This window comes from Hemibagrus wyckioides, linkage group LG14, assembly GCF_019097595.1.
Source record: "Hemibagrus wyckioides isolate EC202008001 linkage group LG14, SWU_Hwy_1.0, whole genome shotgun sequence".
Taxonomy (NCBI): Eukaryota; Metazoa; Chordata; class Actinopteri; order Siluriformes; family Bagridae; genus Hemibagrus; species Hemibagrus wyckioides.
The window spans coordinates 19,964,078-20,021,102 of record NC_080723.1 but is presented as its reverse complement, the minus strand read 5'-3'; the positions used below and the strand labels follow the sequence as shown (position 1 = coordinate 20,021,102).

Sequence of the window (57,025 nt, the reverse complement as noted above, 5' to 3'; positions counted from 1 at the left end):
GCATCCATTGTAACTCCTCTAAAGTTGAAATTAGAGTCAAGGTCAGGTAATCTGCTCAGATAGTGTTAGTTGTGTGGGACACGTGTAGTTGAAGTCTGGGAGAATCTGTCCACTGTGAAAGCACACTGATGGAGAAAATCAAGTTTATCCCAGGTCTAAGCTAAAACATATAATTCAGAATGCATAAATTAGCCATAAGCTTAGAATAATTAACATGGAAAAGGGATTGTGACTGACACACCCATGATGTCTTCTTAACATGAAATGAAAAAGTTTCAAACTGCAGAATCTTAAAAAATAAAAAAAAAAACATAATAATAGGGATGAGACATTTATTTTTATATATGTTTTATATTAAAACTGAACTGGAAATGTAAAATGTAAAAGTAAAATATAATTGTGTCTAGAAAAGGCTCAGAGTTTCCACAAAATAAAAATAGGTGGAGTGTTTCGACATGAGGAGTCAGACTGATGTCATCATGTGTGATAAGAAACAGATATAGACTAAGCTTTGTTATTAAAGGTTATGGGGTTGATGAGATGTTCCATGTGAGCACTTTGTAGTTTGTACTCAGCTCTGACTACAATAAAACAAATATATCAGAATTAAGCCACAAACAAGGGTGAAAATTTATACAATCAAAGCATTTAAAATGTTGTTTCATGAATACTTTTTGCAAACTATTCATTTTCCCCAGTCTTCACTATTATGGGATGTTTTGTGTTGCTTAATGAGATTTAATCTCAGTGCATTTTGTGCATTTCAGTTCCACGTTGCAACACTACAAAATATTGAAAAATGCAAAGAGTGTGAATGCTTAAGTAATGGATATTGTATATGTTTTGGTTCCTCTCCTCCACAGAGTGTCATTGTGTCATATCACATCCTCCAACTCAGCACCTGCAGTCTCTCCCAGCTGCAGCAGTTCAGTCTCTCTACAATCTGACTGAGGGAGGTTTTTGTACGACTCTATATCACTGTGTGAGCACATTACCACTGTGTACACTCTGACAGTAGTAATCTCCTGCATCTTCAGTCTGGACTCCACTGATGGTCAGAGTGAAATCTGATCCAGATCCACTGCCACTGAAACGAGCTGGAATACCTGACTCTCGCTGATTTGCGAACTTAATCAGGAGTTTAGGAGCTTCTCCAGGTTTCTGCTGATACCAGTGTAAGTAGTTACTACTAAACACTGCCTGACTGGTTCTACAGTTGATGGTGACTGTTTCTCCTGGAAGAGCAGATTTCACTGCAGGAGTCTGAGTTACTGTGACTTGACCTCTGCATTCTGAAAAATACACAATAACGCAGCATGAAACTGAAATATTCTAATAGAAACAATAAGTGTATTAGTATGAACAGATCATTGTAGAGATAAAATATGAAGCAGTGTCTGACCTTGAGTCCAGAGGATCAGTGTCCAGATGAAGACGGGGATGAAAGTCATGGTAGCTGTGGGTGAAGTTGCTGTAGCAGCAGCTCTCAGTCATGAAGTGTTAAAGTCACAGCGCTATAAACACTCCCAGAGCACTGAAGCATGTGCTGCCAATGCAAAGTGTCCTCTAAGTATGGAAACACCTTTACCACATTCCCCCAATCTTACTGTCATTCTCACACTACTACAGAGTTATTGTGTGAATTTTACTTCTGGAGTCAGAAGGAGATTTTCTGGAAAATACTTTTAGGTATAAGTTGCATAAATAAGTGAATTAGAAAGATAAGTTTATGATATATTTCTTTCAAGTGTATAAATGCAGTAGAAAAATGACAGAAGTTCAGATTTTCTCTTTAATTCCATCAGGATTCAGACTGACTACAGAGGAGATGTAGAAGAGACCAACATTAAAAAGTTATTCTTTCCTATATTTATGTGTCATGTTTATTGTGTTTCTGACTGTAGAGATGAATCTCATCACTAATCCATCATTCAGTGTTATTTCTCCTCCAGTCTTCTGCAGTGTGTACAGTACACTGTGCTCCAGAGTCAGACCTTTTTACTGAAACATCACTGAGTTTAAACAGATGAGTGATGAAGAAAACTTACTTATGAAGAAATCTTCAATTATACAGTTGTGTTCTGTTAATATAACAACAATTATTGAACTGTCTGTGTGTGTGTGTCTGTGTGTGTGTGTGTGTGTGTCTGTGTGTGTGTGTGTGTGTCTGTGTGTGTGTGTGTGTCTGTGTGTGTGTGTCTGTGTGTGTGTGTGTGTCTGTGTGTGTGTGTGTGTGTGTTCACTGTAGTGTGACAAAGGTCTTTGAACAACGGCTTCATAGGAATGTATCACTGTGGTGGACTTTTGGTGGAGGAACCAAACTCATTATGAAAAGTAAGTGCCTAATTTGTTTAAATACTCAAAGAGTCATTACATAATCTTCAAATAGATTTACTGCCAATTAATTCTTTGAAATTTAGATGAAAATTGCGTGTGTAAAATGTGTTGTGAAGAGGAGAGAGCTGTTTCTATAAATGCTTTTAGGTCGTGTTTTTTAATTATGATTAAGTCACTTCATCTATTTTTAAGGTTCATGTGAAATGTTAGATTTTATTTCATTTACTTTGTTGCTTTGCGTTACTCTAATTAATTATCACAATGGAAATTTGTGTAACAGTTTGTTTTATTTTTTGTTTAATTGTTTTAATGTTGATTTCCCATTAAATTATAACCCATAAATAATTATTAAGGTTATCTAAAAAATTGAACAGAGATGACTTCACCATGGTGTGATGGTTATTTAAGCACGGTGTGTTTTATTTAATAGATGGAGATTTTGTTGAGCTGCAGTTTGGTTGGATAATGTTATCAGAATTGTGTCCTGTTGTACGATGTCCAGATAAACTACTGCATCTGCTCTACAGCTGAACTGAAAGACCAAATATCACTGGACCGTGGATGGTGCTGAGGTAAATGAAGGGGTTCTGACCAGCACAGAAGAACAGAAGAACGGCGTCTACAGCCGCAGCAGCACCCTGACCCTCAGCAAAGAACGCTGGGAAGAGGCTGAGGTGTTCGGCTGTACCGTCTCCCACCACGACACCACTCAGGTCGCCTCGTTCCGAAAGAGCCGCTGTGAAGTCCACTAGAATTCAAGTGTACGCTTTAAACCATGCTTAGCAGTCTGAGGTGATGTCAGTGGTGTAGCTCTGCTGAAATAAAGCTTCAATGTGGAAAGCAGGTCTCCTTTTTCATTAGTGAAGTGTCTTTGGCAGCGATATGGAACAGCACCTTTAACAGCAGGTTGAGTGCAGCGCTGTGTGTTGTGCTTGAGTGAGTTTAGCTGAAGAACCATGAACATCTGCTGAAAGTGGTGATCTATTCTGGGTCTCAGAGCTCTTCATGCAAATCTGTATGTGTGTGTGTGTGTGTGTGTGTGTGTGTATTACACTCTTCAGTCTGCCTCTTTATTTACAACCATGGGAGGAGGAACACTTTCAATTCTTATTTCTCTGATTGGTCAGAATTTGCATAAACTATCAAAACATTTAACAAATTTCAATAAAATACATCAAAGAATAAACTGATGTATGAAAAAACATTTCAAATGATCTCTTTTAATGGAAAATAGCAACTTTGATAACAATGAAACATCTAGTGCTTTTTTTATTTGGATCTTCTAATACTTGTAGTCGTAATCTATAATAAGGGTCAAGACACTGATTGACACAGAGAACGTAGACAGATCCATCCTTAAATTAGAACCCAGAAACTAGAACAGAAATGAAGAACTATTGCGATGAAATAATAAAAAAGAAAGAAAAAATGAAATATACAGAAAGAGCTCAAATGATTCTTTAATCTTTATTCAGTCTTGTTCATGTAGTGATGAGTCTATCAGCATCATCATGGCCCAGATACAACAGACTGCTCTGAGTTAATCATGACTTAACTAGTAAGCAGATACTTACAGGAATGTTGTGTATGATTTTAGAACAATTTTGAAGGTCCTGATGATGTAAAATTCATGGAATATGGGATATATTTTAATCACTTTTAGATAAAAGCAATAAATCAGTCATTCAAGGATGACAATAACTATTTAACTTTAGTTGAAGTGTGTGTAATGTGCTACATCTAACATAGATACAGGTACAACTTCTGTAATGACAGGAACAGATATAGAATGGTCAGGGGTCATGGATAAAGCTGGGTCATTAATGAAGGAATCAGATTATATTAGAGCCACACCTCCATGCTATATGTCTCCTGATTCAATATTGCACCAGGCATGAAGGAGACCTGAGGCACAAGACAGCACAGGAAGTAGTAATGCACTCTCTGTCTTGAGAATATTTACATTTACAGCATTTATCAGATGGCTTTATCCAGAGTCACTTACAAAAGTAGAACTGCTTTGTAATCTCCAAAAACACATCCTCACTGACTAATAAAATATTATGAAGCTAAATCCCTGTTAGAGGAGATAGCTTAAGTTAGTACAGCAGCACAGCAACAGTAGAAGATGAGGTTTTCTAATAAATTCTCATTTTAGTGCTTGGTGTTTGAAGGGAATTGGTCTTTCTTTGAAGACAGATAGTGAATCAGCTTTTCAGTCAGCCAGAGGAAGTTCATTCCTCCACCTGGGGGCCAAGTCAGAGAAGAGTCTCAATATGAAGAGAGAAGGTCAGATGGGTCAGATGGGTCATTAACTGGAGGAATGCGATTATATTAGAGCCACACCTTCATGCTATATCTGTCCTGATTCAAGATAGCAGCAAGCTCTCATGGTCAAGAGGAGTTACACCAGTGACTGAGTCAGAATCAAGAGCAGGACCAGAGTTTAACCTGAAACAAACACAAGACAGAGACTGAGGCTGAGACCAGATTAATAACAGGGATTGATTCTGGGTCAGAAATAGAGAATGTACTGAGGGTAGGATTAGTGATAAACTTGTGATATATAGAAAATTGCAGAACTATTTATGTTAAACTGTTGGTTGTGATGGACTGTGTGCAGTTTGGTGTGATGATTATTGAGAGATCTCTAATGTGAGTTGTGAGTAAGTGTGGTGTGGTTCCTCTCCTCCACAGAGTGCCATTGTGTCGTATCACATCCTCCAACTCATCACCTGCAGTCACTCCCAGCTGCAGCAGTTCAGTCTCTCTACAATCTGACTGAGGGAGGTTTTTGTACGACTCTATAACACTGTGTGAACAGGTTGGTGCTACTGATGTAATGGTAACTCTGACAGTAGTAATCTCCTGCATCTTCAGTCTGGACTCCACTGATGGTCAGAGTGAAATCAGATCCAGATCCACTGCCACTGAAACGAGCTGGAATACCTGACAGACGCTGATTTGCGATCTTAATCAGGAGTTTAGGAGCTTCTCCAGGTTTCTGCTGATACCAGTGTAAGTAGTGACCATAAGAGCTGTGATGATACACTGCCGGACTGGTTCTACAGTTGATGGTGACTGTTTCTCCTGGAAGAGCAGATTTCACTGCAGGAGTCTGAGTTACTGTGACTTGACCTCTGCATTCTGAAAAATACACAATAATGCAGCATGAAACTGAAATATTCTAATAGAAACAATAAGTGTATTAGTATGAACAGATCATTGTAGAGATAAAATATGAAGCAGTGTCTGACCTTGAGTCCAGAGGATCAGTGTCCAGATGAAGACGGGGATGAAAGTCATGGTAGCTGTGGGTGAAGTTGCTGTAGCAGCAGCTCTCAGTCATGAAGTGTTAAAGTCACAGCGCTATAAACACTCCCAGAGCACTGAAGCATGGGGTTTGAATGCAAAAAAAAGCATTTTCACTACAGACACGTTACAAACAGAACTGAAACCAGTAGAATGAAAATAAAATTCTCGGAAATTGTATTTAAGGTGCTTTCCTTGTTAAATAAAGCATTATAACAGAGATACAGTACTATATGCTTTCTACTTCCTCAAAGCAACTTCATAGTAAATGTTTACTGGTTGCACAAAATCTGTCAACATATTTACTTCTCATTGTGGAAGGTGTTCACTGTTGGTTTTTATTTAAATTAGAAAACTATTTAACAAGATCTGACCATTTCCTTGCTGTTGGCAACAATACATCGTGGGAGTGTAAGGACACATCTTCCACGATTCGATCCAATATGATTCAACACAAGATTTCAATGAAAGAATTTTCATAAAAACTACTGAAGAGATTCCTTTTTAATATCTGAATAAAAAAACAATGCCTAACAATGTGCCTTTTTGTCTACTATTTGTTAAGTTTAATATTGTAAAGAAAATGTATCTTAAACGTAAAAATGTATACATTCCATCTTAAAACTGAGAGAACAAACAAGACCCAGAGAGAAACCATTCAGAATACATGATCCATAATGAGCTCCAAATCCGCATCTGGGGAGTCAGTTTAATCAGAAGTAGAGCTCCAAAGATGGCTAAAATGCCGCCTTTTCAGAACTGCCTCCCTCTTGAATACTTATGTTCCCCTACAGTGTGAGGCTGATTTGTCTGAAAGCTACTGAGAAGTTTAACTGTTATAACCTGTTTATAAAAGCTGTATAACTTGTATCTGAAGCCATCGATCACTTCACAAGTTCAGATGATTTCCTGTAATAGTGCAGACTCTGATCATGTGACTAGTGCACGCTACAGATTTGAGCTTTTGCACAGATTGTGATCTCTGGTGTTCAAACAGAGCAACTGCATGAGATGCATTATTAACAGAATGCTGATTTCCATGAAATGAAATCACACAATGCACATTATAGCATTTTTGCATTGCGATGCATTAATACACCCCTACTAGTCAGTTCTCCAAAGGGCTTTTTATGAGAAAAAATAATTAACAGCAAATTATCAGTAACATTTCATGATTACTGACTTGTGTTAGTGAGGTAAAAGTTTCAAAACTCTGTTAGAACAGAAGAAAGAAAGACTAAAAAACCCCACAAAAACAATGTTGGATTTTAATGTAGGCTACAAACAAGTTTTATTCAGGCATCCAGAGGATCAATCAATAAATCAGTCAATCAATCAATCAATCAATCAACCTTTATTACAGACTCAAGGTCCAATATTTAAAAACACACACAGAAGAAAAAACAAAAAACACAGAAATAAACAACAAAAAAAAAACATGTAAATCACTGCGTTAAAAAAATACAGTGGTGCCAGTGATCCCACAACTTGGACTGATACCGTGTGGTACTAAACTTTATATTCGGCCCATAATAATCTCATTCTCAGAAGCATTAACCCAGCAGATAAATTTATACATTAGATTACGTAACACGGCTTTAAATGTGTTTACTCCCACACTCACAAACATTTCACTTGCACTATGCCATCTATGTTTCCTTAATAAAATTCTCAGTGCATCATTATAAGCTACTTGTAGCCTTTGTAAGCTAGACATTCGATAATTTGTCCACAAATGTGCAGTACAGAGAGGTGTACAATATGCTTTAAACAGAGACGTCTTCACTTTGTCTGAACATGAGTTAAACTTCTGTAAAAGAATATTAGCCTGCATATACAGCATGCAACGTTGCCGTTCAATGTCCTCATCATCTGTCATATGCTCAGTTAAAAAATGACCAAGATATTTCACCTTTGCACACATTATTACTGAAATAATACATAAGACATTTTGGTGTCTGTTTTGGCCTGTCTACTTCTAGAAAATGCTTGAAGTGGATTATGTTTACTCTTAAAGAACCAAGAACACCACTAACAAAATTAATTTGAAAAATATCACAGAATTCGATGAAGAAATGCAGCTGAAACTAATGTGCTTCTAGCCCAGACTAGACATAAGCTAAGATCTTTATATACAAATTAACATAATTTATTTTTTCATGAATTAAACTTATCTAGGGTTGTTACAGTTACCCTAACCCTAACCCTAGATTATGATACACATCCTCAGAGATGTGGACACCCAGGAACTTAAGGCTGGAGATACGCTCTACTTCAGACCCGTTGATGTAAATAGGGGAGTGTCTGCTGCTGTTAGATTTCCGGAAGTCCACGATGAGCTCTTTGGTCTTTGAGGTGTTGAGGGTGAGGTTGTTCATGGAACACCATGCTGACAGTCTTTAGATCTCCTGCCTGTAGGTCGATTCATCGTTGTTGCTGATTCGGCCAACAACTGTGGTATCATCTGCATACTTGATGAAGACGTTGGAGTTATGTTGCGGAACACAGTCAAGGGTGAACAGGGATTAGAGCAGTAGGCTCAGCACACAGCCTCGTGGGATGCCAGGGTTCAGGATTAGGGTTGAGGATAAGTGATTACCCAACCTTAAAGACTGAAGTCGATTTGTTAAAAAAGTCCATAATCCAGCTGCAAATGGATGTGCAGATACACAGGTCACTGAGCTTAGTGATCAGTTTACTAGGGATGACTGTATTAAATATGGAGCTGAAGTCACTGAACAACATCCGAATGTATGTATTGTTATTGTCCAGGTGGGTGAGAGCTAGATGAAGAGCAGTGGAAATAGCATCCTCTGTAGACCTATTTGGGCGATAGGCAAACTGGTGTGGGTCCAGTGTAGGTGGGAGACAGGCTATGAGGTGACTTAGAACCAGCTTCTCAAAGCACTTCATAACAATGGGGGTGAGTGCAACAGGGCGGAAATCTTCACAGAAGAATGGTTGGGCACTGGTATGATGGTTGTAGTCTTCAGACATATTGGACCAGTGGCCTGGGCCAGTGACAGGTTGAAAATGTCAGTGAAGATTGCACCAGTTGGTCAGCACAACTCCTGAGCACACGTCTGGGTGTGTCATCAGGGCCAGCTGACTTACGTGGATCTACTCTGATCAGTGCTGAGTGTACCTCTGTTGTGGAGAGTGATATTGGAAGATCAGCCATGGAGGAGTCATCATTCCTGGTGTGTATGACGCCCTGGTCAAAGTGAGCAAAGAAGTGGTTGAGCTCGACTGGAAGGAAGGCATTGTTGGTAGGTAGAGACTGTATTGTTGGTTTGTGGTCAGTGATGGTTTGGATGCCTTTCCACATGCGTCTGGGGTTGGTGTTGCAGTGGAAGTGCTCCTCGATACCCAGTTTATGTGCATGCCTGGCTTTCCTAATGCCCCTTCACAGGTTGGCTCTGCCTCTGCTGTAGTTCCTCTGCATTGCTGGATTTAAAAGCAGCATCTCTTGCTTTCAGAAAGAGGCGGATCTCAGAGTTCATTCATGGCTTCTGGTTAGGAAAGTGTTTCACATGTTTGACTACAGAGTTGTGTGAATTTTACTTCTGGAGTCAGATGGTGATTTTCTGGAAAATACTGCTAAATAGGTCTAGGAAGCATGAATAAATGAATTGGAGAGAGAAGTTCAAACTTGAAACATGTGTTTCATTTCTTAGAAAGGAGTTAGGACTAACTAATGAAGAAATCATTAATCATACAGTGTTTTTTTGTAAATATAACCACAATTAGTTCACTTTGTTTTTTTTTGTGTGTGTGTGTGTGTGTGTGTGTGTGTATGTGTGTGTGTGTGTGTGTGTGTGTGTGTGTGTATTCACTGTAGTGTGACAGAGGTTTTTGTACGATGGCTTCATAGGAATGTATCACTGTGGTGGACTTTTGGTGGAGGAACCAAACTGTCTGTGGGCCGTAAGTAACCTGTTTACTAATTACTGAAATGGAGTGTGTACAGATTCTTCATAAAAACTGTAACGATTATAATACTTAGGTTTTTTGTCTTTAAATTCTCTTTAATGAAATGTTATGTCAGGATAAAGTCATTCTGTTTCTTAAATTTCTCTCAAATGAAATGTGGCATTTGGATGAAATCGTTTTGTTTCTGAAATTTCTGCACAATTTCTTACATATGTTAGAGGTTTCACAAAAGGTATCTGACTATTGTCCTAATAATTCACTTTAATTTACATTAAATTTATGACCGAAACATATATTATTGTTTGTGCGAATTACTGTAACATTTTCTCTTGAATTATTTTAAATACCTTTAATATCACAGAAACTCTATGACTGTATGAACAGATGACCAGAAGCCGAGAATGAATTTATTTAAATAATAAATATGTTGTAATTTATGAAATGATGTTTATTCATACTTTAAATTTATTTTTGAATTTCTGGTTATTCATTATACAATACAATTAAATTTGAACTTTTAATGTTCACAATAATATAAATCATTATAGCTGTAAGATGTAAAAGTATTTGAATTGAATGTGAAACGTTTGTGATGCTCCACTGATCTCAGTTCTGCTCTGTAAGATATAAAGGGAAGTGAAACACACACAGTGAGCTGAAACAAAGCCTGAGTGACTGACAGCTGTCCATTCCTGTCTCACCTCTGTGTGTGTGTGTAGGTGTCACCCAGCCCAGTGTGACGGTGCTGCCCCCCTCCAGTGTGGAGCTGCAGCAGGAGAAGGTCACACTCATGTGTGTGGCCTACAAGGGCTTCCCCTCGGACTGGAAGTTGAGCTGGAAGGTTGATGGCAGCAGCTGGAGCTCGGGGGAAAGCAGCAGCACCTCCGTTCTGAACGCTGACGGCCTCTACAGCTGGAGCAGCACACTGAGCCTCCACCGGGAGCAGTGGAGGAACAAGGTGGTGACCTGTGAGGCCTCCAAAGACAACCAACCTACTGTGGTGAGCACAGTGAACACAGAGCAGTGCTCAGAGCTGTGAGATCACACACACTTTACTCAGCTCACCTTCTACTGCTTCACTGTGTGGTACATGTGGCCTTTACTGCTCAAATCATCCTCTCTCATCATTTCATTTGTGTTATTAACATGTGAGCTCACACACTCCTCAGTTTAACTCAGCTCTTCTTCTTAATTATCACCTAAATATGTGTTAAGTGTGTGGATCACTGCAATGTCCTGCTTTGAATTATTAATAAAAGCTTTTGAATCAGTAAACACGCTTGCTTTACATTGTTGATTAAACACATCATACACAAATCACCAATGCATCTGTCTCAGTATCTGCTGTAGAACCTGATCATTCATGAGAAAAACAAATAATAATAATAATAATAATAATAATAATAATAATAATAATAATAATAATTATTATTATTATTATTATTATTATTATTATTATTATTATTATTATTATAAATAATAATAATAAATAATATCATTATTATTCTCCCATTTCATTCCATACTTTCACAGGGGGCTTTGGGTTTATAATTTTATATGTGCGCTATTTTGACGTAACAAATAATTGAGAGAAATCATCACTGAAAATGTGATTCAGATTGAAGATGTAAATCATTTTCTTTTAAATTAAATTATACAAATGCTTATGATACTTTCCAAGCCCCATCTAATAGTCAAATACTGACACGATGGTTATGGAAATTAAACCTTTTTAACCATGATTATATCTCTGTAGATTATCATATTTTACTAAAATATAATTTTTCTAACAAAATTGAGAATATATTTTATTTGGTTAGTGGAACTCCCACAACATCAGAATGGTTAGTTGGGTCCTCTGTTGCTGTGAATAAATCTCAATGATTCAGTTGGTCACAGTGTCAGTGAGCAACACCACCCCAACCTCCACACCATGAGGCTGTAGTCATGAGGTGATCAGACTGCAGAGAACAGCAGCACTACAGAGAGCTGAAGGACCAGAGCAGAGTAAAGTCCTTCACCACTGACACAAGCCAACAGACTGAAGGACACTGTGCCTGACCCACACCTAAAAGACATGCACCAGACCCTGAAACATCAACACCAGGAAAGTCCATCAATCAGGAATGGGACTGTTGGAGTCCCATGGAAACATCCCATGGAAACATCAGTACAAAACTAACACTTATTAGTAAGACAATATCAGGAAAAATGGAAACCTGACCATTAAGTTGGAATGTGTTTTCATGAGGTGTAATTGGATTTTGCTACAAGACCCATGCCTGCAAGAAAAGATGCACACAAAAAACTGTATGAAAACCAGTCTTTGTGAGCAGGACATTTGGAGTGAATGTGTGGAGAATCATATGAAACAGAAATGAATTTGATAATCAGATACTTGATATTTGCAAAATTATGATATTGTGACAGTAATCACCATGACTGTAGAAAACTACAAAAAAAGTGGATGTAAGGGACTGTGTGCAGTGTGCTGTGATGATTATTGAGTGATTTCTAATGTGAGTTGTGAGTTAGTGTGGTGTGGTTCCTCTCCTCCACAGAGTGACATTGTGTCGTATCACATCCTCCAACTCAGCACCTGCAGTCACTCCCAGCTGCAGCAGTTCAGTCTCTCTACAATCTGACTGAGGGAGGTTTTTGTACGACTCTATAACACTGTGTGAACCAGTAGCCAGTGATGGAATGGTAACTCTGACAGTAGTAATCTCCTGCATCTTCAGTCTGGACTCCACTGATGGTCAGAGTGAAATCAGATCCAGATCCACTGCCACTGAAACGAGCTGGAATACCTGACTGTCGCTGATTTGTATATTTGATCAGGAGTTTAGGAGCTTCACCAGGTTTCTGCTGATACCAGTGTAAGTAGTTATTACTATACACTGCCTGACTGGTTCTACAGTTGATGGTGACTGTTTCTCCTGGAAGAGCAGATTTCACTGCAGGAGTCTGAGTTACTGTGGCTTGACCTCTGCATTCTGAAAAATACACAATAACGCAGCATGAAACTGAAATATTCTAATAGAAATAATAAGTGTATTAGTATGAACAGATCATTGTAGAGATAAAATATGAAGCAGTGTCTGACCTTGAGTCCAGAGGATCAGTGTCCAGATGAAGACGGGGATGAAAGTCATGGTAGCTGTGGGTGAAGTTGCTGTAGCAGCAGCTCTCAGTCATGAAGTGTTAAAGTCACAGTGCTATAAACACTCCCAGAGCACTGAAGCATGTGCTGCCAATGCAAAGTGTCCTCTAAGTATGGAAACACCTTTACCACATTCCCCCAATCTTACTGTCATTCTCACACTACTACAGAGTTATTGTGTGAATTTTACTTCTGGAGTCAGAAGGAGATTTTCTGGAAAATACTTTTAGGTATAAGTTGCATAAATAAGTGAATTAGAAAAATAATTTTATGAAATATTTCTTTCAATTGTATAAATGCAGTAGAGAAATGACAGAAGTTCAGATTTTCTCTTTAATTCCATCAGGATTCAGACTGACTACAGAGGAGATGTAGAAGAGACCAACATTAAAAAGTTATTCTTTCCTATATTTATGTGTCATGTTTATTGTGTTTCTGACTGTAGAGATGAATCTCATCACTAATCCATCATTCAGTGTTATTTCTCCTCCAGTCTTCTGCAGTGTGTACAGTACACTGTGCTCCAGAGTCAGACTTTTTTACTGAAACATCACTTAAACAGTTTAAACAGCAGAGTGATGAAGAAAACTTACTTATGAAAAAATCTTCAGTTATACAGTTGTGTTCTGTAAATATAACAACAATTATTGAACTGTCTGTGTCTGTGTGTGTGTGTCTGTGTGTGTGTGTGTGTGTGTGTTCACTGTAGTGTGACAAAGGTCTTTGAACAACGGCTTCATAGGAATGTATCACTGTGGTGGACTTTTGGTGGAGGAACCAAACTCATTATGAAAAGTAAGGGCCTTATTTGTTTATATACTCAAAGAGTCATTACATAATCTTGAAATAGATTTACTGCCAATTATTTCTTTGAAATTTAGATGAAAATTGCGTGTGTAAAATGTGTTGTGAAGAGGAGAGAGCTGTTTCTATAAATGCTTTTAGGTCGTGTTTTTTAATTATGATTAAGTCACTTCATCTATTTTTAAGGTTCATGTGAAATGTTAGATTTTATTTCATTTACTTTGTTGCTTTGCGTTACTCTAATTAATTATCACAATGGAAATTTGTGTAACAGTTTGTTTTATTTTTTGTTTAATTGTTTTAATGTTGATTTCCCATTAAATTATAACCCATAAATAATTATTAAGGTTATCTAAAAAATTGAACAGAGATGACTTCACCATGGTGTGATGGTTATTTAAGCACGGTGTGTTTTATTTAATAGATGGAGATTTTGTTGAGCTGCAGTTTGGTTGGATAATGTTATCAGAATTGTGTCCTGTTGTACAATGTCCAGATAAACTACTGCATCTGCTCTACAGCTGAACTGAATGACCAAATATCACTGGACCGTGGATGGTGCTGAGGTAAATGAAGGGGTTCTGACCAGCACAGAAGAACAGAAGAACGGCGTCTACAGCCGCAGCAGCACCCTGACCCTCAGCAAAGAACGCTGGGAGGAGGCTGAGGTGTTCGGCTGTACCGTCTCCCACCACGACACCACTCAGGTCGCCTCGTTCCGAAAGAGCCGCTGTGAAGTCCACTAGAATTCAAGTGTACGCTTTAAACCATGCTTAGCAGTCTGAGGTGATGTCAGTGGTGTAGCTCTGCTGAAATAAAGCTTCAATGTGGAAAGCAGGTCTCCTTTTTCATTAGTGAAGTGTCTTTGGCAGCGATTTGGAACAGCACCTTTAACAGCAGGTCGAGTGCAGCGCTGTGTGTTGTGCTTGAGTGAGTTTAGCTGAAGAACCATGAACATCTGCTGAAAGTGGTGATCTATTCTGGGTCTCAGAGCTCTTCATGCAAATCTGTATGTGTGTGTGTGTGTGTGTGTGTATTACACTCTTCAGTCTGCCTCTTTATTTACAACCATGGGAGGAGGAACACTTTCAATTCTTATTTCTCTGATTGGTCAGAATTTGCATAAACTATCAAAACATTTAACAAATTTCAATAAAATACATCAAAGAATAAACTGATGTATGAAAAAACATTTCAAATGATCTCTTTTAATGGAAAATAGCAACTTTGATAACAATGAAACATCTAGTGCTTTTTTTATTTGGATCTTCTAATACTTGTAGTCGTAATCTATAATAAGGGTCAAGACACTGACTGACACAGAGAACGTAGACAGATCCATCCTTAAATTAGAACCCAGAAACTAGAACAGAAATGAAGAACTATTGCGATGAAATAATAAAAAAGAAAGAAAAAATGAAATATACAGAAAGAGCTCAAATGATTCTTTAATCTTTATTCAGTCTTGTTCATGTAGTGATGAGTCTATCAGCATCATCATGGCCCAGATACAACAGACTGCTCTGAGTTAATCATGACTTAACTAGTAAGCAGATACTTACAGGAATGTTGTGTATGATTTTAGAACAATTTTGAAGGTCCTGATGATGTAAAATTCATGGAATATGGGATATATTTTAATCACTTTTAGATAAAAGCAATAAATCAGTCATTCAAGGATGACAATAACTATTTAACTTTAGTTGAAGTGTGTGTAATGTGCTACATCTAACATAGATACAGGTACAACTTCTGTAATGACAGGAACAGATATAGAATGGTCAGGGGTCATGGATAAAGCTGGGTCATTAATGGAGGAATCAGATTATATTAGAGCCACACCTCCATGCTATATGTCTCCTGATTCAATATTGCACCAGGCATGAAGGAGACCTGAGGCACAAGACAGCACAGGAAGTAGTAATGCACTCTCTGTCTTGAGAATATTTACATTTACAGCATTTATCAGATGGCTTTATCCAGAGTCACTTACAAAAGTAGAACTGCTTTGTAATCTCCAAAAACACATCCTCACTGACTAATAAAATATTATGAAGCTAAATCCCTGTTAGAGGAGATAGCTTAAGTTAGTACAGCAGCACAGCAACAGTAGAAGATGAGGTTTTCTAATAAATTCTCATTTTAGTGCTTGGTGTTTGAAGGGAATTGGTCTTTCTTTGAAGACAGATAGTGAATCAGCTTTTCAGTCAGCCAGAGGAAGTTCATTCCTCCACCTGGGGGCCAAGTCAGAGAAGAGTCTTAATATGAAGAGAGAAGGTCATATGGTGTAACTCAGAGAGCACAGCATCCTGACATGGGGATGCTTCTTCAGTGATATACAGCAGCTCAGTCTTACTGAGATTTAGTTTCAGTTGATGAACTGCCATGATGAGATTTCTGCCAGACATCATGAGATCTGTGCAGAACCAGAGGATGAGGAAAGCCATGGAGGAAGAAGAGAAAGAGTGGAGAATTCAGGAAGTATGGGAGGGGTTAAACTAGATAGTGGTAGGTAAGGCAGGAATGGATGATGGGTGGATGAAGACCAGGTCCAGAACATGTCACCCATTGTGTGTTAGAGGGAAGCTGTTGATGGTCACATTAAAGGAGTTCAAGAGAATGACGGCAGGCAGGAGGACAGGAGGCTTGTCTGAAGGGAGGTTTCAGTCTAAAAGTAGAGGAAGTGATGAGGTCTCAGTAGGATGACCGCTGGATCAGATTAATTTTTGACAGAAACAAATTGAAAGAATGAAATTGTTTAAGATGAGACAGTACAAGAGGTGTGTAATAGTGTGAGACACACAGTGTCCCTGAATCCTCTGCAGCAAACCAGGTCTCAGTCTGCACTAGGAAATAAAGAGAATGAACAGCAGGTTCAGGGTCAAGAGGAGTTACACCAGTGACTGAGTCAGAGTCCAGATCAGGACCAGAGTGTAACCTGAAACAGGCACAAGACAGAGACTGAGGCTGAGACCAGATTAAGAACAGGGATTGATTCTGGGTCAGAATTAGAGAATGTACTGAGGGTAGGATTAGTGATAGAGTTGTGATAAATAGAAAATTGCAGAACTATTTATGTTAAACTGTTGGGTGTGAGGGACTGTGTTCAGTTTGGTGTAATGATTTCTGAAGTGATTTCTAATGTGAGTTGTGAGTTAGTGTGATGTGGTTCATCTCCTCCACAGAGTGTCATTGTGTCGTATCACATCCTCCAACTCAGCACCTGCAGTCACTCCCAGCTGCAGCAGTTCAGTCTCTCTACAATCTGACTGAGGGAGGTTTTTGTACGACTCTATAACACTGTGTGAACCAGTAGCCAGTGATGGCATGTCCACTCTGACAGTAATAATCTCCTGCATCTTCAGTCTGGACTCCACTGATGGTCAGAGTGAAATCAGATCCAGATCCACTGCCACTGAAACGAGCTGGAATACCTGACTCTCGCTGATTTGCGAGCTTAATCAGGAGTTTAGGAGCTTCTCCAGGTTTCTGCTGATACCAGTGTAAGTAGTGACCATATGAGCTGCTGTGATACACTGCCTGACTGGTTCTACAGTTGATGGTGACTGTTTCTCCTGGAAGAGCAGATTTCACTGCAGGAGTCTGAGTTACTGTGGCTTGACCTCTGCATTCTGAAAAATACACAATAACGCAGCATGAAACTGAAATATTCTAATAGAAACAATAAGTGTATTAGTATGAACAGATCATTGTAGAGATAAAATATGAAGCAGTGTCTGACCTTGAGTCCAGAGGATCAGTGTCCAGATGAAGACGGGGATGAAAGTCATGGTAGCTGTGGGTGAAGTTGCTGTAGCAGCAGCTCTCAGTCATGAAGTGTTAAAGTCACAGCGCTATAAACACTCCCAGAGCACTGAAGCATGTGCTGCCAATGCAAAGTGTCCTCTAAGTATGGAAACACCTTTACCACATTCCAACAATCTTACTGTCATTCTCACACTACTACAGAGTTATTGTGTGAATTTTGTTTCTGGAGTCTGATGGAGCTTTTCTGGAAAATACTTTTAGGTCAAAATTGAATAAATAAATTAATTGGAGAGAAAAGTTGAATCTTGAATATTTGTTTCATTTCTTGGAAATTTTCAGGAGTTAGGACTAACTAATGATTTATTTTACTAATGGGGAAATCGTTAATCATACAGTTGTGTTCTGCAAATATAACCACAATTAGTTAACTCTGTTTGTGTGTGTCTGTTTGTGTGTGTGTGTGTGTTTTTGTGTGTGTGTGTGTGTGTCGGTGTGTGTGTGTGTGTGTTTGTGTGTGTGTGTGTGTGTGTGTGTGTTCACTGTAGTGTGACAGGTTTTTGTATGACGGCTTCATAGGAATGTATCACTGTGGTACACTTTTGGTGGAGGAACCAAACTGTCTGTGGGCCGTAAGTAACCTGTTTATTAATTACTGAAATGGAGTGTGTTCAGATTCTTCATAAAAAGTAAAAAGATTATAGTCCATATGGGTTTTTTTGTCTTTAAATTCCCTTTAATGAAATGTGAAGTCAGGATAAAGTCATTTTGTTTCTGAAATTTAACTTATATTAGATGTTTCTCAAAATGTATCTCACTACAGTACTAATAGTTCATTTTAATTTATAGTAAATTTACAACCAAAACATATATTATTGTTTGTGCAAATTACTGTAACAGTGTTTCACTGAATAATTCTAACTACATTTAATATCTCAGAGACTCTGACTTTATGAACAGATGACCTGAAGGCTAGAATGAATTTATTTAAATTATAAATTTGTTTTACTTTAAATGCTGTTTAATTACATTATAAAATGTGTTTAATATTTCTTATTATTGAAGGTACAGTACAATTAAATTTGAACTTTTAATGTTCACAATAATATAAATCATTATAGCTGTAAGATGAAAAAGTATTAGAATTGAATGTGAAACGTTTGTGATGCTCCACTGATCTCAGTTCTGCTCTGTAAGATATAAAGGGAAGTGAAACACACACAGTGAGCTGAAACAAAGCCTGAGTGACTGACAGCTGTCCATTCCTGTCTCACCTCTGTGTGTGTGTGTAGGTGTCACCCAGCCCAGTGTGACGGTGCTGCCCCCCTCCAGTGTGGAGCTGCAGCAGGAGAAGGTCACACTCATGTGTGTGGCCTACAAGGGCTTCCCCTCGGACTGGAAGTTGAGCTGGAAGGTTGATGGCAGCAGCTGGAGCTCGGGGGAAAGCAGCAGCACCTCCGTTCTGAACGCTGACGGCCTCTACAGCTGGAGCAGCACACTGAGCCTCCACCCGGAGCAGTGGAGGAACAAGGTGGTGACCTGTGAGGCCTCCAAAGACAACCAACCTACTGTGGTGAGCACAGTGAACACAGAGCAGTGCTCAGAGCTGTGAGATCACACACACTTTACTCAGCTCACCTTCTACTGCTTCACTGTGTGGTACATGTGGCCTTTACTGCTCAAATCATCCTCTCTCATCATTTCATTTGTGTTATTAACATGTGAGCTCACACACTCCTCAGTTTAACTCAGCTCTTCTTCTTAATTATCACCTAAATATGTGTTAAGTGTGTGGATCACTGCAATGTCCTGCTTTGAATTATTAATAAAAGCTTTTGAATCAGTAAACACGCTTGCTTTACATTGTTGATTAAACACATCATACACAAATCACCAATGCATCTGTCTCAGTATCTGCTGTAGAACCTGATCATTCATGAGAAAAACAAATAATAATAATAATAATAATAATAATAATAATAATAATAATAATAATAATAATAATAATAATAATAAATAATAAATAATATCATTATTATTCTCCCATGCCATTTTATTCCATACTTTCACAGGGAGCTTTGGGTTTATAATTTTATATGTGCTGTATTTTGACGTAACAAATAATTGAGAGAAATCATCACTGAAAATATGATTCAGATTGAAGATGTAAATCATTTTCTTTTAAATTAAATTATACAAATGCTTATGATACTTTCCAAGCCCCATCTAATAGTCAAATACTGACACGATGGTTATGGAAATTAAACCTTTTTAACCATGATTATATCTCTGTAGATTATCATATTTTACTAAAATATAATTTTTCTAACAATATTAAGAGTATATTTTATTTGGTTAGTGGAATTCCCACAACATCAGAATGGTTAGTTGGGTCCTCTGTTGCTGTGAATAAATCTCAATGATTCAGTTGGTCACAGTGTCAGTGAGCAACACCACCTCAAACTCCACACCATGAGGCTGTAGTCATGAGGTGATCAGACTGCAGAGAACAGCAGCACTACAGAGAGCTGAAGGACCAGAGCAGAGTAAAGTCCTTCACCACTGACACAAGCCAACAGACTGAAGGACACTGTGCCTGACCCACACCTGAAAGACATTCACCAGGGGCTGAAACAACTTTATAAACATTTATAAACATATTAACATCATTTATGTCAGATTTGGACATAAACTGAACTTATCTAAGGTTGTTACAGTTACCCTAACATTAAGCCTAGATTATGATAAGAATTAATTTTATTGTTTATATTTTCTGATACTCTGGAGTTAATGTCAAACACCACAGTGAGTCAGTGTGTCCAAACAATATAAGGACTACAGAAAAACGGACAATTAAGTTGGACTGTTGTTGAAATATTGTGGGTTTTCAGGAGATAGGGCAATGGGATTTTACTTCAAGACTCTTACATTCATGAAAAGATGCACACAAACAGAACTGTATGAAAACCAGGCTTTGAGAGCAGAATAGTTTAGATGGAGTAGATGTAGGGGGATGAGACAGAACAAAAATATATGTGATAATCAGATACTTGATATTTGTAAAACTGTGACGTTTTCAATTGTGACAGTAAGCACCATGATTGTAGAAAACTACAAAAGTAGTGGATGTGATGGACTGTGTGCAGTGTGCTGTGATGATTATTGAGAGATCTCTAATGTGAGTTGTGAGTTAGTGTGGTGTGGTTCCTCTCCTCCACAGAGTGTCATTGTGTCGTATCACATCCTCCAACTCAGCACCTGCAGTCTCTCCCAGCTGCAGCAGTTCAGTCTCTCTACAATCTGACTGAGGGAGGTTTTTGTACGACTCTATAACACTGTGTGAACACGTAGTTGCTACTGATGTAATGTTCACTCTGACAGTAATAATCTCCTGCATCTTCAGTCTGGACTCCACTGATGGTCAGAGTGAAATCAGATCCAGATCCACTGCCACTGAAACGAGCTGGAATACCTGACTCTCGCTGATTTGCAAACTTAATCAGGAGTTTAGGAGCTTCTCCAGGTTTCTGCTGATACCAGTGTAAGCAGTGACCATATGAGCTGTGATGATACACTGCCTGACTGGTTCTACAGTTGATGGTGACTGTTTCTCCTGGAAGAGCAGATTTCACTGCAGGAGTCTGAGTTACTGTGGCTTGACCTCTGCATTCTGAAAAATACACAATAACGCAGCATGAAACTGAAATATTCTAATAGAAACAATAAGTGTATTAGTATGAACAGATCATTGTAGAGATAAAATATGAAGCAGTGTCTGACCTTGAGTCCAGAGGATCAGTGTCCAGATGAAGACGGGGATGAAAGTCATGGTAGCTGTGGGTGAAGTTGCTGTAGCAGCAGCTCTCAGTCATGAAGTGTTAAAGTCACAGCACTATAAACACTCCCAGAGCACTGAAGCATGGAAAATGCAAAAAAAAAAAAGAAAAAATATTTGCACTACAGACGTTACAAACAGAACTGAAACTAGTAGACGGGAAAAAAAAAGTTTGCAGAATTTGTATTTAAGGCACTTTTCTTGTTAAATGAATCATTTAAAATAAATATACAGTACCATATGCTTTCTACTTCATCAAGGTAACTTCATATCAACAGTTTTCACAAAATCTATCAAAAGATGGTGGTTGAGGTGTCTGATGGCATTTGGAAAAAAACTGGCTCAAATGCTTTGTTACCTTTTTTCAGACAGCAGGGGTGTGTGTGAGGGGTTTGTGGGGTCCAGGCAGTGATAAGCCTGCTCAGGATGCTCTGAATAGCCCCCCTATAGAATGTGATCAGGACTGGGGGTGGGATAGGGGTTTTTTCCGGCTTTGCAGAATGTAGAGAGATTGATGGGCTTCATTGGGGATGAAGCTGATATTGATCAGGTGAGATTCTCTGCCAGGTGAACACCAAAGAATTTGGTGCTATTGATCTCCACTGAGGATCTGTTCAGCACAGAATGGCCACTCTGTTCTCTCCTGAAGTTAACAACCATCTTTTTTTGTCTTGTCCATGTTCAGAGACAGGTTGGTGACATTAGGCTGTTAGCTGTTTCACCTCCTCTCTGCATGCTGACTCATTGTTCTTGCTGATGAAACTTACCACAGTTGTGCCATGGGTAAACTTGTTGATGTTATTTGAGCTGTGCGTTGCCACACACTTGTGAGTAAGCAGAGTGAACAGCAGTGGACTGAGCACACAGACCTTAGTGGCCTCAGTGCTCATTGTGGTGATGTTGGACATGCTGCTCTTTATCTGTGCTGACTGAGGTCTTCCAGTCAGAAAGTGAAAGAAAGAGGGAGGTGTTCAAGCCCTGCAGGCTCAGCTTTTCAGTCAGATGCTTATGGAATGACTATGTTGAATGCTGAACTGAAGTCTATGAACAGCAATCGTACATATGTGTCCAGATGGGTAAGTACCAAATGGAGGGTGGTAACAATCACATCATATGTGGTGTGCTTGTCATGATATGCAGACTGCAAGGGGTCCAGTGAGGACTGCAGTGGGTCTTGTGATGAGCCTCTCAAAGCACTTCATGACAATAGGTGAGAGTGTGACAGGATGATAGTCATTGAGGCATGACACTGAAGATGTCTTCGGCACAGGGAAGATGGTAGTGGTCTTGAGACTTGTTGGTATGACAGCACTGCTCATTGGAACGTTGGAAATGTCAGTGAAGACTAGCTGTTCTGCACATCCTCTGTGCACTCTGCCAGGTATGTTATCTGGTCCAGCAGCATTCTCTGGGTTAACTCTGTGTGGAAAGACCAAGTAACTGTATGAAAAACGTCTTTATGAGCAGGATATTATAGATGGAGTAGGTATGTAGGGGTTCAGATAGAACAGAAATAAATTGGATTAACATGATTTTTGTAATGCCATGATGTTATTAATTGTGACAGTAAGCACCATAAGTGCAGAAAATGACCAAAGAATTGAATGATGTGACTTCCGGTCAGCAACCGCAATGAGTAGATGTGGAAAATAGACAGTCCCATTAACACTTAATTTCTTCACTCCTTTATCCGCTCTTGTGTGTTAAGTTTACTTTTTAGGGTATTATATTCTTATACTCTACCCTATGGTCACCTATTTTTGACATACAATGGCTACTACGAGTGTTAAAACCGGGAAAGAGGATGACTCTGTGACTGTTTTAACGGTCGAGGCTATCTCCGAGCTGCTGGATAAGCACCGTGTAGCATTAGCGGCTGAATTTAAATCTTCATTTAGTATATTTGAAAAGAAACTGGACCAGATTCAAGCCAAAGTAGAGGACCATGGTCAAAGCTTACCTTCATTAGAACTTGCTACGGCTGACCTGAGCCAGCATGTAAGTGAGTTGGAAAATATCTGCTCCGGTCTTCGGGAAAGCAACTCCAAGTTAATGACCAAAGTTATAGACCTAGAAGGCCGAAGCAGGAAACATAAATGGTGTATTCTAGGCCTTCCAGAATCTACTGATGGTGGACTCCTTACTGAATTCTTTTCAAAATTTTTGTGTGAAATGCTCCCATCCCCACCAGAGATTGTCAGAGCCCACCGTATACCTGCATCCAAACCCGCTTCTGGACAGAGACCTTGCCCGGTCATTCTCCGTGTACACCGGTACCAGATTAAAGAACTTTTGATTTGGGAGGCACGGTGGAGAGGGAAACTGGAAAATCGCAGCCAGCAGATCCGGGTCATAGAAGATTACGCTCCCGAAGTTTTAAGCCAGCGAGCCGAGTACAGGGACGGATTTGTATAAACGTGGGGTATGAAGGAAAGGGGTGTGGGGGGTTGTGGGATCTCCAAAGCCAGTACTTTGTCAGAACTGTTTAGACAGTTTATCTAATCATATGTCTGTTTGTGTTTTACACATTTGTTTTAAAGATGACACTTGGCATTTCAATATAATCTATGTTTACCAACCTGCACTCTCTTTCAATGATAATGAATAGTTCTTTAAACTTTGTGAGCTGGTATGTTAAGGGCCTAAACCATCCGGTCAAAAGAAGGATGGTGCTCTCACACCTTAAACAACTTAACACTACAATTGCCTTTTTACAAGAAACTGACATTCACAGTTCTGATAACTCTCGCCACATGTCACACTGGGGAGGGCAGCACTACCACTCGACCTTTCAGGCCAAAGCTAGGGGGGTTTCAATTCTTATTAACCCAAACATCTCTTTTGAGCACCATAATGTTATTCCGGACATGTCTGGTTGCTATATCATTGTCTCAGGGAAATTATTTAATACTAACATAGTGCTGGCTAATTTATATGCTGCTATTTATGCTACTAAGTAAATCTGCTATGCTACTTCAGTCTTATCTTTGCAGTTATGGTATCTCTGACATATTTTCTAGAATCGATTATTTGCTTATAGACAATCAACTGATCCCAATGGCTCTTGTGCTTATCAGAGCATCGTGATATCTGATCATGCTCCAGTTGTTATGTCTATGACACTCCCTGATCTCCCTCAATTTAAGAAACATTGGCGTTTTAATTCATCCTTATTGGTAGATGAAAGATTAAATTTATGGAAGACCGGATAGTTTTTTTCTTAAACACAAATGATATATCTGAAGCTTCAAGTTTAACTGTTTGGGATGCTCTGAAAGCCTACCTTAGAGGACAAATAAATTCATACACTGCAAATATGAAAAGGAAGGCATATAAAGAGCGAAAAGAATTGGTCGACCAAATCCAAGAAACAGAACGACAATATGCTCTATTTAAAAACCCTAATGTCTATAAAAAAAAAAAAAACATGTAGAATTGCAAACTAAATTCAAACTCATCTCAACACATTTAATTGAACCCCAGTTATTAAAGAGTAGGAGCCAATTTTACATTCATGGTGACAAATCTGGGAAACGATTAGATAATCAGTTAAGAGAATTTAGAGCACAGCAACACAACAAAAATTCAAATGGAGAATGGTGGCATAACTACTGATCACTCTAATATTAATCTAATATTATTACAAATTTTTACTCTCGATTATATACCTCTGAATTCCCAGAGGACCATAGTTCAGTTGAGAATTTTCTGACTCAATTAAATATCCCAATACTGTCCCCTGATTTTAGATAAAGATTAGAAGAGCCCATATCACAAGAGGAAATAATCTCAGCTATCTCATCAATGCAAACTCCGGGTCCTGATGGGTTCCCTGCAGAATTTTCTTAATCATTCTCCTCATTCCATGCACCACAACTAGCTTTGGTTTTATCAGAGTGGTTTAAGCGAGGTAAATTGCCAGCATCATTTAATGAGGCTCATATCACCCCTATAGCAAAGAGCCAACAGAGTGCTCTTCATATAGACCAATCTCTCTTTTTAATGTGGATGTTAAAATCCTTGCTAAAGTCCAAGCTTGAAGATTAGAGAATGTTCAACCCTCAATAATATCTGAGGACCAGACCCTGCTTTATCAAAAACCGTCATTGTTACTTTAATATTTGGCGCCTTATGGATATTTTGTACACCCCGTCAGATGGGATTCCCGAGTGTGTCCTCTCTTTGGATGCTGAAAAAGCCTTTGACTGTGTGGAATGGGAGTATTTATTTAAGGTCTTAGAAAAATTCAGTTTTGAACAAGTTTTATCACTTGGGTCAGATTATTATATTCAAGCCCTGTCGCTTCAGTCCTGATGAATTCACAGCAATTTCAACCATTCAGCCTTCAGCGGGGAACTCGTCAAGGATGTCCTCTGAGTCCATTGCTTTTTAACCTTGCTATTGAGCAATTAGCAATTGCATTTCGTAGTTGTAGGGATATATCTGAGATTTGGAGGCAGGGAGAAGAACATAAGGTCTCCCTTTATGCAGATGATCTTTTACTTTTCATATCAGATCCTGCCACCTCTCTGCCACCTTTGCTGTCACTGCTCACTAAATTTGGTCTTTTTTCGGAATATAAACTGAATTTGCACAAAAGCGAACTGTTTCTGTTAAATAGTGAAGCACTGACAACAGAAATGCACAACCTCCCTTTTAAGATAGTGAAATACCAGTTTACCTATCTTGGTATCACAGTGACAAGAAAACATAAGTACCTTTTTAAAGAAAATTTTGCTGGGTTGCTAAATCAAACAAAAAGGAACTTGGGACAATGGTCACCACTGTCCATGTCCCTGGTGGGCCGAATTTATGTAATTAAAATGAATATTCTCCTTAAATTCTTACATCTTTTTCAGTCTGTTCCTGTTTTTATTCCCAAATCTTACTTCAATGCATTGGATTCAATTATATCAACTTACCTTTGGAAAGGTAAGCATCCTTGATTGAAATAAGTCCCTACTTCACAGATTTAAAAGTGATGGTGGCATGGCTGTAACCAATTTTCGTTTATACTACTGGGCAGCAATCATTCGTTCTCTCACCTTTTGAGCATATTTCCATAACCAACCTAATCGGCCTGCCTGGGTGGAAATGGAGATAAACTCTGTCAAAAACCTCTCTGTGTCTGTACTTCGTGGATCTGCACGCCCCCTCCCCTCAATTAAATCAATCAATAATTCAGTTATTAGGCAAACTCTGAGAGTGTGGGCTCAGGTCAGAAAGTACAGTCGTACTTTGGGCTTTTCTCTCTCCAGCCCTATTGTATCTAACCATCTCTTGCAACCTTCTTTACAACATTCGGTATTTCAAGAATGGCACAGTAAAGGCATTAAGCTTTGAAAAGATCTTTTTATTGATCATAAGTTTGCATTGTTTGAACAGCGGTCCCAAAGGTTTAATCTTTCCAAATCTCACTTTTTCAGATATTTGCAAATAAGACACTTCATTAGCTCTTTGATACTATACTTCTCTGAGGCTCCGGATGCAAATATTATAGATAATCTATTATAGATAGACTGTTTAAAGGCCTAATATTTATGGCATATTAATGGGTTTGAGTTAAACCATTTTGAATAAAATTAAAACTGCTTGGGAAAGAGAACTAAATCTGACATTCTGGTGTACTCTCGTAACGAGACCAAACATGTTGTTCATGTCAGAACCGTCCTCCAAAGACTCCGGGAACACCAGCTATTCCATTAATATTTACACTTGCAGCATTTGGCAGATGCCCTTATCCAGATTGAGATACAGAGGTAGAAGTGCTTTGTAATCTCCATCAAACACACCCTGAGGGTCGAATAAAATATCAAGACTCCCTGTTAGAGAAGTTAGCATTAGTTCTTACAGCAGCACAACAACAGTAAAAGATGAGATTTGTCATTTAATGCTGTGTTTAATGCTTTGTGTTGGCAGTTGGTCAGTGAAGAGACAGTGATTCAACTTTTCAGTCAGCTAGAGAAAGTTCATTTGTCCACCTTAGGGCCATGTTCAGAGCTTAATGCAATATGAGGAGAGAACATGAGGTGGTGTGATGTTTCCGTGAACTCCTGAGTTACAAGTTTAAACAGCAGAGTGACTAAGAACTTACTCATGTAAAAATCTTCAATCAAATAGTTGTTCTTTAACTCTAACAAGTTATTGAACTGTGTTCATTGTAGTGTGAAAGAGGTTTTTGTACAATGGCTTCATAGGAATGTATCGCTGTGGTACACTTTTGGTGGAGGAACCAAACTCATTATGAAAAGTACCTTTTGTTTAAATGCTCATAGCGTCATTACTTTGTTTGAAAATCAATGAAACTGATAGATTTACTGCAAAATAATACTGAAATTTAGATATAGAAATGGGTCTTCTATAAAATAGAGCAAAGTGAAATGTGGTGTGAATAGGAGAGCTGATTCTATAAATGCTTGTCATTTAAGGTTCATGTGAAATGTTGGATTTCATTTTTGCTTTGTGTTACTCCATCACAATGGAAATTTGTGTAACAGTTTGTTTTTTGTTTAAATGTTTTAATGTTGATTTCCCATTGAATTATAACCCATGAATAAGGTTATCTAAAAAATTGAACGGAGATGACTTTACCATGGTGTGATGGTTATTTAATAGATGGAGATTTTGTTGAGCTGCAGTTTGGTTGGATAATGTTATCAGAATTGTGTCCTGTTGTATGATGTCCAGATAAACTACTGCATCTGCTCTACAGCTGTTAAACTGAAGGACCAAATATCACCATGTTCAGTTTGATAGATTTCACATTAACATTAATCTAATTGTGTTTGTGTGTTCTGCAGCTGGTCCAGTGGTGAAGCCCTCCTTCCTCTCTGCAGCGCTCTGAGGGAACGGCCTCACTGCTCTGCCTGCTCTCGGCCTATTCTCTACAGGGGGCGCTGCTGAGCTGGACTGTGGATGGTGCTGAGGTAAATGAAGCACAGAAGAACGGCATCTACAGCCGCATCAGCACCCTGACGCTCAGCAAAGAACGCTAGGAAGAGGCTGAGGTGTTCGGCTGTACCGTCTCCCACCACGACACCACTCAGGTCGCCTCGTTCCGAAAGAGCCGCTGTGAAGTCCACTAGAATTCAAGTGTACCCTTTAAACCATGCTTAGCAGTCTGAGGTGATGTCAGTGGTGTAGCTCTGCTGAAATAAAGCTTCAATGTGGAAAGCAGGTCTCCTTTTTCATTAGTGAAGTGTCTTTGGCAGCGATTTGGAACAGCACCTTTAACAGCAGGTCGAGTGCAGCGCTGTGTGTTGTGCTTGAGTGAGTTTAGCAGAAGAACCATGAACATCTGCTGAAAGTGGTGATCTATTCTGGGTCTCAGAGCTCTTCATGCAAATCTGTGTGTGTGTGTGTGTGTGTGTGTGTATTACACGTCAGTCTGCCTCTTTATATACAACCATGGGAGGAGGAACACTTTCAATTCTTATTTAACAAATTTCAATAAAATACATCAAAGAATAAACTGATGTATGAAAAAACATGTCAAATGATCTCTTTTAATGGAAAATAGCAACTTTAACAATGAAACATCTAGTGCTTTTTTTTTTTTTTTTTTTTTAAATTTGAGTCTAATACTTGTAGTCGTAATCTATAATAAGGGTCAAGACACTGATTGACACAGAGAACGTAGACAGATCCATCCTTAAATTAGAACCCAGAAACTAGAACAGAAATGAAGAACTATTGCGATGAAATAATAAAGAAAGAAAAAATGAATGAAATATACAGAAAGAGCTCAAATGATTCTTTAATCTTTATTTAGTCTTGTTCATGTAGTGATGAGTCTATCAGCATCATCATGGCCCAGATACAACAGACTGCTCTGAGTTAATCATGACTTAACTAGTAAGCAGATACTTACAGGAATGTTGTGTCTGATTTTAGGACAATCTTGAAGGTCCTGATGATGTAAAATTCATGGAATATGGGATATATTTTAATCACTTTTAGATAAAAGCAATAAATCAGTCATTCAAGGATGAAAATAACTATTTAACTTTAGTTGAAGTGTGTGTAATGTGCTATATCTAACATAGATACAGGTACAACTTCTGTAATGACAGGAACAGATATAGAATGGTCAGGGGTCATGGATAAAGCTGGGTCATTAATGGAGGAATCAGATTATATTAGAGCCACACCTCCATGCTATATGTCTCCTGATTCAATATTGCACCAGGCATGAAGGAGACCTGAGGCACAAGACAGCACAGGAAGTAGTAATGCACTCTCTGTCTTGAGAATATTTACATTTACAGCATTTATCAGATGGCTTTATCCAGAGTCACTTACAAAAGTAGAACTGCTTTGTAATCTCCAAAAACACATCCTCACTGACTAATAAAATATTATGAAGCTAAATCCCTGTTAGAGGAGATAGCTTAAGTTAGTACAGCAGCACAGCAACAGTAGAAGATGAGGTTTTCTAATAAATTCTCATTTTAGTGCTTGGTGTTTGAAGGGAATTGGTCTTTCTTTGAAGACAGATAGTGAATCAGCTTTTCAGTCAACCAGAGGAAGTTCATTCCTCCACCTGGGGGCCAAGTCAGAGAAGAGTCTTAATATGAAGAGAGAAGGTCAGATGGTGTAACTCAGAGAGCACAGCATCCTGACATGGGGAAGCTTCTTTAGTGATATACAGCAGCTCAGTCTTACTGAGATTTAGTTTCAGTTGATGAACTGCCATGATGAGATTTCTGCCAGACATCATGAGATCTGTGCAGAACCAGAGGATGAGGAAAGCCATGGAGGAAGAAGAGAAAGAGTGGAGCATTCAGGAAGTCTGGGAGGGGTTAAACTAGATAGTGGTAGGTCAGGCAGGAATGGATGATGGGTGGATGAAGACCAGGTCCAGAACATGTCAACCATTGTGTGTTAGAGGGAAGCTGTCGATGGTCATGTTAAAGGAGTTCAAGAGAATGACGGCAGGCAGGAGGACAGGAGGCTTGTCTGAAGGGAGGTTTCAGTCTAAAAGTAGAGGAAGTGATGAGGTCTCAGTAGGATGACCGCTGGATCAGATTAATTTTTGACAGAAACTAATTGAAAGAATGAAATTGTTTAAGATGAGACAGTACAAGAGGTGTGTAATAGTGTGAGACACACAGTGTCCCTGAATCCTCTGCAGCAAACCAGGTCTCAGTCTGCACTAGGAAACAAAGAGAATGAACAGCAGGTTCAGGGTCAAGAGGAGTTACACCAGTGACTGAGTCAGAATCCAGATCAGGACCAGAGTGTAACCTGAAACAGGCACAAGACAGAGACTGAGGCTGAGACCAGATTAAGAACAGGGATTGATTCTGGGTCAGAATTAGAGAATGTACTGAGGGTAGGATTAGTGTTAGAGTTGTGATAAATAGAAAATTGCAGAACTATTTATGTTAAACTGTTGGTTGTGATGGACTGTGTTCAGTTTGGTGTGATAATTATTGAGAGATCTCTAATGTGAGATGTGAGTTAGTGTGGTGTGGTTCCTCTCCTCCACAGAGTGTCATTGTGTCGTATCACATCCTCCAACTCAGCACCTGCAGTCTCTCCCAGCTGCAGCAGTTCAGTCTCTCTACAATCTGACTGAGGGAGGTTTTTGTACGACTCTATAACACTGTCTGAACCAGTAGCCAGTGATGGCATGTCCACTCTGACAGTAATAATCTCCTGCATCTTCAGTCTGGACTCCACTGATGGTCAGAGTGAAATCAGATCCAGATCCACTGCCACTGAAACGAGCTGGAATACCTGACTCTCGCTGATTTGCAAACTTAATCAGGAGTCTAGGAGCTTCTCCAGGTTTCTGCTGATACCAGGCTAAACGGTCACCGTATGAGTCTGTATACACTGCCTGACTGGTTCTACAGTTGATGGTGACTGTTTCTCCTGGAAGAGCAGATTTCACTGCAGGAGTCTGAGTTACTGTGGCTTGACCTCTGCATTCTGAAAAATACACAATAACGCAGCATGAAACTGAAATATTCTAATAGAAACAATAAGTGTATTAGTATGAACAGATCATTGTAGAGATAAAATATGAAGCAGTGTCTGACCTTGAGTCCAGAGGATCAGTGTCCAGATGAAGACGGGGATGAAAGTCATGGTAGCTGTGGGTGAAGTTGCTGTAGCAGCAGCTCTCAGTCATGAAGTGTTAAAGTCACAGCGCTATAAACACTCCCAGAGCACTGAAGCATGTGCTGCCAATGCAAAGTGTCCTCTAAGTATGGAAACACCTTTACCACATTCCCCCAATCTTACTGTCATTCTCACACTACTACAGAGTTATTGTGTGAATTTTGTTTCTGGAGTCTGATGGAGCATTTCTGGAAAATACGTTTAGGTCAAAATTGCATAAATAAATTAATTGGAGAGAAAAGTTGAAACTTGAATATCCGTTTCATTTCATGGAGATTTTCAGGAGTTAGGACTAACTACTCATTTATTTTACTATTGCGGAAATCATTAATCTTACAATTGTGTTCTGCAAATATAACCACAGTTAGTTAACTCTGTTTGTGTGTGTGTGTGTGTGTGTGTGTGTGTGTGTTCACTGTAGTGTGACAGAGGTTTTTGTACGACGGCTTCATAGGAATGTATCACTGTGGTGGACTTTTGGTGGAGGAACCAAACTGTCTGTGGGCCGTAAGTAACCTGTTTATTAATTACTGAAATGGAGTGTGTTCAGATTCTTCATAAAAAGTAAAAAGATTATAGTCCATATGGGTTTTTTTGTCTTTAAATTCCCTTTAATGAAATGTGAAGTCAGGATAAAGTCATTTTCTTTCTGAAATTTAACTTATATTAGATGTTTCTCAAAATGTATCTCACTACAGTACTAATAGTTCATTTAAATTCATAGTAAATTTACAACCAAAACATATATTATTGTTTGTGCAAATTACTGTAACAGTGTTTCACTCAATTATTCTAACTCCATTTAATATCTCAGAGACTCTGACTTTATGAACAGATGACCTGAAGGCTAGAATGAATTTATTTAAATTATAAATTTGTTTTACTTTAAATGCTGTTTAATTACATTATAAAATGTGTTTAATATTTCTTATTATTGAAGGTACAGTACAATTAAATTTGAACTTGTACAAATGTTCACAATAATATAAATCATTATAGCTGTAAGATGTAAAAGTATTTGAATTGAATGTGAAACGTTTGTGATGCTCCACTGATCTCAGTTCTGCTCTGTAAGATATAAAGGGAAGTGAAACACACACAGTGAGCTGAAACAAAGCCTGAGTGACTGACAGCTGTCCATTCCTGTCTCACCTCTGTGTGTGTGTGTAGGTGTCACCCAGCCCAGTGTGACGGTGCTGCCCCCCTCCAGTGTGGAGCTGCAGCAGGAGAAGGTCACACTCATGTGTGTGGCCTACAAGGGCTTCCCCTCGGACTGGAAGTTGAGCTGGAAGGTTGATGGCAGCAGCTGGAGCTCGGGGGAAAGCAGCAGCACCTCCGTTCTGAACGCTGACGGCTTCTACAGCTGGAGCAGCACACTGAGCCTCCACCGGGAGCAGTGGAGGAACAAGGTGGTGACCTGTGAGGCCTCCAAAGACAACCAACCTACTGTGGTGAGCACAGTGAACACAGAGCAGTGCTCAGAGCTGTGAGATCACACACACTTTACTCAGCTCACCTTCTACTGCTTCACTGTGTGGTACATGTGGCCTTTACTGCTCAAATCATCCTCTCTCATCATTTCATTTGTGTTATTAACATGTGAGCTCACACACTCCTCAGTTTAACTCAGCTCTTCTTCTTAATTATCACCTAAATATGTGTTAAGTGTGTGGATCACTGCAATGTCCTGCTTTGAATTATTAATAAAAGCTTTTGAATCAGTAAACACGCTTGCTTTATATTGTTGATTAAACACATCATACACAAATCACCAATGCATCTGTCTCAGTATCTGCTGTAGAACCTGATCATTCATGAGAAAAAGAACTGATAATAATAATAATAATAATAATAATAATAATAATAATAATAATAATAATAGTTCTCCAATGCCATTTTATTACATACTTTCACAGGGAGCTTTGGTTTTATCATTTTTATATGTGCTGTATTTTGAAGTAACAAATGAAAATCTGTTTGAGTGAAGATTGAAGATGTAATGAATTTTATTTCTAATGAATTATGCAAAAGCTTATGATACTTTCCAAGCCCCATCAAATACTCAAATACTAACACAGTAGTTATGGAAAATAAACCTTTTTAACCATGATTATATCTCTGTAGATTACTCATACTGTACTAAAATAACAAATTCATGACAATATTAAGAGTAATTTTTATTTGGTTAGTGGAATTCCCACAACATCAGAATGGTTAGTTGGGTCCTCTGTTTCTGTGAACAAATCTCAATGATTCAGTTGGTCACAGTGTCAGTGAGCAACACCACCCCAAACTCCACACCATGAGGCTGTAGTCATGAGGTGATCAGACTGCAGAGAACAGCAGCACTACAGAGAGCTGAAGGACCAGAGCAGAGTAAAGTCCTTCACCACTGAGACAAGCCAACAGACTGAAGGACACTGTGCCTGACCCACACCTAAAAGACATCCACCAGACCCTGAAACATCAACACCAAGAAAGTCCATCAATCAGGAATGGGACTGTTGGAGCTCCACTGCAACCAGCATGTAGTGAACTGATTGATGTGAACTGATGGAGTAAACATGATAGACATTTAATGGAAATAGATGAGAGGTGGCATCTCAAACCTCGTCCTCTGAACTCGTCAAACATCTTTAAGAGTAAAACACCTCTCTTACTGAAATAGACATTTTGGTATATGTCTAGAAAATTGCTTACAAATGATTATTTTTAACTTTAAGTAATCAAGAACACCACCAACAACAATAATAAGAAAAATAACACAGAATTCTATGAAGACATGCAGCTGAGACTGATGTCCTTCTAGCCCAGACTAGACATAAGCTGAGGACTATATACACAAATTAACATTATTTATTTGTTCATTAATTTAACTTATCCAGGATTCTTACAGTTACCCTAACCCTAACCATAGATTATGATAAGAATTAATTTTATCTTTCATATTTTCTGATACTCTGGAGTTAAACACAGTGAGTCAGTGTGTCCAAACATCAGTACAAAACTAACACTTATTAGTAAGACAATATCAGGAAAAATGGAAACATGGCCATTAAGCTGGAATGTGTTTTCATGAGGTGTAATTGGATTTTGCTACAAGACCCATGCCTGCAAGAAAAGATGCACTCAAAAAAACTGTATGAAAACCAGTCTTTGTGAGCAGGACATTTGGAGTGAATGTTTGGGGAATCATATGAAACAGAAATGTATTTGCTAATCAGATACGTGATATTTGTAAAACTGTGATGTTTTCAATTGTGACAGTAACCACCATGACTGTAGAAAACTACAAATATAGTGGATGTGATGGACTGTGTGCAGTGTGGTGTAGTGACTATTGAGAGATCTCTAATGTGAGTTGTGAGTTAGTGTGGTGTGGTTCCTCTCCTCCACAGAGTGTCATTGTGTCGTATCACATCCGCCAACTCAGCACCTGCAGTCTCTCCCAGCTGCAGCAGTTCAGTCTCTCTACAATCTGACTGAGGGAGGTTTTTGTACGACTCTATAACACTGTGTGAACCAGTAGCCAGAGATTTCATGCCTACTCTGACAGTAGTAATCTCCTGCATCTTCAGTCTGGACTCCACTGATGGTCAGAGTGAAATCAGATCCAGATCCACTGCCACTGAAACGAGCTGGAATACCTGACAGACGCTGATTTGCGAGCTTAATCAGGAGTTTAGGAGCTTCTCCAGGTTTCTGCTGATACCAGTATAAGTAGTTATTACTAGACACTGCCTGACTGGTTCTACAGTTGATGGTGACTGTTTCTCCTGGAAGAGCAGATTTCACTGCAGGAGTCTGAGTTACTGTGGCTTGACCTCTGCATTCTGAAAAATACACAATAACGCAGCATGAAACTGAAATATTCTAATAGAAACAATAAGTGTATTAGTATGAACAGATCATTGTAGAGATAAAATATGAAGCAGTGTCTGACCTTGAGTCCAGAGGATCAGTGTCCAGATGAAGACGGGGATCAAAGTCATGGTAGCTGTGGGTGAAGTTGCTGTAGCAGCAGCTCTCAGTCATGAAGTGTTAAAGTCACAGCACTATAAACACTCCCAGAGCACTGAAGCATGAGGTTTGAATGCAAAAAAAAGCATTTTCACTACAGACACGTTACAAACAGAACTGAAACCAGTAGGATGAAAATAAAATTCTCAGAAATTGTATTTAAGGTGCTTTCCTTGTTAAATGAAGCATTATAACAGAGATACAGTACTATATGCTTTCTACTTCCTCAAAGCAACTTCATAGTAAATGTTTACTGGTTGCACAAAATCTGTCAACATATTTACTTCTCATTGTGGAAGGTGTTCACTGTTGGTTTTTATTTAAATTAGAAAACTATTTAACAAGATCTGACCATTTCCTTGCTGTTGGCAACAATACATCGTGGGAGTGTAAGGACACATCTTCCACGATTCGATCCAATATGATTCAACACAAGATTTCAATGACAGAATTTTCATAAAAACTGACTGAAGAGATTCCTTTTTAATATCTGAATAAAAAAACAATGCCTAACAATGTGCCTTTTTGTCTACTATTTGTTAAGTTTAATATTGTAAAGAAAATGTATCTTAAACGTAAAAAATGTATACATTCCCTCTTAAAACTGAGAGAACAAACAAGACCCAGAGAGAAACCATTCAGAATACATGATCCATAATGAGCTCCAAATCCGCATCTGGGGAGTCAGTTTAATCAGAAGTAGAGCTCCAAAGATGGCTAAAATGCCGCCTTTTCAGAACTGCCTCCCTCTTGAATACTTATGTTCCCCTACAGTGTGAGGCTGATTTGTCTGAAAGCTCCTGAGAAGTTTAACTGTTATAACCTGTTTATAAAAGCTGTATAACTTGTATCTGAAGCCATCGATCACTTCACAAGTTCAGATGATTTCCTGTAATAGTGTAGACTCTGATCATGTGACTAGTGCACGCTACAGATTTGAGCTTTTGCACAGATTGTGATCTCTGGTGTTCAAACAGAGCAACTGCATGAGATGCATTATTAACAGAATGCTGATTTCCATGAAATTAAATCACACAATGCACATTATAGCATTTTTGCATTGCGATGCATTAATACACCCCTACTAGTCAGTTCTCCAAAGGGCTTTTTATGAGAAAAAATAATTAACAGCAAATTATCAGTAACATTTCATGAATACTGACTTGTGTTAGTGAGGTAAAAGTTTCAAAACTCTGTTAGAACAGAAGAAAGAAAGACTAAAAAACCCCACAAAAACAATGTTGAATTTTAATGTAGGCTACAAACAAGTTTTATTCTGGCATCCAGAGGATCAGTCAATAAATCAGTCAATCAATCAATCAATCAACCTTTATTACAGACTCAATGTCCAATATTTAAAAACACACACAGAAGAAAAAACAAAAAACACAGAAATAATCAACAAAAAAAAAACATGTAAATCACTGCGTTAAAAAAATACAGTGGTGCCAGTGATCCCACAACTTGGACTGATACCGTGTGGTACTAAACTTTATATTCGGCCCATAATAATCTCATTCTCAGAAGCATTAACCCGGCAGATAAATTTATACATTAGATTACGTAACACGGCTTTAAATGTGTTTACTCCCACACTCACAAACATTTCACTTGCACTATGCCATCTACGTTTCCTTAATAAAATTCTCAGTGCATCATTATAAGCTACTTGTAGCCTTTGTAAGCTAGACATTCGATAATTTGTCCACAAATGTGCAGTACAGAGAGGTGTACAATATGCTTTAAACAGTGACGTCTTCACTTTGTCTGAACATGAGTTAAACTTCTGTAAAAGAATATTAGCCTGCATATACAGCATGCAACGTTGCCGTTCAATGTCCTCATCATCTGTCATATGCTCAGTTAAAAAATGACCAAGATATTTCACCTTTGCACACATTATTACTGAAATAATACATAAGACATTTTGGTGTCTGTTTTGGCCTGTCTACTTCTAGAAAATGCTTGAAGTGGATTATGTTTACTCTTAAAGAACCAAGAACACCACTAACAAAATTAATTTGAAAAATAACACAGAATTCGATGAAGAAATGCAGCTGAAACTAATGTGCTTCTAGCCCAGACTAGACATAAGCTATGATCTTTATATACAAATTAACATAATTTATTTTTTCATGAATTAAACTTATCTAGGGTTGTTACAGTTACCCTAACCCTAACTCTAGATTATGATACACATCCTCAGAGATGTGGACACCCAGGAACTTAAGGCTGGAGACACACTCTACTTCAGACCCGTTGATGTAAATAGGGGAGTGTCTGCTGCTGTTAGATTTCCGGAAGCCCACGATGAGCTCTTTGGTCTTTGAGGTGTTGAGGGTGAGGTTGTTCATGGAACACCATGCTGACAGTCTTTAGATCTCCTGCCTGTAGGCCGATTCATCGTTGTTGCTGATTCGGCCAACAACTGTGGTATCATCTGCATACTTGATGAAGACGTTGGAGTTATGTTGCGGAACACAGTCAAGGGTGAACAGGGATTAGAGCAGTAGGCTCAGCACACAGCCTTGTGGGATGCCGGTGTTCGGGATTAGGGTTGAGGATAAGTGATTACCCAACCTTACAGACTGAAGTCGATTTGTTAAAAAAGTCCATAATCCAGCTGCAAATGGATGTGCAGATACACAGGTCACTGAGCTTAGTGATCAGTTTACTAGGGATGACTGTATTAAATGTGGAGCTGAAGTCACTGAACAACATCCGAATGTATGTATTGTTATTGTCCAGGTGGGTGAGAGCTAGATGAAGAGCAGTGGAAATAGCATCCTCTGTAGACCTATTTGGGCGATAGGCAAACTGGTCTGGGTCCAGTGTAGGTGGGAGAAATGCTATGAGGTGACTTAGAACCAGCTTCTCAAAGCACTTCATAACAATGGGCGTGAGTGCAACAGGGCGGAAATCTTCACAGAAGAATGGTTGGGCACTGGTATGATGGTTGTAGTCTTCAGACATATTGGACCAGTGGCCTGGGCCAGTGACAGGTTGAAAATGTCAGTGAAGATTGCACCAGTTGGTCAGCACAACTCCTGAGCACACGTCTGGGTGTGCCATCAGGGCCAGCTGACTTACGTGGATCTACTCTGCTCAGTGCTGAGTGTACCTCTGTTGTGGAGAGTGATATTGGAAGATCAGCCATGGAGGAGTCATCATTCCTGGTTTGTATGACGCCCTGGTCAAAGTGAGCAAAGAAGTGGTTGAGCTCGACTGGAAGGAAGGCATTACTGGTTGGTAGAGACTGTATTGTTGGTTTGTGGTCAGTGATGGTTTGGATGCCTTTCCACATGCGTCTGGGGTTGGTGTTGCAGTGGAAGTGCTCCTCGATACCCAGTTTATGTGCATGCCTGGTTTTCCTAATGCCCCTTCACAGGTTGGCTCTGCCTCTGCTGTAGTTCCTCTGCATTGCTGGATTTAAAAGCAGCATCTCTTGCTTTCAGAAAGAGGTGGATCTCAGAGTTCATTCATGGCTTCTGGTTAGGAAAGTGTTTCACATGTTTGACTACAGAGTTGTGTGAATTTTTCTTCTGGAGTCAGATGGTGATTTTCTGGAAAATACTGCTAAATAGGTCTAGGAAACATGAATAAATGAATTGGAGAGAGAAGTTCAAACTTGAAACATGTGTTTCATTTCTTAGAAAGGAGTTAGGACTACCTAATGAAGAAATCATTAATCATACAGTGTTTTTTGTAAATATAACCACAATTAGTTCACTTTGTTTTTGTGTGTGTGTGTGTGTGTGTGTGTGTGTGGGTGTGTGTGTGTGTGTGTGTGTGTGTGTGTGTGTGTGTGTGTATTCACTGTAGTGTGACAGAGGTTTTTGTACGACGACTTCATAGGAATGTATCACTGTGGTGGACTTTTGGTGGAGGAACCAAACTGTCTGTGGGCCGTAAGTAACCTGTTTACTAATTACTGAAATGGAGTGTGTTCAGATTCTTCATAAAAACTGTAAAGATTATAATACTTAGGTTTTTTGTCTTTAAATTCTCTTTAATGAAATGTTATGTCAGGATAAAGTCATTCTGTTTCTTAAATTTCTCTCAAATGAAATGTGGCATTTGGATGAAATCGTTTTGTTTCTCAAATTTCTGCACAATTTCTTACTTATGTTAGAGGTTTCACAAAAGGTATCTGACTATTGTCCTAATAATTCACTTTAATTTACATTAAATTTATGATCGAAACATATATTATTGTTTGTGCGAATTACTGTAACATTTTCTCTTGAATTATTTTAAATACCTTTAATATCACAGAAACTCTATGACTGTATGAACAGATGACCAGAAGCCGAGAATGAATTTATTTAAATGATGAATATGTTGTAATTTATTAAATGATGTTTATTCATACTTTAAAGTTATTTTTGAATTTCTGGTTATTCATTATACAATACAATTAAATTTGAACTTTTAATGTTCACAATAATATAAATCATTATAGCTGTAAGATGTAAAAGTATTAGAATTGAATGTGAAACGTTTGTGATGCTCCACTGATCTCAGTTCTGCTCTGTAAGATATAAAGGGAAGTGAAACACACACAGTGAGCTGAAACAAAGCCTGAGTGACTGACAGCTGTCCATTCCTGTCTCACCTCTGTGTGTGTGTGTAGGTGTCACCCAGCCCAGCGTGACGGTGCTGCCCCCCTCCAGTGTGGAGCTGCAGCAGGAGAAGGTCACACTCATGTGTGTGGCCTACAAGGGCTTCCCCTCGGACTGGAAGTTGAGCTGGAAGGTTGATGGCAGCAGCTGGAGCTCGGGGGAAAGCAGCAGCACCTCCGTTCTGAACGCTGACGGCCTCTACAGCTGGAGCAGCACACTGAGCCTCCACCGGGAGCAGTGGAGGAACAAGGTGGTGACCTGTGAGGCCTCCAAAGACAACCAACCTACTGTGGTGAGCACAGTGAACACAGAGCAGTGCTCAGAGCTGTGAGATCACACACACTTTACTCAGCTCACCTTCTACTGCTTCACTGTGTGGTACATGTGGCCTTTACTGCTCAAATCATCCTCTCTCATCATTTCATTTGTGTTATTAACATGTGAGCTCACACACTCCTCAGTTTAACTCAGCTCTTCTTCTTAATTATCACCTAAATATGTGTTAAGTGTGTGGATCACTGCAATGTCCTGCTTTGAATTATTAATAAAAGCTTTTGAATCAGTAAACACGCTTGCTTTACATTGTTGATTAAACACATCATACACAAATCACCAATGCATCTGTCTCAGTATCTGCTGTAGAACCTGATCATTCATGAGAAAAACAAATAATAATAATAATAATAATAATAATAATAATAATAATTCTCCAATGCCATTTTATTACATACTTTCACACAGAGCTTTGGGTTTATAATTTTTATATATGCTGTATTTTGAAGTAACAAATAATTGAGAGAAATCCTCAGTGAAAATGTGTTTGAGTGAAGATTGAAGATGTAAAGAATTTTCTTTTCTAATAAATTATGCAAAAGCTTATGATACTTTCCAAGCCCCATCAAATAATCAAATACTAACACAGTGGTTATGGAAATTAAACCTTTTTAACCATGATTATATCTCTGTAGATTACTCATACTGTACTCAAATAACAAATTTATGACAATATTAAGAGTAATTTTTATTTGGTTAGTGGAATTCCCACAACATCAGAATGGTTAGTTGGGTCCTCTGTTGCTGTGAATAAATCTCAATGATTCAGTTGGTCACAGTGTCAGTGAGCAACACCACCCCAAACTCCACACCATGAGGCTGTAGTCATGAGGTGATCAGACTGCAGAGAACAGCAGCACTACAGAGAGCTGAAGGACCAGAGCAGAGTAAAGTCCTTCACCACTGACACAAGCCAACAGACTGAAGGACACTGTGCCTGACCCACACCTAAAAGACATGCACCAGACCCTGAAACATCAACACCAGGAAAGTCCATCAATCAGGAATGGGACTGTTGGAGCTCCACTGCAACCAGCATGTAGTGAACTGATTGATGTGAACTGATGGAGTAAACATGATAGAAAAGTAATGTAAATAGATGAGAGGTGGCGTCTCAAACCTCGTCCTCTGAACTCGTCAAACATCTTTAAGAGTAAAACACGTCTCTTACTGAAATAGACATTTTGGTGTATGTCTAGAAAATTGCTTACAAATGATTATTTTTAACTTTAAGTAATCAAGAACACCACCAACAACAATAATAAGAAAAATAACACAGAATTCTATGAAGACATGCAGCTGAGACTGATGTCCTTCTAGCCCAGACTAGACATAAGCTGAGGACTATATACACAAATTAACATCATTTATTTGTTCATTAATTTAACTTATCCAGGATTCTTACAGTTACCCTAACCCTAACCATAGATTATGATAAGAATTAATTTTACCTTTCATATTTTCTGATACTCTGGAGTTAAACACCACAGTGAGTCAGTGTGTCCAAACATCAGTACAAAACTAACACTTATTAGTAAGACAATATCAAGAAAAATGGAAACATGGCCATTAAGTTGGAATGTGTTTTCATGAGGTGTAATTGGATTTTGCTGCAAGACCCATGCCTGCAAGAAAAGATGCACACAAAAAACTGTATGAAAACCAGTCTTTGTGAGCAGGACAGTTGGAGTGAATGTGTGGGGAATCATATGAAACAGAAATGGATTTTATAATCAGATACTTGATATTTGTAAAACTGTGATGTTTTCAATTGTGACAGTAACCACCATGATTGTAGAAAACTACAAAAGTAGTGGATATGATGGACTGTGTGCAGTGTGCTGTGATGATTATTGAGTGATTTCTAATGTGAGTTGTGAGTTAGTGTGGTGTGGTTCCTCTCCTCCACAGAGTGTCATTGTGTCGTATCACATCCTCCAACTCAGCACCTGCAGTCTCTCCCAGCTGCAGCAGTTCAGTCTCTCTACAATCTGACTGAGGGAGGTTTTTGTACGACTCTATAACACTGTGTGATCCAGTAGCCAGAGATTTCATGCCTACTCTGACAGTAGTAATCTCCTGCATCTTCAGTCTGGACTCCACTGATGGTCAGAGTGAAATCAGATCCAGATCCACTGCCACTGAAACGAGCTGGAATACCTGACTCTCGCTGATTTGCAAACTTAATCAGGAGTTTAGGAGCTTCTCCAGGTTTCTGCTGATACCAGTGTAAGTAGTGACCATATGAGCTGTGATGATACACTGCCTGACTGGTTCTACAGTTGATGGTGACTGTTTCTCCTGGAAGAGCAGATTTCACTGCAGGAGTCTGAGTTACTGTGGCTTGACCTCTGCATTCTGAAAAATACACAATAACGCAGCATGAAACTGAAATATTCTAATAGAAACAATAAGTGTATTAGTATGAACAGATCATTGTAGAGATAAAATATGAAGCAGTGTCTGACCTTGAGTCCAGAGGATCAGTGTCCAGATGAAGACGGGGATGAAAGTCATGGTAGCTGTGGGTGAAGTTGCTGTAGCAGCAGCTCTCAGTCATGAAGTGTTAAAGTCACAGCGCTATAAACACTCCCAGAGCACTGAAGCATGGGGTTTGAATGCAAAAAAAAGCATTTTCACTACAGACACGTTACAAACAGAACTGAAACCAGTAGGACGAAAATAAAATTCTCAGAAATTGTATTTAAGGTGCTTTCCTTGTTAAATAAAGCATTATAACAGAGATACAGTACTATATGCTTTCTACTTCCTCAAAGCAACTTCATAGTAAATGTTTACTGGTTGCACAAAATCTGTCAACATATTTACTTCTCATTGTGGAAGGTGTTCACTGTTGGTTTTTATTTAAATTAGAAAACTATTTAACAAGATCTGACCATTTCCTTGCTGTTGGCAACAATACATCGTGGGAGTGTAAGGACACATCTTCCACGATTCGATCCAATATGATTCAACACAAGATTTCAATGAAAGAATTTTCATAAAAACTGACTGAAGAGATTCCTTTTTAATATCTGAATAAAAAAACAATGCCTAACAATGTGCCTTTTTGTCTACTATTTGTTAAGTTTAATATTGTAAAGAAAATGTATCTTAAACGTAAAAATGGATACATTCCCTCTTAAAACTGAGAGAACAAACAAGACCCAGAGAGAAAAAATTCAGAATACATGATCCATAATGAGCTCCAAATCCGCATCTGGGGAGTCAGTTTAATCAGAAGTAGAGCTCCAAAGATGGCTAAAATGCTGCCTTTTCAGAACTGCCTCTCTTGTGGGTTTTGATGTTCCTTCCCATGGTGTGAGGCTGATTTCGTCTGAAAGCTACTGAGAAGTTTAACTGTTATAACCTGTTTATAAAAGCAGTATAACTTGTATCTGAAGCCATCGATCACTTCACAAGTTCAGATGATTTCCTGTAATAGTGCAGACTCTGATCATGTGACTAGTGCACGATACAGATTTGAGCTTTTGTGCAGAATGTGACCTCTGGTGTTCAAACAGAGCAACTGCATGAGATGCATTATTAACAGAATGCTGATTTCCATGAAACGAAATCGCAGTTTTCCACATTGCGCTTTATTGCATTGCGATGCACCGATACACCCCTACTTAGCAGTTTACCATACAAAGTTTTTGTTTTGTTTTTTTGAGGAAAGATAATTAATGGCAAAACGCTTCATGAATACTGACTTGTTTTAGTGAGGTAAAAGTTTCAAAATTCTATTAGAACAGAAGAAAGTGAGACTAAAAAAAAAAAGAAAAAAACCCCAACAAAGCAATTGTTGAATTTTAATGTAGGCTACAAACATGTTTTATTCTGGGAGACAGGGTAAAAAAAAAAGAAAAAAGAAAAAAAAAAAGAAAGGACCTAAAGAAAGCATTTATTTTGCCTCATGTGCACAATAGACATCAAACTCACAAATATGTACAAAGTATTTAAAAAGGAAAAGAAAGAAAAGCCTTTTTGCTCTTGTAGAAACTACTCTGATGACGGATCAATCTGCTGTGACAAACCAGTATTTAAATAGTGACAAGCATCCATCCAGCCACAGGACGAGACCTTTCCCCCTAGCAGATGGGGAGAAAGACTACACGGGGTTGGGAGAGATACATGTGCTGTTCCACAGCGCCCTCAGCTGGACTGAGAGTGTCACATTCCTAAACACACACACACACACACACACACACACACACACACACACACACACACACACCCTCTCACACACACAGGCCTGAAGAGGAAACCCATAAGAGTAGATGCAGATGGTTGGACTTCCACGTCTCTGTTTTTTTTTTTTTTTATCTTTTTATTTTATTTCTTTCTTTCTTCACATGATTATTAATCTCTTTGCTCCATTTTGACCTTGGGAGGCTTGAGGAACGTTCTGTTCTTCTTCTCCTTGCTTTTACCTTTGGCTTGGAAGTTTCTCCAGCTGTCCACGCGTCCATCCCTGGATTCCTGTCAAAGACAAAACAAAAGTGGGCTTTAAAGAAAACGATTAATTCATCAGATTCCTCAGATAATTAAATGTAACCTGACTGTAGTGTTAATTGGTTAGAGATTGTTTTTATTGCTACTGATGCCATAAATAAGAAAGCAGAGATTATTTGGCTGCATACTGATGTGGCTCGAGCAAACATGCTTTTCTAATCCAACTGTGTTTGTATTAAGCATTTAGTCTAAATTGTTTGAATACACTGTTTTGTTTTGGGTTTTTTTTTTTCTTTTTAACAGATGCTGATCAGCATGAACACAGAAAAACACAGAACCTAGGGTTAAGGTTGGGTTAGATTGACATTTTAGGGTTACAGACATAAATAAATAAATAAATAAATAAATAAATAAATAAATAAATAAAATGTCCAACATTCATCTGATTATTATTATTATTATTATTATGATCATCATCTTTTTTAGGATAAAGGTTCTAGAAAATTTAATAGTTTATCATGAGAAAAAGGAAACATCTAAATAAATAAATAAATTTCCAACATTCATCTGATTATTATTATAATTATTGTCTTTTTTAGGCTCAAGGTTCTGAAAAATTAAATAGTTTATCATGAGAAAAAGGAAAAAAATCTAAATAAATAAATTGTGCAAACCTAACCCCTATTCATTAATATGCACTACAGAAATTTGACAACAGCCAAATTCCACAAACAGTTATTTAATTTAAAAACTATATTTTAAATATGAAATTTGCTATTTAATATTAAAAGACGATTTACTCTGCATTTCCCCAAAGTGTTTCTGAAGCTTAAACATACCTCAAAGTTTTTCTGCCACTCTTTCTCTCTCTTAGCCTTCTCCTGTGTTTCAATCTCCTCTTCTCTTTGCCTTTTTCTGAAGAGAAAAAAAAAATAACGGAGATTAAAAAAAGAGGCTTTGACACAAAAACGACGAAGCAAGCTGTGGTCGTAACTAAAGGTGAGTGATATGATATTGTGATTCAATTATTTTGCAGTACACTTCGAGGAGATCGGTTAGCTTGAAATATATTCTAAATAATAATTCTATAAAAAGGTTTTTATTCAACAATTACAAACTCGCGTACTGTTTATAGTCTACATTTTTTTTACATCAATTTTTAGTGTTCATTTATTATTGCAAGGCAAAAGGCAAGGCAGAACACAAAAGGCAAGGCAGAAGGCAGAAGGCAAAAGGCAAGGCAGAAGGCAGAAGGCAAAAGGCAAGGCAGAAGGCAGAAGGCAAAAGGCAGAAGGCAAGGCAGAACACAAAAGGCAAGGCAGAACACAAAAGGCAAGGCAGAAGGCAAAAGGCAAGGCAAGGCAGAAGGCAAGGCAAGGCAGAAGGCAAGGCAAGGCAAGGCAGAAAGTAAAAGGCAAGGCAGAAAGCAAAAGGCAAGGCAAGGGAAAAGGCAAGGCAAGGGAAAAGGCAAGGCAGAAGGCAGAAGGCAAGGCAGAAGGCAAAAGGCAAGGTAGAAGGCAAGGCAAGGTAAGGTAAGGCAAGGCAAGGCAAGGCAGAAAGCAAAAGGCAAGACATGGCAGAAGGCAAGGCAGAAGGCAAAAGGCAAGGTAAAAGGCAAGGCAAGGAATGTGGGTGGGTGGATGGATGGATGGAGGAGTAGGTGGAGTACCTCTCATGCATTTCCTTGGCTTCTCTCTCCTTCCTCTTGATCTCCAGCTCAGCGAACAGCTTCATGGTCTGTTTATACACGGCCTGCCGGAACTAGAAGAAAACCGGGATTACTCCCTCTGCATGCTGTCACAGACATGGAGTACTTCAAACATTCCTACTTAACATGCTAGAAATAATCGAATGTTTTTTTTATTCAAACCCATACTAACAGATCTAACAATGTACAAACACAATTTAGGTTTAACCAAAACACATCTGACAGATAAACCTGATGTGTAACGTTCATTCGATTGTTCAGGAACGGTTCAGCAAACAGGGCTCGGGTATCAGCTGTTGAAAACCTGCATCACTTAAAAACACATCCACTGACAGAGCTGCGCAAAGGAAACAAAATCCTACATCACAATATGGATCATTTCATATCATATTAGAGTTTCTGTAAAAAATTACCAAAGAAATGATCTATAGAAAATAACTACGCACTCCTCCCTGATCTGACATTCTTTTTGAAATGTTTTCTGGTCCTCAGCTCATTCGTTACACCCAATCAAGGGACGTGTAGATACTCCAGAACTCTGTTATCTGTTCAAGGTGCCGGTATTCTTACACAAAAATCTCTGTTTCAGTAACCGTTACTGACCTTCCATGCAATCACGTGTTCTGCCTGCACAAAAATACGTTTTTGATTCTTCAAGAGGCGCCTGCTGTAGCAGCCATTTTGGATTTAGACCTCCCTGCAGATGTGGTGATGCTAAAATTAAAGCGTTATCAACTCAGTGATGTGGGGGGGGGAGACAAAATGAATAAATAAATAAATTTTAAAAAATTATCCAGATTGACGTAACGAGGGAAAAGGGCACCCCTAGTAGTAAGCAGTTCTAGTCACTCCTAGTGTCTATAACATAGATTTGCTAATGAATGTTGCTTTTGTGACAGTGACTATGCAGTAAAACTCCAGTATCCTATGTTTCAGTTATTGCTCAAGTGGATAAGGCTCTGGGTCAATGACCGGAAGATCGGGGTTCGAGCTCCAGCACTGCCAAGCTGCCACCATTGGGCCCTTGAGCAAGGTCCCCAACCCACCCTGCTCCAGGGGCACTGCATCATGGCTGACCCTGCGCTCTGACCCCAACCCACAAAGATGGGATATGCGAAGAAAAATTTCACTGTATATAAAATTCCATAAATACAGTAAATATTTATCATTTAAATTAGGCACCCTTCTGGGATCTCATGTGCTCTCACCCAAGATGTTAATCATCCCCTTTGTCCAGCATCTCCATGCTCTACATGTCCCCCAGTGTTGGAACTCAGAGTGCCCCTCTGAGTGGACATAGGCCTTCTCCAATTACCTATTATTACCAAATACGTCACTAATCCATAAAAAATAAAATAAAGAAATTTCCTCAGCCTTGGATGAGAAGAAGCAACCGGCTTTATTTTTATCAAGACGATCCTTAACAAAAAGAACACCAAAATGGCACTCGAGTACACGACGTCAGGCCCAACGTGGTCAAGTGCACCCCTCCCCCATACAAAATCCCCTCCATTTATACCGACATCCTTACCCCTCCTATTTGTCTCATGATTGTTTTGACTCGTTGGGAAACGTTTATCGCACCCTGACCTTCAAGTTAGAGTAAGCAGCACTGTGTCTATCTGTTCAAGTGAGCTCTGCCTTATTATTGCAAGTTAGTATCATTTATTATTATTATTATTAGTTACTACTAAATGGTTCCCGGAATTTATTTATTTATTATTATAATATCCCATACACTTATATAATAACATTGTAAGGATCATTGTGGTTATCTGACAATTTAGTTATTTTTACGATTAGAGGCTGTCTCCGTTATCACTTCAACTCTCACGCTATTGCAGTACCTGTGTGTAAGAAACCCTTAAGCTGCTTAATCATGGGCCTAAAAGGCAAGAGAAGCAATGCTGGTATGTGGGATGTGTCAAAGAGGAGTAGTGAAGTACTTCCTTTATGTGAAAAGGAAAAGAAAAAATGGATGTATGGCAAGAACAAATCTTCTATAAAGAAAAAAAATGTTAATAAATAAATAAATTATAGCAGTTACAGGATCTGGTGTTTGCTGATATCTGCAGTTGCAGGAATCTGCTAAGGGGCTACTGTATAGACAATATAAGAACATATCCATCAACAGACGTTTGTCTATCGTTCTCCAGTACGTATTTACAGTGGGAATTAAAAGTCTCTGTAGCCACCAAACTGGATCCGTATCAGTATAATTTGGCAATTTGGAAATTATAGGAATCCTGACAAAAAGAAAGTTGAAAAGGGAAATCTCCACCTCCAACAAGTCACGCCCTTCTTGTTAATTATTTGTACGCCAGAACCACCCTTCAGATATTAACACTAAAAACAGAAAAGAAGCTATCGAAGATTTAACTATCTGATCTTGCTGTGACCTTGACCCTGTTTGGCTCAATTCCCAAATCTGACCAGTTATATATAAAAGATATGGCACTTATGAGAACCTCAGCAAGAAGGAAAACTGAATGTGAAAACACTGTGGGTTCATGGGCAGTGTCGAGGTGCACACGGTGCTTCAGAAAAAAACAAGATGATCAAATTTTGTAATATGACAAATTCATCTCCATTACCACTTCCGGGTCATCCTCTTCGATCACTGTAGGCTTGCCGTCTTTCTTTAGCTGCTTCCTCTTCTGATTCATCTGTCAGCAAAATAAAAGAGTCAACACTTAGGACAGAGCATGTAGAAGGTAAAAAATTACAAAGAAGAAAGATGAGGTGTGTGATGAGCAGTTTTTGATAGTGTGCAAAAAATAACTGTACAGTGTTTTTTTTACACCGAACAGCCATAACATTATGACCACTGACAGGTGAAGTGAATAAGACTGATGATCTCCTCATCATGGCACCTGTTAGTGGGTGGGATATATTAGAGGCAGCAAGTGAAAATTTTGTCCTCAAAGTTGATGTGTTAGAAGCAGGAAAAATGGACAAGCGTAAGGATTTGGCCGAATCTGACGAAGGGCCAAACTGTGATGGCTAGACCACTGGATCAGAGCATCTCCAAAACTGCAGCTCTTGTGGGGTGTTCCCGGTCTGCAGTGGTCAGTATCTATCAAAAGTGGTCTAAGGAAGGAACAGTGGTGAACCACAGACAGGGTCATGGACGGCCGAGGCTCATTGATGGACATGGGGAGTGAAGGCTGGCCCGTGTGATCAGATCCAACAGACGAGCTACTGTTGCTCAAATTGCTGAAGAGGTTCTGATAGAAAGGTGTCAGAATACACAGTGCATGAAGGGTCAGGGCTGTTTTGGCAGCAAAAGGCGGATCAACACAATATTATGCAGGTGGTCATAATGTTAGGCCTGATCGGTGTATAAAGTCATAAAGTGACAGTGCGTGTGAATAACGTGCAGAGATGCTATGTATTGACTAGGACAGGCTGCTCCATGGGACACATCTTAATACATGAGCTGATATTAAATTTAAAAACAGAGAGAAAGGAACCTTTCAAGGAAAACAATCAATAACTTGTTTAACTAGCTTCATCTGCGACTTAAGGACGAGAGAACGCACTCACGTTGTGCTCGATGTATTCTTTTCCCGCATGAATCACGTCCACGGCCCTTTTCTTCTGCTCGGGATCCAGGAGCAGCTTGTACGCCTTGTCAACCGCTGCAAAACATTCCCATAGGGTTAGCAACAAAATTCTTTCACTTTAAATAAAATCTGTAGGAGGTGGTGCGAGTTCCGTTGCACTGGAACTCCCGTGAACATTAACATGATTTGCACTGGGTCAGGAAGTAAAGTAAACTGCATAAGTGTGTGTTTTAGGCAAATTAACATCACTAGTTTTCACAAAAAACGTGTAGCCTGAGTGACAGGGGAACATGTGAGGTGAGATGAGGTGAGATGTCTTACACATAGTGAAAAGCAAATGGTGCAATGAAATGATTGTGTTCTACATGTGTGTTTGTGATGATGTTTCTGAAGATGAACACAAATACAGAGTTCAATAGAATAAAGTGAGTCTGAAACCAGACCAATGCGGAACAAGCTCGCTCAGATTCGGACCACAATAAGCATGCGCAGTGTGAAAATGACAGCAAAGAAAACATGACATCATGATGGAATGTGTTGGTTTGCCAGCCAGAGGGACACACAGAAATAAGCAGATCTTCTAACAGAAGAGAGAAAATTCACCTTCGAAGGCCTGCTGTGCTCTGTCTGCGTCATCCTGGTTTTTATCCGGATGGACCAAAATAGACAACTAGGGGATAATAATAAAAGAAAAGAAATTGCTTTAAAATTTGAAAACGATTTAAATAGAAATAAATAAATGCACTCTATAGCAACGGTATGAAGGTTACCTGGCGAAATCTCTTCTTCAGCTCTTCATCTGTGGCTTCTGGGTCAATCTGTAGAACCTGGGGGAAAAAAGCAGAAGAGAAAGAGAAAAGCTCAGGAGAAACCACACTTAACGCTTTAACCCTTTCAGGTATAGTTATATATATATATAGCCATTTTTTTTCACTTAAAATTCACATGATGCACAAAAATATATATATTGTTTTCACCTGTATGTATTATCTGCATATATTATCTGACGAGACAAAAACAAAAGTGTAAAATATTATATTTTAAAAATCTTTGTAAAAAAAAAAAAAAAAAAGTTGCCATTCAAGTCTAAATGTTTAATCTTGAAGAGCAAATCAGAAAAGAGAAATTTACACAACATATTCCATTTCTCCATCACAGAAAAGTCCATTTCTATTTCAGAAATATTTTATTTCTCTTAACGAAATGTTTTTCAATTTAAGAAATATTAGAATTCTATTTTTTCTTAATTCTATTACAGAAAATTGAATACTTGAATTCTATAAAAGAAATTTCTATTTCTGAAAAAAAATGAAACGGACAGAACTCTCACGTGTTCAGTGAAATCTGGCGCACTGTTTCTTTTTAACTTGCATTTGGCAGACGCTCTTATCCAGAGCGACATACATAAGTGCAGTGAAGTCTCTATCAATGAATACGTTAACACCGGTTCAATAGGTCACAGACTTGGGATACCATCAGCCTAAAAACTGAGTATATTACTATTTTTTTAATAAATGTACATAAAACAAAACGAAAGAAGAGGTAGGTCTTCATCCATCATTTGAAGACGATCCTTTGAACAACTTCAGATTTGATATATTGAAATGAAAAACAAAAAAGTAAAGATATGCAAGAGGCACGCCGCACTGAGTAAGACAAACAGTCTATAGACAAAAGAAATCAAGATAATCAGCCTTTTAAGGGAGATTTTCCAATAATAAAAAGAGAGCCTTACAGAGACGGATTATAAATCAGGACGCTATGAATGGAAGGGTTAAAAAAGCATGTACTTTCTTAATACATGAAAACACCAGACAGAGCAGTCACCTCAAAAGGGTTGAGGTTGAAATACGTCGAGCCGGGCCGCAACAATCGATCTATCTGCTGTTTGGATGTCAGTACAGAGTCACGCTTTTCAATTTGCTTCACCTGTAAAAAGGAATGAGGGGGGAAAAAAACAGATTTGTACATTTGTAAGAGTGAGTAAGCGTTAAAGATCAAGCTATCATCTGTAAAGAAATAGCTTCATGAGTATACACGTGTTCCAAACAAAAGTAAATATAATAACATCAGTTCTAATGTCAAAACCAGGGCCGGTTTTTTTGTGTAGAAAAGTAAGGCATATTAAAACAAAATCTCAAATGAATAAATGGCATAAATGAATAAATAAATACATTTTAATGGCATACTGTTAACTTAATATTTAAATAATAGGACTGCTGATCTAAGATACAGAACTGATCATAAGAGCTGAACGTTTTATTTATATAAATATATATATATTTTTTTAAATCAAAGGCTACAAAAATACAAAAAACATACATTTAAAATAAAGTAAAAAGCAAGTAACTGGAATTTAACTGTATATCTTTAGGTATTAAGAAACAAGTTTCACAGGGAATCAACTCGTGTTTATGTATCTCGGTGGCTGTGTATTAAAATCCTGTACACTCCGTATATTTGCGCACTTTATTACGTCTAAGAGAGCGGCTTCTGCACCCTAGCTAGTGCACTTCACAGCCGATAACAAGCGGTTTGGAAAGCAACCCTCGCTGGACGTGTTCGATCGCGCTGAATGTGTTCGATCTAAGTCACAGTTCTGCGTTTTAAACATTATATTAGTTACAATGCAGCCGGCTTAATCGCATATTAACACGTATAAGATGAAATAAAAACACATAGCTATAACCAGGCAGAAGTCAATTCCCTAGCAGCTCTAGCTAACACTGGAGGAACACTGGCAGTCTGTACGCAGCAAAACAGGACTTTTCTCTCTACACGGTCGAGCTAAATGACACGGAATAAAAACACAAACGGAGATGGGTTTCTGCTATCAGTCCCGGACACGTTTAAAAAACTGGAGCATTGAGATCACCTCTGTATAAAACGTCTGAAACGCTTCATCCCTGGTGCTACCCGGAGCAGCGGAGGCGCCTGCTGGAGCAGCCATTTTGGATGTAGACCTCCCTGCGGATGTGACGTCGTTAAAGCGGAAGTGTGCCTCGCTGATGGCAAGTTTTGCAAAAAAAAATTAGTTATCAACTAGGTGATGTGAAATTCTTGCAACGTTTTTTTTTTTTATTTTGGTTGTAATATTTTTAATCAAATTACAACATAGAAATACAATAGCTAAACAAAATCAAAATATACGTCATATGCACGTAATTAACATTTCTGGGGTGTTATGACGTCAAAACCGGAAAGTCCATGTGCTGAAGCGCAGACACTGTTAACACCTTCCTATTGGCTTTTGTCATGATCTGACACATATATTGTCAAAAGTTTTGGGACGTCTGCCTTTACATGCACATGAATGTAATATGGAGTTGTCCCGCCCTTTGCAGCTATAACAGCTTCAACTCTTCTGGGAAGGCTTTCCACAAGGTTTAGGAGTGTTTTGACCGTTCCTCTAGAAGCACATTTGTGAGGTCAGGCACTGATGTTGGACTAGAAGGTCTGGCTCACAGTCTCCGCTCTAATTCATCCCAAAGGTGTTCTATCAGGTTGAGGTCAGGACTTTGAGAAGTTCCTCCACACCAAACTCACACATCCAGGTCTTTATGGACCTTGCTTTGTGCACTGGTGTACAGTCATGTTGGAACAGGAAGGGGGTCATCCCCAAACTGTTCCCACGAAGTTGGGAGCATGAAATTGTCCAAAACGTCTCGGTATGCTGAAGCATTAAGAGTTCCTTTCACTGGAACTAAGGGGCCGAGACAACCCCTGAATTCAATGATTTGGAAGGGTGTCCCTAAACATTTGGCAATATCGTGTACATTAACTCCAGTTAGGCTTAATACTTACATTCAACATAACATTACTATTCAATTTTTGGTATGCTGAATTCAGAGTAAGGCCTATTTTATTATGAGATTGAGAGATGGATAATCACCTGGCCAGTGGTTACAGTATGGAAAACAAGTATAGAAAGTTTAAGCTTGATTTAATGGATGATTTTAAGGCAGTTTTCTCCTGAGTGTCACCTCTGGCTTTTTCATTAAAGTTGAATTAAATTACATTTTACATTCGGAAAAAGTGCTTTGTGACAAGGTCCTTAATGTCCATTAAAAGTGCTACGCAAGTAACACTAAGGTGCACTGAAATTTTGCACTAACGAATGACTATTCCTTTTTAAATAAAATGACCGGTTAATTAACACCAAAACCCTAAGTGCTGAAAAAAAGGACGTTTCCAGAAAAAAAAAATCTAAAAAACTATTTAATTCTACACATTACTAAATGATAACAGTTACTACACAAAGATTCTAATAGATGCATATCTAATTAACCCCATTTTATTGGATACCAGCTGCAAGGCTAACAAAAAGGAAATACCAAGTAAGATCAAGTATGCTAGTAATTTTCCCATTCCTGTTCACAATCTACTGGCCAAACTAAATTTCCATGGTTCTCTATGGTTACATGGGCATGAAGCCTTTATTATCGCCACACATACATTACAGCACAGTGGAATTCTTTTCTTCACATATCCCAGCTGAGGAAGTTGGGGTCTGAGCGCAGGGGCAGCTATGATACAGCACCCCTGGAGCAGAGAGGGTTAAGGGCCTTGATCAATTGCCCAACAGTGGAGCTTGGTGGTGCTGGGGCTTGAACCCACTTGAGCCACCACTGCCCCTACAGATTAAATGTTTGATTAAATGTTATTCTATAGCACTTTAAACAACAGAATTTGTTGTTTAAAAAACATAATGAAAAGAACATATTTTTTTCTGCTGTGCAAGCCAACGGCAATGGTTGTGAGGAAAATCTCCCTGAGACGATACGAGGAAGAAACGTTGAGAGGAACCAGACTCAAAAGAGATACCATTATCAGCTGGGTGACACTGAAGAGGGAGATTATTAATCATTCTATAACTGGGTACAATACAGTCAAATAATGCTACTTGTTCTAAAAGAAACTTGGGTATGAGAATCATAAGAGTATTAACTTCGAGAGTTTTAACCAAGTCTCTTGTGTCAAGCTGAAATTATTAAGGTGAGAGCAGACAAAGTAATTGGCTGGAGGTTTATTTCAATAAGGAGATCCTCATCACACAAAAGTAGTTCCTAACGTCCTGTTTTGCTGAATCATTTTTAGACATAACTTGCATCTTTTTAAGAGTTTAACTTGCATCAGCAAGCACGCCAATTGCTAAGATAAGCAGAATTTTGGCACTGTGAGAAATGCCACTCTCACACAAGTGCATGGAAATAGCTGCTGGTCAGTGAGAATTCTACATAATGTAAAACATTCAAGTGGAACGATAAAACAAGGGCTGTTTTAGACGTGCATGTGTTAAGCTTGACACGATTTGATTAATAAATCGGGTCTTACGACTTTCCGAGCAAGTGTTTAAGGTGTGCAAGAAAATTTGTGGAGGGGTGTATTGGGATTTTTTTAATTCCATTCTGTTTGTGTAGCACATTACAGAGACATGGTCACATTACAAAGAAACTCATGTCTCACGCTCTCCCCGTGTCCTTCGTTTTCCACTACTGAAGACTGTTGACTGCTTCCATGAGTCCCCATGCAACACAGGAATCATCCTTTCCTCCAGCACCACAGGCAGCTGATACCTGGTACAGGAAAGCTCTGCTGTTATCCTGCATGAAAAATCAATTTAACAAATGAGTCGCATATTAAACAAATCTATAGTTCTAACGCCTCCACCAACATATCAGCTAATAAACTGCAACAGAAAAGCGTTCACTCTATATCCTGAACACATTGCGTTCGAAGCCCTAGTGGGCAAAAAGAGAGTCATGTGTCTTGGTAGCTGGTGTATGATCAAGGAGACCTATCTGGTGGGAATTTCCCAAGAATATGAAGATGAAAAAATCCTTTAGTACATGAAGACACATAGTGATGCTTCATTTTTGCTTAAGGCATCAAATAAAAATTCTGATTTCATGATGCTTTAAATGGAATGTCTCCTGACACTATCCTGAATGTCCTCCATTTGCTATTATAAAAGCCTCCTTCACTCTTCTGGGAAGGCTTTCCTCTAGATATTGGAGCATGGCTGTGGGTTTTTGTGTTTATACAGCTACAAGATAATTAGTGAGATCAGACACTGATGTTGGGATGTTTAGGAGACTCCAGTTCCAGTTTATTCCAAAGGTGTTTATTAGGACTGAGTCAGAGTTGGGGCACCAAACCAACACAACATGTCTTCATGGACCTTTTTTATTGCACACCAGGGTTTGGGCCTCCTGCTTCCAATGAAGTGAAATAGTAAAGATACACATATCTTGTGCATCACTCAGACACTTCTCTTGCAAACATTAATGTGATGGGGTTTTTTTTTTTTATACTGACCCAAAAACAAGGTGGAAATTTTGCACCCACTCTCTAGCTGAGCAGCAGGGTTAATCTGATCAGGTGCACGTATAAACACAGGCACTAAGTGAGACGTTTTGTGCAGCTTCTCAGGTATGAAGTCGGGACCCACCTGGGAACACTTACAGCTCTGTAGAGAAAGATTAGAAAACACAACAGAGGAGTTATAGTGACATCTTTGGCATAGAAAGATATATAAAGATATTTTAATACCACCATATACACACACACACATTCTTACCCTGATATACAGTGGACAGATGCAGCACACAGCATGTCCCATGGTTGGAAGACTCTGTAGTTTTCTGGACAATCACATACGTAAACACAGCGTTCTGCTTACCTCCATAACTGTAATTATTACCAATGGCAGTCAGTTTTGTGTTTCGTTTATTATAAATATATATATATTTTTATCTAATCCATTTATGATTCATTGAGGCTCACTATAAGCAACACATGATTATTGAAAAGTTTTCACATTTGTTACATATCCATTCAATACTGTACAGGAAGGAGATGACTGATTATTTTCCTCAAACCTTGAACTGTACACTAACAGCATGGTTAAAAACCAGCAAGTCCCAACTCCTATAATGTACTGGTGGTGTGCTAGATTGTCCAGGTTTGTTAGATCACACTGTTATACATGCATCAGGGCACTGTTTCCTTAACAAATCCTCAGAGATATTAACACAGTCTAGG

General features: G+C 38.7%; 2 protein-coding genes and 7 gene segments (V, D, J or C); 4 read left to right on the top strand and 5 right to left on the bottom strand.

The window, feature by feature from the left end:
* Positions 1-403: 403 nt before the first annotated feature.
* On the bottom strand, positions 404-1,451 carry LOC131364668 (probable non-functional immunoglobulin kappa variable 6D-41). The segment is given in 2 exon segments: positions 404-1,292; positions 1,403-1,451. Coding segments are annotated over 2 exon segments (366 nt in total).
* A 4,126-nt stretch (positions 1,452-5,577) lies between these two features.
* Positions 5,578-10,757, top strand: LOC131364563 (immunoglobulin lambda-like polypeptide 5). Its single transcript, XM_058407775.1, has 5 exons — positions 5,578-5,644; positions 8,068-8,163; positions 8,749-8,872; positions 9,524-9,576; positions 10,302-10,757. The coding sequence occupies exons 1-5, from the start codon at positions 5,578-5,580 to the stop codon at positions 10,619-10,621; spliced, it is 660 nt and encodes a 219-aa protein (XP_058263758.1). The 3' UTR covers positions 10,622-10,757.
* A 4,995-nt stretch (positions 10,758-15,752) lies between these two features.
* Positions 15,753-17,340, bottom strand: LOC131364562 (probable non-functional immunoglobulin kappa variable 6D-41). The segment is given in 4 exon segments: positions 15,753-15,783; positions 16,353-16,487; positions 16,860-17,181; positions 17,292-17,340. Coding segments are annotated over 4 exon segments (537 nt in total).
* A 90-nt stretch (positions 17,341-17,430) lies between these two features.
* On the top strand, positions 17,431-19,062 carry LOC131364561 (immunoglobulin lambda constant 6-like). The segment is given in 3 exon segments: positions 17,431-17,459; positions 17,894-17,946; positions 18,607-19,062. Coding segments are annotated over 3 exon segments (402 nt in total).
* A 747-nt stretch (positions 19,063-19,809) lies between these two features.
* Positions 19,810-21,143, bottom strand: LOC131364560 (probable non-functional immunoglobulin kappa variable 6D-41). The segment is given in 3 exon segments: positions 19,810-19,921; positions 20,651-20,984; positions 21,095-21,143. Coding segments are annotated over 3 exon segments (495 nt in total).
* Positions 21,144-31,178: 10,035 nt separating this feature from the next.
* Positions 31,179-32,915, top strand: LOC131364559 (Ig kappa-b4 chain C region-like). The segment is given in 2 exon segments: positions 31,179-31,245; positions 32,448-32,915. Coding segments are annotated over 2 exon segments (387 nt in total).
* Positions 32,916-35,203: 2,288 nt separating this feature from the next.
* Positions 35,204-40,386, top strand: LOC131364558 (Ig kappa-b4 chain C region-like). The segment is given in 3 exon segments: positions 35,204-35,270; positions 37,692-37,787; positions 39,931-40,386. Coding segments are annotated over 3 exon segments (483 nt in total).
* Positions 40,387-42,236: 1,850 nt separating this feature from the next.
* LOC131364557 (probable non-functional immunoglobulin kappa variable 6D-41) lies at positions 42,237-42,769 on the bottom strand. The segment is given in 2 exon segments: positions 42,237-42,610; positions 42,721-42,769. Coding segments are annotated over 2 exon segments (423 nt in total).
* A 1,060-nt stretch (positions 42,770-43,829) lies between these two features.
* On the bottom strand, positions 43,830-53,008 carry dnajc8 (DnaJ (Hsp40) homolog, subfamily C, member 8). Its single transcript, XM_058408005.1, has 9 exons — positions 52,857-53,008; positions 51,809-51,910; positions 50,752-50,808; positions 50,585-50,651; positions 49,962-50,056; positions 49,010-49,081; positions 46,377-46,468; positions 45,547-45,622; positions 43,830-44,734 (listed from the first exon to the last, which is right to left on the bottom strand). The coding sequence occupies exons 1-9, from the start codon at positions 52,929-52,931 to the stop codon at positions 44,615-44,617; spliced, it is 756 nt and encodes a 251-aa protein (XP_058263988.1). The 5' UTR covers positions 52,932-53,008; the 3' UTR covers positions 43,830-44,614.
* Positions 53,009-57,025: the final 4,017 nt, after the last annotated feature.

Bases quoted from the DNA above. Each gene is read 5' to 3' on its own strand.
- LOC131364563 (XM_058407775.1), top strand. From the start codon at position 5,578: ATGAAGCAGTGTCTGACCTTGAGTCCAGAGGATCAGTGTCCAGATGAA. The intron at 5,645-8,067 runs GTAGCTGTGGGT...TCCTGCCTGTAG, and splicing joins AGACGGGGATGAAAGTCATG to GTCGATTCATCGTTGTTGCT. The intron at 9,577-10,301 runs GTAAGTAACCTG...GTGTGTGTGTAG, and splicing joins AACCAAACTGTCTGTGGGCC to GTGTCACCCAGCCCAGTGTG.
- dnajc8 (XM_058408005.1), bottom strand. From the start codon at position 52,931: ATGGCTGCTCCAGCAGGCGCCTCCGCTGCTCCGGGTAGCACCAGGGAT. The intron at 50,809-51,808 runs GTGACTGCTCTG...TTTTTCCCCCAG, and splicing joins TCAACCTCAACCCTTTTGAG to GTTCTACAGATTGACCCAGA. The intron at 50,652-50,751 runs GTAACCTTCATA...ATTATCCCCTAG, and splicing joins TGAAGAAGAGATTTCGCCAG to TTGTCTATTTTGGTCCATCC.